Consider the following 72,089-nt stretch of genomic DNA (forward strand, 5'->3'; position numbering starts at 1 on the left):
GCAATCCCAGGCCGACTAAACCAAACTTCATTCATTACCACCCGGCCTGGGATTTTTTACGGACAATGCTCAGAAATTTGCGGGGCTAATCACAGCTACATACCCATTGTAGTAGAATCAACCCCACTCCCACATTTCGAGGCCTGATCGTCCCTTCTATCATCATCCTAATCATTAAGAAGCTATGCAACAGCACTAGCCTTTTAAGCTAGCCAAAGAGGGACTTCCCCCTCCTTAATGATATGCCACAGCTTAACCCCGCACCATGATTTTCAATCATAATTATAACCTGATTAACCCTAGCACTCCTCATCCAACCAAAACTACTAGCCTTCACCACAACCAACCCCCCATCAAATAAGACCTCCCTCACTACCAAACCCACACCATGATCCTGACCATGAACCTAAGCTTCTGTGACCAATTTTCCAGCCCCAATCTATTCGGCATCCCCTTAATCCTACTATCCCTACTCTTCCCAGCCCTACTATTCCCGTCCCCAAACAACCGATGAATCAACAACCGCCTTTCTACTATCCAAACATGACTCCTTCACCTAATCACAAAACAACTAATAGTCCCACTCAACAAAAATGGCCACAAATGAGCCATAATATTTACATCCCTAATAATCATACTTCTTACAATCAACCTTCTAGGCCTCCTTCCATATACATTCACCCCAACCACCCAACTATCTATGAACATAGCCCTAGCCTTCCCACTATGGCTCGCCACACTACTAACAGGCATGTTTAACCATGTACGTGCCCCAGGGCCGGCTTAAAGTAGGCTCTATTGTCCCACTTTACTGCTAAATCCGCCTTCCAGAAGTGGTTTCACGCTTCTTTCCGTGTGCCCTATGAATAGGGAATGTAGCCCATTTCTTCCACTCCATAGGCTATACCTTGACCTGTCTTATTAGCGGGGTGCTATTGTGTCCACTGTTGTGCTCTCATTCGAGGTGGGCTGGCGACGGCGGTATGTAGGCTGTGTTGGCAAGGGGTGGTTGGGTTAATCGGGGATTATCGATTGTAGAACAGGCTCCTCTAGGTGGGTTTGGGGCACCGCCAAGTCCTTAGAGTTTTAAGCGTTTGTGCTCGTAGTTCTCTGGCGGATACTTCGGTAAAGTAAGTATCAAGATTTAGGGCCAGGCATAGTGGGGTATCTAATCCCAGTTTGGGCCCTGGCTTTCGTGGGTTTAAATCAGTCGTTAGTTCCTAAGATCATCTTAATGGTGTGTTTAGGTGCATCTTGGGCTTATGACAGCTCAGTTGCATTTTGATCTTAGTTAGCTAGGATAGGCATTTTACCACTCTTTACGCCGTGTCAATAGGACGGTTGATTTGGGTTTCTTGTATGACCGCGGTGGCTGGCACAAGATTTACCAACCCTTGAAGTTAGGCTGTTGCTATAACTAAGTCAAGTTTGCACTCATTGCTTAATGTTAATTACTGCTGAATACCCGTGGGGGCGTGGCTTAGCGAGGCGTCTTGGGCTACTACTTGGGTGTGCCTGATACCCGCTCCTCAAGGCCTGTATGGGGGTAGGTGGTCGAGGGCGTTTACACTGGGGCGCGGATACTTGCATGTATATATTTAGCAAAAACCAACCGTAAGGTTAGGACTAAGTCTTTTGTCCGCAGGCATGTTTTATGCCATCTTGGCAACTTCAGTGCCATGCTTTGTGTTAAGCTATGTGGACGGGGGTGTGGTTAGCTGATAGTTGAGTGGTGAGTGAGAGTGAAGTATATGAAATTATTGCTTGTGTTTACTATTTTTAGTACTGGAGTTTCTCTAAGTCCTAGGACTAGGAGGAAATGGTGTTTCATAGTGTGTAGGCGTCGGGATAGTCCGAGTATCGTCGGGGTATTCCTGCTAGGCCTAGGAAGTGCTGGGGGAAGAACGTTAGGTTTACTCCTGTAAATATTACCCCGAAGTGGGCTTTTGCTCATGTTTGGTGTAGGGTAAACCCAGTGAGTAGTGGGAATCAGTGAGTAAATCCTGCTAGAATGGCAAAGACGGCGCCTATGGATAGGACGTAGTGGAAGTGGGCAACTACGTAGTACGTGTCGTGCAGGGCGATGTCTAGGGAAGAGTTTGCAAGAACGATTCCTGTTAATCCTCCGATGGTAAATAGGAAGATAAATCCTAGAGCTCATAGTATTGGGGGGGGTCTCATTTGATTGTTCCTCCGTGCAGGGTGGCTAGTCAGCTAAATACTTTGATTCCGGTAGGGATGGCAATGATTATAGTGGCTGATGTAAAGTAGGCTCGGGTATCAACGTCTATTCCTACTGTAAACATGTGGTGAGCTCAGACGATGAATCCTAGGAAGCCGATGGATAGTATGGCTCAGACTATTCCCATGTAGCCGAAGGGCTCCTTTTTGCCTGAGTAGTACGTGACTACGTGTGAGATGATTCCGAACCCCGGTAGGATCAGAATATAGACTTCTGGGTGTCCGAAGAATCAGAATAGGTGTTGGTACAGGATTGGGTCTCCTCCTCCAGCGGGGTCGAAGAATGTGGTGTTTAGGTTTCGATCAGTTAGTAATATTGTAATACCGGCGGCGAGTACGGGGAGTGATAGAAGGAGTAGGATGGCGGTAATTAGTACGGATCAGACAAATAGTGGGGTTTGGTATTGTGAGAGTGCGGGGGGTTTTATGTTGATGGCTGTGGTGATAAAGTTGATGGCCCCAAGGATGGAGGAGATACCGGCTAAGTGGAGTGAGAAGATAGCCAGGTCTACTGAAGCTCCGGCGTGGGCAAGGTCACCTGCTAGGGGAGGGTAGACAGTTCAGCCTGTGCCGGCGCCAGCTTCTACAGTGGATGAGGCTAGTAGGAGGAGGAATGATGGGGGGAGGAGTCAAAAGCTTATGTTGTTTATTCGCGGGAATGCTATGTCGGGGGCACCGATTATGAGGGGGACTAATCAGTTGCCGAATCCTCCGATCATGATGGGTATGACTATAAAGAAGCTTATTACAAAGGCGTGAGCGGTAACGATTACATTGTAAATTTGGTCGTCGCCTAGGAGAGTTCCTGGTTGTCCTAGTTCTGCGCGGATTAATAGGCTGAGTGCGGTGCCGACTATTCCTGCTCATGCCCCGAAGATGAGGTACAGGGTGCCAATATCCTTATGGTTAGTGGAAAATAGTCATCGGTTGATGAAGGTGACGGGTAAGATGGCTGAGTGTTGAAGCGTTAGGCTGTAGTCCTTTTTACAGAGGTTTAATTCCTCTTCTTATCGGCTCTGTAGTGAAATTCATGTTGAGTTGCAAGCTCATCGATGCGCACTAGGGTGCGTCAGGGTCTTTGTAGGCAGAAGCCAATTGGTTTAGGCATTTAGCTGTTAACTAGAGTTTTGTGGGATCGAAGCCCATCTGTCTAGGGAGGCTTTAGCTTAATTAAAGCGTCTGACTTGCATTCAGAAGATACAGGTTAATATTCTGTAAGTCTTAATGTGCAGAAACTAAGAGGGTTTAACTCTTATTTAAGGCTTTGAAGGCCTTCGGTTTGGGGTGTTATCCTAAGTTTCTAGACAATGGCATGTATTATTGGGGACAGGGGAAGTAAGAGGATTGATAGTGAGGCAAGGACCGCAGTAGGTGTGCTTGGGGCTTTGCTAGTGTATCATTGTTTTATGTGGTTAGAGGAGTTGGGGGGAAGGGTAATTGTTGAGTGGTATGCGAGGCGTAGGTAGAAGAAGAGGCTGAGCAGTGATAGCATGGCAATTGCCATGGCTGCTGGTGTTATTTCCTGTTTAGTTAGTTCTTGGATGATAAGTCACTTTGGTATAAAGCCTGTTAATGGGGGGAGGCCTGCTAGGGATAAAAGTACTAGTATTAGGGTGGCGTTTAGCACTGGGGTTTTTGTTCATGAGGTTGTGATCATGGATAGGTTAAGGGCTTTGATTTTGTTAAGGGCTAGGAATACGGCTGATGTTATGATTGTGTATAGGTAGAAGGTAAGTAAGGCCAATTTGGGGCTGTAAACTAGGATGATGGCGATTCAGCCTAAGTGGGAGATGGACGAGAAGGCTAGGATTTTGCGTGTTTGTGTTTGGTTCAGTCCTATTCAGCCTCCTAGTGCTGTTGAGGCTAGGGCCATGGCGGTGAGTAGAGCTGGGTCGAGGGATTTGGATGTTAGTAGGAGCAGGGTTAGTGGGGGGAATTTTATGAGGGTCGAGAGTAGCAGGGCTGTTATTAGTGGCGATCCTTGTAGTACTTCTGGGAATCAGAAGTGAAATGGCACTAGGCCCAGTTTAATAGCGATTGCTGCTGTCAGTAGTAGACAGGAGGTTGGGTGGTTTATTTGTGTGATGTCTCATTGGCCGGTGACTCAGGCATTGGTTATGCTAGAGAATAGGACCAGGGCGGAAGCAGCTGCTTGGGTTAGGAAGTATTTCGTTGCGGCTTCTACTGCTCGTGGGTGGTGGGATTTGGCAATTAGGGGAATGATGGCTAGTGCGTTGATCTCCAGTCCTGTCCAGGCCAGAACTCAGTGGTTGCTGGAAATTGTGATGGTGGTGCCCAAGATGAGGCTGAAGGTTATGATTGGGGTCGCGTAAGGGTTCATTAGTAGAGGAGGGGGTTAAACCATCATTTTCGGGGTATGGGCCCGATAGCTTGATTAGCTGACTCTACTAGAAAATAATATAAGGGAAGTATGGAGAATTTTGATTTCTCTTGTGTGGGTTCAATTCCTACTTTTCTAAGGTCAACAGGAAATGAGAGGGCTGTTATACCTCTATGTTCACTTTATCATAGTGACCCTTTGTAGTTCAGGCACATTTCCTTATGTAAGGAGGTAGGCCTGCATAGCAGATAGGTATGCTGATGTGTCAGAGGCACAGAGCTAGTGTGAGGGGTAGGAAGTTTTTTCATAGTAGGTGCATTAGTTGGTCATATCGGAATCGTGGGTATGAAGCTCGGACCCATAAGAAACCAGAAGATAGTAGGAGGACTTTTGTGGCTAGGATGACGGGGAATAGTTCTGTGGGTGGCCCTAGGGCGCTTGGGTTTAGGAATATGATGGCTGTAAGTGTATTTATTAGCATAATGTTCGCATATTCAGCTAGGAAGAATAAGGCGAAGGGTCCTGCGGCGTATTCAACGTTAAACCCTGAGACTAGCTCAGATTCACCCTCTGTGAGGTCAAAAGGAGCTCGGTTTGTCTCTGCTAGGGTGGATACGTATCATATTATTGCTAGGGGTCATGAGGAGAAAATGAAGTATAGAGGCTCCTGTGCGACGGCAAAGGAGCTGAGTGTGTAGCTTCCGCTTAGTATGATTATTGATAGCAGGATTATGGCCAGTGTCACTTCGTATGAAATGGTCTGTGCTACTGCCCGTAGGGCTCCGATTAGTGCGTATTTTGAGTTCGAGGCTCAGCCTGATCATAGGACTGAGTAGACGGCTAGGCTTGACATGGCTATTAGGAAGAGAACTCCGAGGTTTAGATCTGCTAGGGGAAATGGGAGTGGTAGTGGTGCTCAAGTGGTGAGGGCTAGGACAAGGGCTAGTATTGGTATCAGAATGAATAGAAGTGGGGAAGAGGTAGAGGGTCGGATGGGCTCTTTGGTAAATAGTTTCAGTCCGTCCGCAAATGGTTGAAGTAGGCCAAAAGGCCTGACAACGTTAGGGCCTTTGCGGGATTGTATGTAGCTTAGGATTTTCCGTTCTACTAGGGTTAGGAAGGCTACGGCAATCAGGATTGGGATGATGTATAGGAGGGATATAATGAGGCAGCTTAGTGTTGTTATTTGAATCATGGGTGAAGCTAGGGAGAGGATTTGAACCTCTGGGGAAAGGGCTTAAGCCTTCTGCACTTGCCGGGCTCTGCCACTCTAGCTGGTCCTTTTCTAGGATTGAAAGTGGTGGGGGAAGGCCCTCTTCACGGTTTAGTTGGTTTCACTGCTTAGAGGGGGGGGGCGTGCTTGTGGTATTGGCCCCACTTTCCCGGTCCTTTCGTACTGGGGAGAGTGTGTCATAGATAGAAACTGACCTGGATTGCTCCGGTCTGAACTCAGATCACGTAGGACTGTTAATCGTTGAACAAACGAACCCTTAATAGTGGCTGCACCATTAGGATGTCCTGATCCAACATCGAGGTCGTAAACCCCCCTGTCGATATGGGCTCTTGAGGGGGATTGCGCTGTTATCCCTGGGGTAGCTTGGTCCATTAATCAATTATATTGGGTCTGGTCACTGTTAGCACTTTGAGGGGTAGCTCTAGGTAAAGAGGTATGGTCTTGTTTTTGGAGGATTTGTTCTCCTCCAAGGTCGCCCCAACCGAAAAATATCGACCAGGCTCTGCGATGGTAGTGGCCCCAGTGGGGTTGATTGAGGATTCGCGGTGGTCGTTGATTTTTAAGTTCCACAGGGTCTTCTCGTCTTATGTTCACATCCCCGCTTTTGCACGGGGAGATCAATTTCACTGATTATCTGTGAGAGACAGTTAAGACCTCGTTTAGCCATTCATACAAGTCTCGATTTATGGGACAATTGATTGCGCTATCTTTGCACGGTTAGGATACCGCGGCCGTTAAACCTAAGTCACCGGGCAGGCATCACCTTCAATACTTGTTTAATTTGCTGAAGGCTATGTTTTTGGTAAACAGTCGGGCCTTATTAATTTGCCGAGTTCCTTTCACAGATTTTAATCGCTCTTATAGGCGCTCCTGAGTCGGGTTAACAGGGTTAGTTAATACGTGGTCTTGTAGGGGTTTTTGTATCTGTCTAGGTCTGTTAATAATGTTTCTATGTAAGCTTGCGCCGTTAGAGGGGTGTGGCCCTGTACATGAGGGGCCTAGGATGATTCCTAGGATTGTTATGAGGATGGCAGCGGTTTTGGTGATAAGGGGTATGGTTATTGGGGGGGTTTTGGTTGGTGTGATGAAAGAGGTAATGATTATTCCTGCTGTAATGCTGCCTAGGGCGAGTCGGGTTAGGGGGGCGGTGATTAGTGGGTTGTTTTCGTTTATTGATACTATTGGGGGGATTCGGGTTTGTCCAGCTTGGACTAGGATGGTTATGCGGATGCTGTAGGTTGCGGTGAATGCTGTGGCTATAAGGGTTAGGAGTAGGGCTCAAGTATTTAGGTATGATGTGTTTAAGCTTTCGATGATGAGGTCTTTTGAGTAGAATCCGGCTAGGAATGGGGTTCCTATCAGCGCCAGGTTTCCGATGGTTAGGCAGGAAGTAGTGACTGGGAGTATTTTCTGTAGGCCTCCTATCTTTCGGATATCTTGTTCTCCGTTTAGGTTGTGGATGATAGACCCTGAGCATAGGAATAGTATGGCTTTAAAGAAGGCATGGGTTGAGATGTGTAGGAAGGCTAGTTGTGGGAGGTTTAGTCCGATAGTGACTATTATTAGTCCTAGTTGGCTGGATGTTGAGAAAGCAATGATTTTTTTGATGTCATTTTGGGTTAGGGCGCATGTGGCAGCGAATAGGGTTGATAGAGCACCTAGGCATAGGCAGGCAGTTAGGGCTGTCTGGTTGGTGGCTAGCAGGGGGTGCATGCGGATGAGCAGGAAGATTCCGGCTACTACTATGGTACTGGAGTGCAGTAGGGCTGATACTGGGGTGGGGCCTTCTATTGCTGCGGGCAGTCATGGGTGGAGTCCAAATTGGGCGGATTTTCCTGCGGCTGCGAGGATTAATCCTATGAGGGGGAGGATTGGGGTTTGGTGGGGGTGTACGGCTTGTTGGATCTCTCAGGTGTTGAATGTTGAAGCTAGTCATGCTATGCTCAGGATCAGTCCAATGTCTCCGATTCGGTTGTAGATTACGGCTTGTAGGGCGGCGGTGTTGGCATCTGCTCGGCCTTGTCATCAGCCGATGAGAAGGAAGGACATGATTCGTACTCCTTCCCAGCCTACGAATAGGAGGAATATGTTGTTTGCGGTTGTTAGGAGGAGTATGGCGACTAGGAATGTCAGTAGGTAGGTGAAAAATTTTGTTACGTATGGCTCTGAGGCCATGTATCATATGGCGAATTGTAGGATTGATCATGTTACAAATAGGGCGATTGGAAGAAATGTTATTGAGTATTGGTCTATTTTTAGGCTCAGGGGGATTTTAAAGTTTATAATGAATTTTCACTCCCAGTGGCAGGTGACAGATTCTACTCCCGAGTAGATGAATGCGGTTGTAGGGGCTAGGCTAATTAGGAATGCGGTTTTAACAGCGCGGGTGGTGGCTTGTGGGGTGTTTTTAAAGTTTTTAAATAGAAATGGCAGGATGATTGGGGTTAGGAGGATTGTCAGCGTGAGTAGTGTGAGGGAGTTGATTAGTAGTGTGGGGTTCACTCCTTTTACTTGGATTTGCACCAAGATGGGTGGTTCCTAAGACCAGTGGATTGCTGTTATCCTTTAAAAGTAAGGGGGCTGAGGTTTTAGGCTCAGATGTAAGAGTTAGCAGCTCTTGTTGGTTAAACCCTCCCCTCGGCAGGTAAGAAGGTTTGAACTTCTATTCTTAGAATCACAGTCTAATGTTTGGTTTAAACTATACTTGCATGAGGGGATTCCGGAGATCAGTTCGGGTTTGAGGATTAGGAGGAATATTGGGATAATGTGGAGTGTTATGAGCAGGTGTTCTCGCGTGGTTGAGTTTTGCATAGATGTGATGTGGGAGGGGATTGAGCCTCGTTGGGTCATTAGTAGTATGAATAAGGTGTAGGAGGCGGTTAGTAGGGTTGCGATTCCTGTTAGGATGATCGTGAAGGCAGATCAGTTGAATAAGGTGATTATAATGGTTAGCTCTGCTATGAGGTTTGTTGTTGGGGGTAAGGCTATGTTTGTTAGATTGGCCAGCAATCATCAGGTAGCTATGAGTGGTAGGAGAGGTTGTAGGCCTCGTGTGAGTAGTAGAATTCGGCTGTGCGTACGTTCATAGTTTGTGTTGGCTAGGCAGAATAGTATGGAGGAAGTTAGTCCATGGGAAATTATTAGGATCATTGCCCCTGAGAATGATCAGTGGGTTTGGATTATTCCTGCGGCGATAACTAGGCCTATGTGGCTAACGGATGAATAAGCGATTAGTGATTTTAGGTCTGTCTGTCGTAGGCAGATTGAGCTAGTCATTAGGGCGCCTCATAGGGCCAGGGTTAGGAAGGGGTAGTGCAGGAGGTTGGACAGTGGGCCCATAAATAGAGTGACTCGTATAATTCCGTATCCTCCTAGCTTTAGTAGTAGGGCGGCGAGGAGTATTGAGCCTGCGATGGGTGCTTCTACGTGGGCTTTTGGCAGTCAGAGGTGTAGGCCGTATAGTGGGGCTTTTACTATGAATGCTATGAGCAGTGCTAGACCTGATAGTATTCCTGTCCATGAGGTGGATAGGGTTGGGTGGGTTAGTTGTAGGGTTGGCAGGTGCAGGGTGCCAATTTTCACGTATAGGTGTATGATTGTGATTAGCAGGGGTAGAGAGCTTACTGGCGTGTAGAATAGCAGGTAGATGCCAGCGCTTAGGCGTTCTGGTTGGTTCCCCCATCGGGTGATTAAGATTAGGGTGGGAATGAGGGTTGCTTCAAATGAGATGTAAAATAGTGCTAGTTCTGTGGTGGAAAAGGCTAGTAGGATGAATGGCTGGACTGCGACTAAGGTTGAGATAAAGATTCGTTTGCGTTGTAGGGGTTCTTGTTGCAGGTGGTTTTGGCTTGCTATGATTATGAGTGGGAGTAGTCAGCAGGATAGTACTAGGAGGGGGGATGAGATTTGGTCAATTCCTGTTCAGTTGGATAAAAATTTGTAGGGGTAGTAGGTTGGGATTAATCACTGTAGGCTTAGGGCAGCGATTAGGAGGCTGTATAAGGTGGTGTTAGTCCATAGAAATTTTGGTGGAGACAGCAGGGCTGTTGGAAGAAGTATGATTGTGGGTAGGATGATTTTTAGCATTGCAGGAGGTTTAGGTTGTGTAGATGGTCGGAGCCATGTGTGCGGGTGGAGGCTACTAGGATGGCCAGGCCTGTGCCCGCCTCACACGCTGAGAAGGTTAGCATGAGAATTGGTACCATGGTGAATGAGGAGACTTGGTTTTCGATGGATCATATTGATAGGCCTACGAATATCGATAATATTATGCTTTCAAGGCATAGTAGGGCGGATACTAGGTGGGTTCGGTGGAAGGCTAGTCCTAGTCCGCTGAAAATGAAGGCTGAGTAGAAGCTTAAATGTAGGGGCGACATAAAAAAGTTACAGGGTTGGCTGTAATCTGCTGGGTCGAAACCAGCTATCTTTTTGGTTAGACTAACTTTCTGTTATTCTGCTCATTCTAGGCCCCCTTGAATTCACTCGTAGGCCAGTCCGAGTGTTAGGAGAAGGAGGATCACTACAGTTCAGGTGAGGGTCATTAGGGGGGATTGGAGTTGGACGGCTCATGGCAGGGGGAGTAGGAGGGCGATTTCTAGGTCGAATAGGACGAACAGGATGGCTACTGAGGAAGAATCGGACTGAGAATGGTAATCGAGCAGATCCAAGTGGGTCGAATCCACATTCGTACGGTGAGAGTTTCTCTGAGTCGGGGTTTATTTGGGCGAGTCAGAAGTTTAATGCGGTTAGGGCGGCGCTTAGGATTGATGATAGGGCGAATATGAACATGAGTGCGTTCATTGCTCTCCTCTGGGTTTATACCAGATTCTAGAGATTGGAAGTCAATTGTAATTAATATACTAGAAGAGCAAGATCCTCATCAGTAGATGGTTATGTAGAGGAATAGTCAGATGACGTCTACGAAGTGTCAGTATCAGGCTGCTGCCTCGAATCCGAAGTGGTGGTCTGATGTAAAGTGGAACTTGATCAGTCGGAAGAGGCAGACGGTCAGGAAGGAGGATCCGATGATTACGTGGAGTCCGTGGAATCCAGTGGCAACGAAGAAGGTAGATCCGTAGACGCTATCGGCGATTGAGAATGGGGCTTCGTGGTATTCTATTGCTTGTAGGGCTGTGAAGTAGAATCCCAGGAGGATCGTTAGGGTTAGGGCGTGGATGGCGTGTTTTCGGTTTCCTTCTGTGATGCTGTGATGGGCTCACGTTACGGTAACGCCTGAGGCTAGTAGGATGGCTGTGTTTAGTAGGGGGACTTCTATCGGGTTGAGTGGTTTAATTCCTGTTGGGGGTCATTGGCCTCCTAGTTCTGGGGTTGGGGCCAGGCTCGAGTGGAAGAACGCTCAGAAGAACCCTAAGAAGAAGAATGCTTCGGATGTGATGAAAAGGATTATGCCGTATCGTAGGCCTTTTTGGACTGTGGGAGTGTGATGGCCTTGGAAGGTGCTTTCTCGTACAATGTCTCGTCATCATTGGAGTATTACTAGGAGTATTGAGATGAGGCCTAGGGTTAGTAGTATGGATGAGTTGTAGTGGAATCACATGATTAATCCTGAGGTTGTGAGTAGGGCGGCGGCTGCCCCGAAGATTGGTCAAGGGCTTGGGTCAACTATGTGGTATGAGTGTGCTTGGTGTGCCATTAGATGTTTTCTTGTAAGTATAGGCTTAGAAGGAGCACGAAGACGTAGGCCTGGATTATGGCTACTGCTACTTCTAGGATGGTTAGGAGTAGTAGGATGATTATTGTTAGGATGGATACTGCAGGAAGGGTGGGTATTAATGCAATGGAGGCTGTAGAGACGAGTTGGATGAGTAAGTGTCCTGCTGTAAGGTTGGCTGTAAGGCGGACTCCGAGGGCTAGGGGGCGGATTAGTAGGCTGGTTGTTTCGATCAGGATTAGTGTGGGGATTAGGGGTGTAGGGGTACCTTCGGGTAATAGGTGGGCTAAAGAGGCTGATGGTTGGTTTCGTAGGCCTGTTAGTAGTGTGGCGAGCCATAGTGGGAAGGCTAGGGCTATGTTCATAGATAGTTGGGTGGTTGGGGTGAATGTATATGGAAGGAGGCCTAGAAGGTTGATTGTAAGAAGTATGATTATTAGGGATGTAAATATTATGGCTCATTTGTGGCCATTTTTGTTGAGTGGGACTATTAGTTGTTTTGTGATTAGGTGAAGGAGTCATGTTTGGATAGTAGAAAGGCGGTTGTTGATTCATCGGTTGTTTGGGGACGGGAATAGTAGGGCTGGGAAGAGTAGGGATAGTAGGATTAAGGGGATGCCAAATAGATTGGGGCTGGAAAATTGGTCACAGAAGCTTAGGTTCATGGTCAGGATCATGGTGTGGGTTTGGTAGTGAGGGAGGTCTTATTTGATGGGGGGTTGGTTGTGGTGAAGGCTAGTAGTTTTGGTTGGATGAGGAGTGCTAGGGTTAATCAGGTTATAATTATGATTGAAAATCATGGTGCGGGGTTAAGCTGTGGCATATCATTAAGGAGGGGGAAGTCCCTCTTTGGCTAGCTTAAAAGGCGAGTGCTGTTGCATAGCTTCTTAATGATTAGGATGATGATAGAAGGGACGATCAGGCCTCGAAATGTGGGAGTGGGGTTGATTCTACTACAATGGGTATGTAGCTGTGATTAGCCCCGCAAATTTCTGAGCATTGTCCGTAAAATTCCCAGGCCGGGTGGTAATGAATGAAGTTTGGTTTAGTCGGCCTGGGATTGCGTCTGTTTTAACTCCGAGCGTTGGGACTGCTCAGGAGTGGAGTACGTCTCCTGCAGTAATGATCACGCGGATGGGGGATTCTATTGGGATAACTACGCGGTGGTCAACTTCTAGCAGTCGGAAGTGGCCGTTGGGTAAGTCTGGGGTGGGCACTATGTAGGAGTCGAAGGATAGGTCTTTGAAGTCTGTGTATTCGTAGCTTCAGTATCATTGGTGGCCGATGGCTTTTAGGGTGAGGTCTGGTTCATCGATTTTGTCCATTATGTAGAGGATTTGTAGGGATGGGAGGGCGAGGAGTACCAGGACGATAGCAGGTAGGATTGTCCAGATCAGCTCTACTTCTTGGGCGTCTACAGCATTGGACGAGAGTTTTTCTGTTAGTATGTGGGCTAAAAGGTAGAGAACTAGGCTGCAGATAGCTAGGGCAACGATTAGGGCGTGGTCGTGGAATTCAACGAGTTCTTCTATGATGGGTGATGAGGCGTCTTGGAATCCTAGTTGGGAGTGGTTGGCCACATGAGATGTACAGGATTTTTACCTGTGATTTAGTCTTGACAAGGCTATGTAATTGGTTTACTAACGTCTCATAAGAAAGAAGCATGAGCGGTTAACCTCCTGGGAGACCCAGAAAACTTCACCCCAGCAAACCCACTAGTAACCCCACCACACATCAAGCCAGAATGATACTTCCTATTCGCCTACGCCATCCTACGTTCAATCCCAAATAAACTAGGAGGCGTATTAGCACTGGCCGCCTCCGTACTGATCCTATTCCTAATCCCATTCCTGCACAAATCAAAACAACGAGCAATAACATTCCGACCACTCTCCCAGCTCCTATTCTGAGTACTAGTCGCCGACCTCCTCGTCCTAACATGAGTAGGAAGCCAACCCGTCGAACACCCATTCATCATCATCGGCCAACTCGCTTCAATCGCCTACTTCACTATCCTCCTATTTCTCCTCCCCGCCGCAAGCGCCCTAGAAAACAAAATACTCAACTGCTAAATACTCTAATAGTTTATAAAAACATTGGTCTTGTAAACCAAAGATTGAAGACTTACCACTTCTTAGAGTACCCCAAACTCAGAAAAAAAGGACTCAAACCTTTATCTCCAGCTCCCAAAGCTGGCATTTTCAATAAACTATTCTCTGACCCTAACCCCTAAACCGCCCGAATAGCACCCCGCGACAACCCCCGCACAAGCTCCAATACAACAAACAAAGTCAACAACAGCCCCCAACCCGCCACTAAAAACATCCCTGCCCCATGTGAATAAAACATGGAAACTCCACTAAAATCCGACCGAACAACAAACACCCCAACATTATTCACAGTAGAAACCCCGAACTTCCAAGCCCCCATAAACCCCCCAAACACCAACCCCCCAAAAACAATTGCCACAAACGCTACTGCACATCCAATCACCTGTCAATCCCCCCAAGCCCCAGGGAAAGGCTCCGCTGCTAAAGCTACTGAATAAACAAACACCACCAGCATACCCCCCAAATACACCATAAACAGCACTAAAGCCACGAACGAAACCCCAAGGCCCAGCAACCACCCGCACCCCGCCACAGACGCTAACACCAAACCAACAACCCCATAATACGGCGAAGGATTCGACGCCACACCCAAAACACCCACCGCAAAGCAAATCCCTAAAAAAAACATAAAATAAGTCATTATTCCTGCCCGGACACTACCCGAGGCCTGCGGCTCGAAAAGCCGCCATTGTTCTCAACTACAGGAACTAACCGCAAGCCCCCAATAATTCTACCCCATCTATGCCATTATGCTTAACCCCCCCCCCCTCCCCCCCCGAGGCGGGGGTATTTGGTTATGCATATTCGTGCATAAATTTATATACCCCATATACATACATACTATAGTACCAGTAATATACATTATATACGGACTATCTTATAAGCAGGTGCTAAACCCATACATGTACACGGCCATTAAACCCTTAAACACACTCCTACCAAACCACCCGGCATGAATGTTCTAGGACCATACCGCACAACACCCAATACAACTCCACTCAAGCGCATAACAAGACCCCATTTTAATGAATGCTCACAGGACATGCTCCAACAACAACTCTCCACCACATATCTCATGCAGTTCGTATCAGACGGATTTATTAATCGTACTCCTCACGTGAAATCAGCAACCCGTTGCACATAATGTCCGGTATGACTAGCTTCAGGCCCATACGTTCCCCCTAAACCCCTCGCCCTCCTCACATTTTAGCGCCTCTGGTTCCTCGGTCAGGGCCATCCATTGGGTTCACTCACCCCTCCTTGCCCTTCAAAGTGGCATCTGTGAGTACTTTCACCTTCTCAATGCGTAATCGCGGCATGTTCCAGCTTTTTGGCGCCTCTGGTTCCTCTTATTTTTTCCGGGGTTACCTCACAGGTGGCTATTCCCAGTGATCTCGGGGGTCCCACAATCTAAGCCTGGACACACCTGCCTCACGGCCTATCCTATATTTCAAGGGTCCCTCGATGAGACGGTTGGCGTATATGGGGAATCATCCTGACACTGATGCACTTTGACCACATTCAGTTAATGTTACCTCCACCCTCCGGGTTAAATGGGGCTATTGGATGAATGCTCGTTGGACATAGCACAAAACAACAAATCATTAAGCGCAACCCCTGCGCTTCACAAACTAAACCAGTAAACTTTCGCTAACCACCATGTAGCATAAACCTTCATCGCCCAATCCCAGCAAACTACCTCTAAAACTCCATTAATCATCCCTTCCATGACATCATCGGAACGATGTACATATACACACAAACACATACAAAATAACTTAAACTTATTAGAGAAACTCCAGTACTAAAAATAGTAAACACAAGCAATAATTTCATATACTTCACTCTCACTCACCACTCAACTATCAGCTAACCACACCCCCGTCCACATAGCTTAACACAAAGCATGGCACTGAAGTTGCCAAGATGGCATAAAACATGCCTGCGGACAAAAGACTTAGTCCTAACCTTACGGTTGGTTTTTGCTAAATATATACATGCAAGTATCCGCGCCCCAGTGTAAACGCCCTCGACCACCTACCCCCATACAGGCCTTGAGGAGCGGGTATCAGGCACACCCAAGTAGTAGCCCAAGACGCCTCGCTAAGCCACGCCCCCACGGGTATTCAGCAGTAATTAACATTAAGCAATGAGTGCAAACTTGACTTAGTTATAGCAACAGCCTAACTTCAAGGGTTGGTAAATCTTGTGCCAGCCACCGCGGTCATACAAGAAACCCAAATCAACCGTCCTATTGACACGGCGTAAAGAGTGGTAAAATGCCTATCCTAGCTAACTAAGATCAAAATGCAACTGAGCTGTCATAAGCCCAAGATGCACCTAAACACACCATTAAGATGATCTTAGGAACTAACGACTGATTTAAACCCACGAAAGCCAGGGCCCAAACTGGGATTAGATACCCCACTATGCCTGGCCCTAAATCTTGATACTTACTTTACCGAAGTATCCGCCAGAGAACTATGAGCACAAACGCTTAAAACTCTAAGGACTTGGCGGTGCCCCAAACCCACCTAGAGGAGCCTGTTCTACAATCGATAATCCCCGATTAACCCAACCACCCCTTGCCAACACAGCCTACATACCGCCGTCGCCAGCCCACCTCGAATGAGAGCACAACAGTGGACACAATAGCACCCCGCTAATAAGACAGGTCAAGGTATAGCCTATGGAGTGGAAGAAATGGGCTACATTCCCTATTCATAGGGCACACGGAAAGAAGCGTGAAACCACTTCTGGAAGGCGGATTTAGCAGTAAAGTGGGACAATAGAGCCTACTTTAAGCCGGCCCTGGGGCACGTACATACCGCCCGTCACCCTCCTCAAAAGCCACATCCCACATAACTAATACCATAAATACGCTGAAGATGAGGTAAGTCGTAACAAGGTAAGTGTACCGGAAGGTGTACTTAGAATATCAAGACGTAGCTATAACACCAAAGCACTCAGCTTACACCTGAAAGATATCTACTAGACCGGATCGTCTTGAAGCCCCCCCTCTAGCTCAACCACACAAATAGTACACCAAAACTAAAGAATTTACTAAACTAATTAAACTAAAGCATTTTACAGTCTTAGTATAGGCGATAGAAAAGACACTTAGACGCGATAGAGACCCCAGTACCGTAAGGGAAAGATGAAATAGCAGTGAAACAATCAAAGCGACAGACAGCAAAGATCAACCCTTGTACCTTTTGCATCATGGTTTAGCGAGAACAACCAAGCAAAGTGAACTAAAGTTTGCCCCCCCGAAACCCAAGCGAGCTACTTTCAAGCAGTTAAAGAGAGCGAACCCGTCTCTGTTGCAAAAGAGTGGGATGACTTGTCAGTAGAGGTGAAAAGCCAACCGAGCTGGGTGATAGCTGGTTACCTGTGAAACGAATCTAAGTTCCCCCTTAATCCTCCCTACCGGACATCCTGAACCCTAATGAGATGATTAAGAGCTATTTAATGGAGGGACAGCTCCATTAAAAAAGGACACAACCTCGACTAGCGGATAATTCTTACTACTGATCCTACCGTGGGCCCTAAAGCAGCCATCAAAAAAGAGTGCGTCAAAGCTCCACCACCTAAAAATACCAAAATAAGATGATTCCCTTATCACAAACAGGTCAACCTATGAATATAGGAGAATTAATGCTAAAATAAGTAACTCAGGGCCACACCCCTCTAACGGCGCAAGCTTACATAGAAACATTATTAACAGACCTAGACAGATACAAAAACCCCTACAAGACCACGTATTAACTAACCCTGTTAACCCGACTCAGGAGCGCCTATAAGAGCGATTAAAATCTGTGAAAGGAACTCGGCAAATTAATAAGGCCCGACTGTTTACCAAAAACATAGCCTTCAGCAAATTAAACAAGTATTGAAGGTGATGCCTGCCCGGTGACTTAGGTTTAACGGCCGCGGTATCCTAACCGTGCAAAGGTAGCGCAATCAATTGTCCCATAAATCGAGACTTGTATGAATGGCTAAACGAGGTCTTAACTGTCTCTCACAGATAATCAGTGAAATTGATCTCCCCGTGCAAAAGCGGGGATGTGAACATAAGACGAGAAGACCCTGTGGAACTTAAAAATCAACGACCACCGCGAATCCTCAATCAACCCCACTGGGGCCACTACCATCGCAGAGCCTGGTCGATATTTTTCGGTTGGGGCGACCTTGGAGGAGAACAAATCCTCCAAAAACAAGACCATACCTCTTTACCTAGAGCTACCCCTCAAAGTGCTAACAGTGACCAGACCCAATATAATTGATTAATGGACCAAGCTACCCCAGGGATAACAGCGCAATCCCCCTCAAGAGCCCATATCGACAGGCGGGTTTACGACCTCGATGTTGGATCAGGACATCCTAATGGTGCAGCCGCTATTAAGGGTTCGTTTGTTCAACGATTAACAGTCCTACGTGATCTGAGTTCAGACCGGAGCAATCCAGGTCGGTTTCTATCTATGACACACTCTCCCCAGTATGAAAGGACCGGGAAAGTGGGGCCAATACCACAAGCACGCCCCCCCCCTCTAAGCAGTGAAACCAACTAAACCGTGAAGAGGGCCTTCCCCCACCACTTTCAATCCTAGAAAAGGACCAGCTAGAGTGGCAGAGCCCGGCAAGTGCAGAAGGCTTAAGCCCTTTCCCCAGAGGTTCAAATCCTCTCCCTAGCTTCACCCATGATTCAAATAACAACACTAAGCTGCCTCGTTATATCCCTCCTATACATCATCCCAATCCTGATTGCCGTAGCCTTCCTAACCCTAGTAGAACGGAAAATCCTAAGCTACATACAATCCCGCAAAGGCCCTAACGTTGTCGGGCCTTTTGGCCTACTTCAACCATTTGCGGACGGACTGAAACTATTTACCAAAGAGCCCATCCGACCCTCTACCTCTTCCCCACTTCTATTCATTCTGATACCAATACTAGCCCTTGTCCTAGCCCTCACCACTTGAGCACCACTACCACTCCCATTTCCCCTAGCAGATCTAAACCTCGGAGTTCTCTTCCTAATAGCCATGTCAAGCCTAGCCGTCTACTCAGTCCTATGATCAGGCTGAGCCTCGAACTCAAAATACGCACTAATCGGAGCCCTACGGGCAGTAGCACAGACCATTTCATACGAAGTGACACTGGCCATAATCCTGCTATCAATAATCATACTAAGCGGAAGCTACACACTCAGCTCCTTTGCCATCGCACAGGAGCCTCTATACTTCATTTTCTCCTCATGACCCCTAGCAATAATATGATACGTATCCACCCTAGCAGAGACAAACCGAGCTCCTTTTGACCTCACAGAGGGTGAATCTGAGCTAGTCTCAGGGTTTAACGTTGAATACGCCGCAGGACCCTTCGCCTTATTCTTCCTAGCTGAATATGCGAACATTATGCTAATAAATACACTTACAGCCATCATATTCCTAAACCCAAGCGCCCTAGGGCCACCCACAGAACTATTCCCCGTCATCCTAGCCACAAAAGTCCTCCTACTATCTTCTGGTTTCTTATGGGTCCGAGCTTCATACCCACGATTCCGATATGACCAACTAATGCACCTACTATGAAAAAACTTCCTACCCCTCACACTAGCTCTGTGCCTCTGACACATCAGCATACCTATCTGCTATGCAGGCCTACCTCCTTACATAAGGAAATGTGCCTGAACTACAAAGGGTCACTATGATAAAGTGAACATAGAGGTATAACAGCCCTCTCATTTCCTGTTGACCTTAGAAAAGTAGGAATTGAACCCACACAAGAGAAATCAAAATTCTCCATACTTCCCTTATATTATTTTCTAGTAGAGTCAGCTAATCAAGCTATCGGGCCCATACCCCGAAAATGATGGTTTAACCCCCTCCTCTACTAATGAACCCTTACGCGACCCCAATCATAACCTTCAGCCTCATCTTGGGCACCACCATCACAATTTCCAGCAACCACTGAGTTCTGGCCTGGACAGGACTGGAGATCAACGCACTAGCCATCATTCCCCTAATTGCCAAATCCCACCACCCACGAGCAGTAGAAGCCGCAACGAAATACTTCCTAACCCAAGCAGCTGCTTCCGCCCTGGTCCTATTCTCTAGCATAACCAATGCCTGAGTCACCGGCCAATGAGACATCACACAAATAAACCACCCAACCTCCTGTCTACTACTGACAGCAGCAATCGCTATTAAACTGGGCCTAGTGCCATTTCACTTCTGATTCCCAGAAGTACTACAAGGATCGCCACTAATAACAGCCCTGCTACTCTCGACCCTCATAAAATTCCCCCCACTAACCCTGCTCCTACTAACATCCAAATCCCTCGACCCAGCTCTACTCACCGCCATGGCCCTAGCCTCAACAGCACTAGGAGGCTGAATAGGACTGAACCAAACACAAACACGCAAAATCCTAGCCTTCTCGTCCATCTCCCACTTAGGCTGAATCGCCATCATCCTAGTTTACAGCCCCAAATTGGCCTTACTTACCTTCTACCTATACACAATCATAACATCAGCCGTATTCCTAGCCCTTAACAAAATCAAAGCCCTTAACCTATCCATGATCACAACCTCATGAACAAAAACCCCAGTGCTAAACGCCACCCTAATACTAGTACTTTTATCCCTAGCAGGCCTCCCCCCATTAACAGGCTTTATACCAAAGTGACTTATCATCCAAGAACTAACTAAACAGGAAATAACACCAGCAGCCATGGCAATTGCCATGCTATCACTGCTCAGCCTCTTCTTCTACCTACGCCTCGCATACCACTCAACAATTACCCTTCCCCCCAACTCCTCTAACCACATAAAACAATGATACACTAGCAAAGCCCCAAGCACACCTACTGCGGTCCTTGCCTCACTATCAATCCTCTTACTTCCCCTGTCCCCAATAATACATGCCATTGTCTAGAAACTTAGGATAACACCCCAAACCGAAGGCCTTCAAAGCCTTAAATAAGAGTTAAACCCTCTTAGTTTCTGCACATTAAGACTTACAGAATATTAACCTGTATCTTCTGAATGCAAGTCAGACGCTTTAATTAAGCTAAAGCCTCCCTAGACAGATGGGCTTCGATCCCACAAAACTCTAGTTAACAGCTAAATGCCTAAACCAATTGGCTTCTGCCTACAAAGACCCTGACGCACCCTAGTGCGCATCGATGAGCTTGCAACTCAACATGAATTTCACTACAGAGCCGATAAGAAGAGGAATTAAACCTCTGTAAAAAGGACTACAGCCTAACGCTTCAACACTCAGCCATCTTACCCGTCACCTTCATCAACCGATGACTATTTTCCACTAACCATAAGGATATTGGCACCCTGTACCTCATCTTCGGGGCATGAGCAGGAATAGTCGGCACCGCACTCAGCCTATTAATCCGCGCAGAACTAGGACAACCAGGAACTCTCCTAGGCGACGACCAAATTTACAATGTAATCGTTACCGCTCACGCCTTTGTAATAATCTTCTTTATAGTCATACCCATCATGATCGGAGGATTCGGCAACTGATTAGTCCCCCTCATAATCGGTGCCCCCGACATAGCATTCCCGCGAATAAACAACATAAGCTTTTGACTCCTCCCCCCATCATTCCTCCTCCTACTAGCCTCATCCACTGTAGAAGCTGGCGCCGGCACAGGCTGAACTGTCTACCCTCCCCTAGCAGGTGACCTTGCCCACGCCGGAGCTTCAGTAGACCTGGCTATCTTCTCACTCCACTTAGCCGGTATCTCCTCCATCCTTGGGGCCATCAACTTTATCACCACAGCCATCAACATAAAACCCCCCGCACTCTCACAATACCAAACCCCACTATTTGTCTGATCCGTACTAATTACCGCCATCCTACTCCTTCTATCACTCCCCGTACTCGCCGCCGGTATTACAATATTACTAACTGATCGAAACCTAAACACCACATTCTTCGACCCCGCTGGAGGAGGAGACCCAATCCTGTACCAACACCTATTCTGATTCTTCGGACACCCAGAAGTCTATATTCTGATCCTACCGGGGTTCGGAATCATCTCACACGTAGTCACGTACTACTCAGGCAAAAAGGAGCCCTTCGGCTACATGGGAATAGTCTGAGCCATACTATCCATCGGCTTCCTAGGATTCATCGTCTGAGCTCACCACATGTTTACAGTAGGAATAGACGTTGATACCCGAGCCTACTTTACATCAGCCACTATAATCATTGCCATCCCTACCGGAATCAAAGTATTTAGCTGACTAGCCACCCTGCACGGAGGAACAATCAAATGAGACCCCCCCCAATACTATGAGCTCTAGGATTTATCTTCCTATTTACCATCGGAGGATTAACAGGAATCGTTCTTGCAAACTCTTCCCTAGACATCGCCCTGCACGACACGTACTACGTAGTTGCCCACTTCCACTACGTCCTATCCATAGGCGCCGTCTTTGCCATTCTAGCAGGATTTACTCACTGATTCCCACTACTCACTGGGTTTACCCTACACCAAACATGAGCAAAAGCCCACTTCGGGGTAATATTTACAGGAGTAAACCTAACGTTCTTCCCCCAGCACTTCCTAGGCCTAGCAGGAATACCCCGACGATACTCGGACTATCCCGACGCCTACACACTATGAAACACCATTTCCTCCATCGGCTCCCTAATCTCAATAGTAGCCGTAATCATACTAATATTCATCATCTGAGAAGCCTTTTCGGCCAAACGAAAAGTCCTACAACCAGAACTAACTACCACAAACGTTGAATGAATCCACGGCTGCCCTCCCCCATACCATACTTTCGAGGAACCGGCCTTCGTCCAAGTACAAGAAAGGAAGGAATCGAACCCTCACATGCTGGTTTCAAGCCAACTGCATTCACCGCTCATGCTTCTTTCTTATGAGACGTTAGTAAACCAATTACATAGCCTTGTCAAGACTAAATCACAGGTAAAAATCCTGTACATCTCATGTGGCCAACCACTCCCAACTAGGATTCCAAGACGCCTCATCACCCATCATAGAAGAACTCGTTGAATTCCACGACCACGCCCTAATCGTTGCCCTAGCTATCTGCAGCCTAGTTCTCTACCTTTTAGCCCACATACTAACAGAAAAACTCTCGTCCAATGCTGTAGACGCCCAAGAAGTAGAGCTGATCTGGACAATCCTACCTGCTATCGTCCTGGTACTCCTCGCCCTCCCATCCCTACAAATCCTCTACATAATGGACAAAATCGATGAACCAGACCTCACCCTAAAAGCCATCGGCCACCAATGATACTGAAGCTACGAATACACAGACTTCAAAGACCTATCCTTCGACTCCTACATAGTGCCCACCCCAGACTTACCCAACGGCCACTTCCGACTGCTAGAAGTTGACCACCGCGTAGTTATCCCAATAGAATCCCCCATCCGCGTGATCATTACTGCAGGAGACGTACTCCACTCCTGAGCAGTCCCAACGCTCGGAGTTAAAACAGACGCAATCCCAGGCCGACTAAACCAAACTTCATTCATTACCACCTGGCCTGGGATTTTTTACGGACAATGCTCAGAAATTTGCGGGGCTAATCACAGCTACATACCCATTGTAGTAGAATCAACCCCACTCCCACATTTCGAGGCCTGATCGTCCCTTCTATCATCATCCTAATCATTAAGAAGCTATGCAACAGCACTAGCCTTTTAAGCTAGCCAAAGAGGGACTTCCCCCTCCTTAATGATATGCCACAGCTTAACCCCGCACCATGATTTTCAATCATAATTATAACCTGATTAACCCTAGCACTCCTCATCCAACCAAAACTACTAGCCTTCACCACAACCAACCCCCCATCAAATAAGACCTCCCTCACTACCAAACCCACACCATGATCCTGACCATGAACCTAAGCTTCTTTGACCAATTTTCCAGCCCCAATCTATTCGGCATCCCCTTAATCCTACTATCCCTACTCTTCCCAGCCCTACTATTCCCGTCCCCAAACAACCGATGAATCAACAACCGCCTTTCTACTATCCAAACATGACTCCTTCACCTAATCACAAAACAACTAATAGTCCCACTCAACAAAAATGGCCACAAATGAGCCATAATATTTACATCCCTAAAGTAACGTGAGCCCATCACAGCATCACAGAAGGAAACCGAAAACACGCCATCCACGCCCTAACCCTAACGATCCTCCTGGGATTCTACTTCACAGCCCTACAAGCAATAGAATACCACGAAGCCCCATTCTCAATCGCCGATAGCGTCTACGGATCTACCTTCTTCGTTGCCACTGGATTCCACGGACTCCACGTAATCATCGGATCCTCCTTCCTGACCGTCTGCCTCTTCCGACTGATCAAGTTCCACTTTACATCAGACCACCACTTCGGATTCGAGGCAGCAGCCTGATACTGACACTTCGTAGACGTCATCTGACTATTCCTCTACATAACCATCTACTGATGAGGATCTTGCTCTTCTAGTATATTAATTACAATTGACTTCCAATCTCTAGAATCTGGTATAAACCCAGAGGAGAGCAATGAACGCACTCATGTTCATATTCGCCCTATCATCAATCCTAAGCGCCGCCCTAACCGCATTAAACTTCTGACTCGCCCAAATAAACCCCGACTCAGAGAAACTCTCACCGTACGAATGTGGATTCGACCCACTTGGATCTGCTCGATTACCATTCTCAGTCCGATTCTTCCTCAGTAGCCATCCTGTTCGTCCTATTCGACCTAGAAATCGCCCTCCTACTCCCCCTGCCATGAGCCGTCCAACTCCAATCCCCCCTAATGACCCTCACCTGAACTGTAGTGATCCTCCTTCTCCTAACACTCGGACTGGCCTACGAGTGAGTTCAAGGGGGCCTAGAATGAGCAGAATAACAGAAAGTTAGTCTAACCAAAAAGATAGCTGGTTTCGACCCAGCAGATTACAGCCAACCCTGTAACTTTCTTATGTCGCCCCTACATTTAAGCTTCTACTCAGCCTTCATTTTCAGCGGACTAGGACTAGCCTTCCACCGAACCCACCTAGTATCCGCCCTACTATGCCTTGAAAGCATAATATTATCGATATTCGTAGGCCTATCAATATGATCCATCGAAAACCAAGTCTCCTCATTCACCATGGTACCAATTCTCATGCTAACCTTCTCAGCGTGTGAGGCGGGCACAGGCCTGGCCATCCTAGTAGCCTCCACCCGCACACATGGCTCCGACCATCTACACAACCTAAACCTCCTGCAATGCTAAAAATCATCCTACCCACAATCATACTTCTTCCAACAGCCCTGCTGTCTCCACCAAAATTTCTATGGACTAACACCACCTTATACAGCCTCCTAATCGCTGCCCTAAGCCTACAGTGATTAATCCCAACCTACTACCCCTACAAATTTTTATCCAACTGAACAGGAATTGACCAAATCTCATCCCCCCTCCTAGTACTATCCTGCTGACTACTCCCACTCATAATCATAGCAAGCCAAAACCACCTGCAACAAGAACCCCTACAACGCAAACGAATCTTTATCTCAACCTTAGTCGCAGTCCAGCCATTCATCCTACTAGCCTTTTCCACCACAGAACTAGCACTATTTTACATCTCATTTGAAGCAACCCTCATTCCCACCCTAATCTTAATCACCCGATGGGGGAACCAACCAGAACGCCTAAGCGCTGGCATCTACCTGCTATTCTACACGCCAGTAAGCTCTCTACCCCTGCTAATCACAATCATACACCTATACGTGAAAATTGGCACCCTGCACCTGCCAACCCTACAACTAACCCACCCAACCCTATCCACCTCATGGACAGGAATACTATCAGGTCTAGCACTGCTCATAGCATTCATAGTAAAAGCCCCACTATACGGCCTACACCTCTGACTGCCAAAAGCCCACGTAGAAGCACCCATCGCAGGCTCAATATTCCTCGCCGCCCTACTACTAAAGCTAGGAGGATACGGAATTATACGAGTCACTCTATTTATGGGCCCACTGTCCAACCTCCTGCACTACCCCTTCCTAACCCTGGCCCTATGAGGCGCCCTAATGACTAGCTCAATCTGCCTACGACAGACAGACCTAAAATCACTAATCGCTTATTCATCCGTTAGCCACATAGGCCTAGTTATCGCCGCAGGAATAATCCAAACCCACTGATCATTCTCAGGGGCAATGATCCTAATAATTTCCCATGGACTAACTTCCTCCATACTATTCTGCCTAGCCAACACAAACTATGAACGTATGCACAGCCGAATTCTACTACTCACACGAGGCCTACAACCTCTCCTACCACTCATAGCTACCTGATGATTGCTGGCCAATCTAACAAACATAGCCTTACCCCCAACAACAAACCTCATAGCAGAGCTAACCATTATAATCACCTTATTCAACTGATCTGCCTTCACGATCATCCTAACAGGAATCGCAACCCTACTAACCGCCTCCTACACCTTATTCATACTACTAATGACCCAACGAGGCTCAATCCCCTCCCACATCACATCTATGCAAAACTCAACCACGCGAGAACACCTGCTCATAACACTCCACATTATCCCAATATTCCTCCTAATCCTCAAACCCGAACTGATCTCCGGAATCCCCTCATGCAAGTATAGTTTAAACCAAACATTAGACTGTGATTCTAAGAATAGAAGTTCAAACCTTCTTACCTGCCGAGGGGAGGGTTTAACCAACAAGAGCTGCTAACTCTTACATCTGAGCCTAAAACCTCAGCCCCCTTACTTTTAAAGGATAACAGCAATCCACTGGTCTTAGGAACCACCCATCTTGGTGCAAATCCAAGTAAAAGTAGTGAACCCCACACTACTAATCAACTCCCTCACACTACTCACGCTGACAATCCTCCTAACCCCAATCATCCTGCCATTTCTATTTAAAAACTTTAAAAACACCCCACAAGCCACCACCCGCGCTGTTAAAACCGCATTCCTAATTAGCCTAGCCCCTACAACCGCATTCATCTACTCGGGAGTAGAATCTGTCACCTGCCACTGGGAGTGAAAATTCATTATAAACTTTAAAATCCCCCTGAGCCTAAAAATAGACCAATACTCAATAACATTTCTTCCAATCGCCCTATTTGTAACATGATCAATCCTACAATTCGCCATATGATACATGGCCTCAGAGCCATACGTAACAAAATTTTTCACCTACCTACTGACATTCCTAGTCGCCATACTCCTCCTAACAACCGCAAACAACATATTCCTCCTATTCGTAGGCTGGGAAGGAGTACGAATCATGTCCTTCCTTCTCATCGGCTGATGACAAGGCCGAGCAGATGCCAACACCGCCGCCCTACGAGCCGTAATCTACAACCGAATCGGAGACATCGGACTGATCCTGAGCATAGCATGACTAGCTTCAACATTCAACACCTGAGAGATCCAACAAGCCGTACACCCCCACCAAACCCCAATCCTCCCCCTCATAGGATTAATCCTCGCAGCCGCAGGAAAATCCGCCCAATTTGGACTCCACCCATGACTGCCCGCAGCAATAGAAGGCCCCACCCCAGTATCAGCCCTACTGCACTCCAGTACCATAGTAGTAGCCGGAATCTTCCTGCTCATCCGCATGCACCCCCTGCTAGCCACCAACCAGACAGCCCTAACTGCCTGCCTATGCCTAGGTGCTCTATCAACCCTATTCGCTGCCACATGCGCCCTAACCCAAAATGACATCAAAAAAATCATTGCTTTCTCAACATCCAGCCAACTAGGACTAATAATAGTCACTATCGGACTAAACCTCCCACAACTAGCCTTCCTACACATCTCAACCCATGCCTTCTTTAAAGCCATACTATTCCTATGCTCAGGGTCTATCATCCACAACCTAAACGGAGAACAAGATATCCGAAAGATAGGAGGCCTACAGAAAATACTCCCAGTCACTACTTCCTGCCTAACCATCGGAAACCTGGCGCTGATAGGAACCCCATTCCTAGCCGGATTCTACTCAAAAGACCTCATCATCGAAAGCTTAAACACATCATACCTAAATACTTGAGCCCTACTCCTAACCCTTATAGCCACAGCATTCACCGCAACCTACAGCATCCGCATAACCATCCTAGTCCAAGCTGGACAAACCCGAATCCCCCCAATAGTATCAATAAACGAAAACAACCCACTAATCACCGCCCCCCTAACCCGACTCGCCCTAGGCAGCATTACAGCAGGAATAATCATTACCTCTTTCATCACACCAACCAAAACCCCCCCAATAACCATACCCCTTATCACCAAAACCGCTGCCATCCTCATAACAATCCTAGGAATCATCCTAGGCCCCTCATGTACAGGGCCACACCCCTCTAACGGCGCAAGCTTACATAGAAACATTATTAACAGACCTAGACAGATACAAAAACCCCTACAAGACCACGTATTAACTAACCCTGTTAACCCGACTCAGGAGCGCCTATAAGAGCGATTAAAATCTGTGAAAGGAACTCGGCAAATTAATAAGGCCCGACTGTTTACCAAAAACATAGCCTTCAGCAAATTAAACAAGTATTGAAGGTGATGCCTGCCCGGTGACTTAGGTTTAACGGCCGCGGTATCCTAACCGTGCAAAGGTAGCGCAATCAATTGTCCCATAAATCGAGACTTGTATGAATGGCTAAACGAGGTCTTAACTGTCTCTCACAGATAATCAGTGAAATTGATCTCCCCGTGCAAAAGCGGGGATGTGAACATAAGACGAGAAGACCCTGTGGAACTTAAAAATCAACGACCACCGCGAATCCTCAATCAACCCCACTGGGGCCACTACCATCGCAGAGCCTGGTCGATATTTTTCGGTTGGGGCGACCTTGGAGGAGAACAAATCCTCCAAAAACAAGACCATACCTCTTTACCTAGAGCTACCCCTCAAAGTGCTAACAGTGACCAGACCCAATATAATTGATTAATGGACCAAGCTACCCCAGGGATAACAGCGCAATCCCCCTCAAGAGCCCATATCGACAGGGGGGTTTACGACCTCGATGTTGGATCAGGACATCCTAATGGTGCAGCCACTATTAAGGGTTCGTTTGTTCAACGATTAACAGTCCTACGTGATCTGAGTTCAGACCGGAGCAATCCAGGTCGGTTTCTATCTATGACACACTCTCCCCAGTACGAAAGGACCGGGAAAGTGGGGCCAATACCACAAGCACGCCCCCCCCCTCTAAGCAGTGAAACCAACTAAACCGTGAAGAGGGCCTTCCCCCACCACTTTCAATCCTAGAAAAGGACCAGCTAGAGTGGCAGAGCCCGGCAAGTGCAGAAGGCTTAAGCCCTTTCCCCAGAGGTTCAAATCCTCTCCCTAGCTTCACCCATGATTCAAATAACAACACTAAGCTGCCTCGTTATATCCCTCCTATACATCATCCCAATCCTGATTGCCGTAGCCTTCCTAACCCTAGTAGAACGGAAAATCCTAAGCTACATACAATCCCGCAAAGGCCCTAACGTTGTCGGGCCTTTTGGCCTACTTCAACCATTTGCGGACGGACTGAAACTATTTACCAAAGAGCCCATCCGACCCTCTACCTCTTCCCCACTTCTATTCATTCTGATACCAATACTAGCCCTTGTCCTAGCCCTCACCACTTGAGCACCACTACCACTCCCATTTCCCCTAGCAGATCTAAACCTCGGAGTTCTCTTCCTAATAGCCATGTCAAGCCTAGCCGTCTACTCAGTCCTATGATCAGGCTGAGCCTCGAACTCAAAATACGCACTAATCGGAGCCCTACGGGCAGTAGCACAGACCATTTCATACGAAGTGACACTGGCCATAATCCTGCTATCAATAATCATACTAAGCGGAAGCTACACACTCAGCTCCTTTGCCATCGCACAGGAGCCTCTATACTTCATTTTCTCCTCATGACCCCTAGCAATAATATGATACGTATCCACCCTAGCAGAGACAAACCGAGCTCCTTTTGACCTCACAGAGGGTGAATCTGAGCTAGTCTCAGGGTTTAACGTTGAATACGCCGCAGGACCCTTCGCCTTATTCTTCCTAGCTGAATATGCGAACATTATGCTAATAAATACACTTACAGCCATCATATTCCTAAACCCAAGCGCCCTAGGGCCACCCACAGAACTATTCCCCGTCATCCTAGCCACAAAAGTCCTCCTACTATCTTCTGGTTTCTTATGGGTCCGAGCTTCATACCCACGATTCCGATATGACCAACTAATGCACCTACTATGAAAAAACTTCCTACCCCTCACACTAGCTCTGTGCCTCTGACACATCAGCATACCTATCTGCTATGCAGGCCTACCTCCTTACATAAGGAAATGTGCCTGAACTACAAAGGGTCACTATGATAAAGTGAACATAGAGGTATAACAGCCCTCTCATTTCCTGTTGACCTTAGAAAAGTAGGAATTGAACCCACACAAGAGAAATCAAAATTCTCCATACTTCCCTTATATTATTTTCTAGTAGAGTCAGCTAATCAAGCTATCGGGCCCATACCCCGAAAATGATGGTTTAACCCCCTCCTCTACTAATGAACCCTTACGCGACCCCAATCATAACCTTCAGCCTCATCTTGGGCACCACAATCACAATTTCCAGCAACCACTGAGTTCTGGCCTGGACAGGACTGGAGATCAACACACTAGCCATCATTCCCCTAATTGCCAAATCCCACCACCCACGAGCAGTAGAAGCCGCAACGAAATACTTCCTAACCCAAGCAGCTGCTTCCGCCCTGGTCCTATTCTCTAGCATAACCAATGCCTGAGTCACCGGCCAATGAGACATCACACAAATAAACCACCCAACCTCCTGTCTACTACTGACAGCAGCAATCGCTATTAAACTGGGCCTAGTGTCATTTCACTTCTGATTCCCAGAAGTACTACAAGGATCGCCACTAATAACAGCCCTGCTACTCTCGACCCTCATAAAATTCCCCCCACTAACCCTGCTCCTACTAACATCCAAATCCCTCGACCCAGCTCTACTCACCGCCATGGCCCTAGCCTCAACAGCACTAGGAGGCTGAATAGGACTGAACCAAACACAAACACGCAAAATCCTAGCCTTCTCGTCCATCTCCCACTTAGGCTGAATCGCCATCATCCTAGTTTACAGCCCCAAATTGGCCTTACTTACCTTCTACCTATACACAATCATAACATCAGCCGTATTCCTAGCCCTTAACAAAATCAAAGCCCTTAACCTATCCATGATCACAACCTCATGAACAAAAACCCCAGTGCTAAACGCCACCCTAATACTAGTACTTTTATCCCTAGCAGGCCTCCCCCCATTAACAGGCTTTATACCAAAGTGACTTATCATCCAAGAACTAACTAAACAGGAAATAACACCAGCAGCCATGGCAATTGCCATGCTATCACTGCTCAGCCTCTTCTTCTACCTACGCCTCGCATACCACTCAACAATTACCCTTCCCCCCAACTCCTCTAACCACATAAAACAATGATACACTAGCAAAGCCCCAAGCACACCTACTGCGGTCCTTGCCTCACTATCAATCCTCTTACTTCCCCTGTCCCCAATAATACATGCCATTGTCTAGAAACTTAGGATAACACCCCAAACCGAAGGCCTTCAAAGCCTTAAATAAGAGTTAAACCCTCTTAGTTTCTGCACATTAAGACTTACAGAACATTAACCTGTATCTTCTGAATGCAAGTCAGACGCTTTAATTAAGCTAAAGCCTCCCTAGACAGATGGGCTTCGATCCCACAAAACTCTAGTTAACAGCTAAATGCCTAAACCAATTGGCTTCTGCCTACAAAGACCCTGACGCACCCTAGTGCGCATCGATGAGCTTGCAACTCAACATGAATTTCACTACAGAGCCGATAAGAAGAGGAATTAAACCTCTGTAAAAAGGACTACAGCCTAACGCTTCAACACTCAGCCATCTTACCCGTCACCTTCATCAACCGATGACTATTTTCCACTAACCATAAGGATATTGGCACCCTGTACCTCATCTTCGGGGCATGAGCAGGAATAGTCGGCACCGCACTCAGCCTATTAATCCGCGCAGAACTAGGACAACCAGGAACTCTCCTAGGCGACGACCAAATTTACAATGTAATCGTTACCGCTCACGCCTTTGTAATAATCTTCTTTATAGTCATACCCATCATGATCGGAGGATTCGGCAACTGATTAGTCCCCCTCATAATCGGTGCCCCCGACATAGCATTCCCGCGAATAAACAACATAAGCTTTTGACTCCTCCCCCCATCATTCCTCCTCCTACTAGCCTCATCCACTGTAGAAGCTGGCGCCGGCACAGGCTGAACTGTCTACCCTCCCCTAGCAGGTGACCTTGCCCACGCCGGAGCTTCAGTAGACCTGGCTATCTTCTCACTCCACTTAGCCGGTATCTCCTCCATCCTTGGGGCCATCAACTTTATCACCACAGCCATCAACATAAAACCCCCCGCACTCTCACAATACCAAACCCCACTATTTGTCTGATCCGTACTAATTACCGCCATCCTACTCCTTCTATCACTCCCCGTACTCGCCGCCGGTATTACAATATTACTAACTGATCGAAACCTAAACACCACATTCTTCGACCCCGCTGGAGGAGGAGACCCAATCCTGTACCAACACCTATTCTGATTCTTCGGACACCCAGAAGTCTATATTCTGATCCTACCGGGGTTTGGAATCATCTCACACGTAGTCACGTACTACTCAGGCAAAAAGGAGCCCTTCGGCTACATGGGAATAGTCTGAGCCATACTATCCATCGGCTTCCTAGGATTCATCGTCTGAGCTCACCACATGTTTACAGTAGGAATAGACGTTGATACCCGAGCCTACTTTACATCAGCCACTATAATCATTGCCATCCCTACCGGAATCAAAGTATTTAGCTGACTAGCCACCCTGCACGGAGGAACAATCAGGGAACAAGTTACAGGGTTGGCTGTAATCTGCTGGGTCGAAACCAGCTATCTTTTTGGTTAGACTAACTTTCTGTTATTCTGCTCATTCTAGGCCCCCTTGAATTCACTCGTAGGCCAGTCCGAGTGTTAGGAGAAGGAGGATCACTACAGTTCAGGTGAGGGTCATTAGGGGGGATTGGAGTTGGACGGCTCATGGCAGGGGGAGTAGGAGGGCGATTTCTAGGTCGAATAGGACGAACAGGATGGCTACTGAGGAAGAATCGGACTGAGAATGGTAATCGAGCAGATCCAAGTGGGTCAAATCCACATTCGTACGGTGAGAGTTTCTCTGAGTCGGGGTTTATTTGGGCGAGTCAGAAGTTTAATGCGGTTAGGGCGGCGCTTAGGATTGATGATAGGGCGAATATGAACATGAGTGCGTTCATTGCTCTCCTCTGGGTTTATACCAGATTCTAGAGATTGGAAGTCAATTGTAATTAATATACTAGAAGAGCAAGATCCTCATCAGTAGATGGTTATGTAGAGGAATAGTCAGATGATGTCTACGAAGTGTCAGTATCAGGCTGCTGCCTCGAATCCGAAGTGGTGGTCTGATGTAAAGTGGAACTTGATCAGTCGGAAGAGGCAGACGGTCAGGAAGGAGGATCCGATGATTACGTGGAGTCCGTGGAATCCAGTGGCAACGAAGAAGGTAGATCCGTAGACGCTATCGGCGATTGAGAATGGGGCTTCGTGGTATTCTATTGCTTGTAGGGCTGTGAAGTAGAATCCCAGGAGGATCGTTAGGGTTAGGGCGTGGATGGCGTGTTTTCGGTTTCCTTCTGTGATGCTGTGATGGGCTCACGTTACGGTAACGCCTGAGGCTAGTAGGATGGCTGTGTTTAGTAGGGGGACTTCTATCGGGTTGAGTGGTTTAATTCCTGTTGGGGGTCATTGGCCTCCTAGTTCTGGGGTTGGGGCCAGGCTCGAGTGGAAGAACGCTCAGAAGAACCCTAAGAAGAAGAATGCTTCGGATGTGATGAAAAGGATTATGCCGTATCGTAGGCCTTTTTGGACTGTGGGAGTGTGATGGCCTTGGAAGGTGCTTTCTCGTACAATGTCTCGTCATCATTGGAGTATTACTAGGAGTATTGAGATGAGGCCTAGGGTTAGTAGTATGGATGAGTTGTAGTGGAATCACATGATTAATCCTGAGGTTGTGAGTAGGGCGGCGGCTGCCCCGAAGATTGGTCAAGGGCTTGGGTCAACTATGTGGTATGAGTGTGCTTGGTGTGCCATTAGATGTTTTCTTGTAAGTATAGGCTTAGAAGGAGCACGAAGACGTAGGCCTGGATTATGGCTACTGCTACTTCTAGGATGGTTAGGAGTAGTAGGATGATTATTGTTAGGATGGATACTGCAGGAAGGGTGGGTATTAATGCAATGGAGGCTGTAGAGACGAGTTGGATGAGTAAGTGTCCTGCTGTAAGGTTGGCTGTAAGGCGGACTCCGAGGGCTAGGGGGCGGATTAGTAGGCTGGTTGTTTCGATCAGGATTAGTGTGGGGATTAGGGGTGTAGGGGTACCTTCGGGTAATAGGTGGGCTAAAGAGGCTGATGGTTGGTTTCGTAGGCCTGTTAGTAGTGTGGCGAGCCATAGTGGGAAGGCTAGGGCTATGTTCATAGATAGTTGGGTGGTTGGGGTGAATGTATATGGAAGGAGGCCTAGAAGGTTGATTGTAAGAAGTATGATTATTAGGGATGTAAATATTATGGCTCATTTGTGGCCATTTTTGTTGAGTGGGACTATTAGTTGTTTTGTGATTAGGTGAAGGAGTCATGTTTGGATAGTAGAAAGGCGGTTGTTGATTCATCGGTTGTTTGGGGACGGGAATAGTAGGGCTGGGAAGAGTAGGGATAGTAGGATTAAGGGGATGCCAAATAGATTGGGGCTGGAAAATTGGTCACAGAAGCTTAGGTTCATGGTCAGGATCATGGTGTGGGTTTGGTAGTGAGGGAGGTCTTATTTGATGGGGGGTTGGTTGTGGTGAAGGCTAGTAGTTTTGGTTGGATGAGGAGTGCTAGGGTTAATCAGGTTATAATTATGATTGAAAATCATGGTGCGGGGTTAAGCTGTGGCATATCATTAAGGAGGGGGAAGTCCCTCTTTGGCTAGCTTAAAAGGCTAGTGCTGTTGCATAGCTTCTTAATGATTAGGATGATGATAGAAGGGACGATCAGGCCTCGAAATGTGGGAGTGGGGTTGATTCTACTACAATGGGTATGTAGTTGTGATTAGCCCCGCAAATTTCTGAGCATTGTCCGTAAAATTCCCAGGCCGGGTGGTAATGAATGAAGTTTGGTTTAGTCGGCCTGGGATTGCGTCTGTTTTAACTCCGAGCGTTGGGACTGCTCAGGAGTGGAGTACGTCTCCTGCAGTAATGATCACGCGGATGGGGGATTCTATTGGGATAACTACGCGGTGGTCAACTTCTAGCAGTCGGAAGTGGCCGTTGGGTAAGTCTGGGGTGGGCACTATGTAGGAGTCGAAGGATAGGTCTTTGAAGTCTGTGTATTCGTAGCTTCAGTATCATTGGTGGCCGATGGCTTTTAGGGTGAGGTCTGGTTCGTCGATTTCGTCCATTATGTAGAGGATTTGTAGGGATGGGAGGGCGAGGAGTACCAGGACGATAGCAGGTAGGATTGTCCAGATCAGCTCTACTTCTTGGGCGTCTACAGCATTGGACGAGAGTTTTTCTGTTAGTATGTGGGCTAAAAGGTAGAGAACTAGGCTGCAGATAGCTAGGGCAACGATTAGGGCGTGGTCGTGGAATTCAACGAGTTCTTCTATGATGGGTGATGAGGCGTCTTGGAATCCTAGTTGGGAGTGGTTGGCCACATGAGATGTACAGGATTTTTACCTGTGATTTAGTCTTGACAAGGCTATGTAATTGGTTTACTAACGTCTCATAAGAAAGAAGCATGAGCGGTTAATGCAGTTGGCTTGAAACCAGCATGTGAGGGTTCGATTCCTTCCTTTCTTGTACTTGGACGAAGGCCGGTTCCTCGAAAGTATGGTATGGGGGAGGGCAGCCGTGGATTCATTCAACGTTTGTGGTAGTTAGTTCTGGTTGTAGGACTTTTCGTTTGGCCGAAAAGGCTTCTCAGATGATGAATATTAGTATGATTACGGCTACTATTGAGATTAGGGAGCCGATGGAGGAAATGGTGTTTCATAGTGTGTAGGCGTCGGGATAGTCCGAGTATCGTCGGGGTATTCCTGCTAGGCCTAGGAAGTGCTGGGGGAAGAACGTTAGGTTTACTCCTGTAAATATTACCCCGAAGTGGGCTTTTGCTCATGTTTGGTGTAGGGTAAACCCAGTGAGTAGTGGGAATCAGTGAGTAAATCCTGCTAGAATGGCAAAGACGGCGCCTATGGATAGGACGTAGTGGAAGTGGGCAACTACGTAGTACGTGTCGTGCAGGGCGATGTCTAGGGAAGAGTTTGCAAGAACGATTCCTGTTAATCCTCCGATGGTAAATAGGAAGATAAATCCTAGAGCTCATAGTATTGGGGGGGTCTCATTTGATTGTTCCTCCGTGCAGGGTGGCTAGTCAGCTAAATACTTTGATTCCGGTAGGGATGGCAATGATTATAGTGGCTGATGTAAAGTAGGCTCGGGTATCAACGTCTATTCCTACTGTAAACATGTGGTGAGCTCAGACGATGAATCCTAGGAAGCCGATGGATAGTATGGCTCAGACTATTCCCATGTAGCCGAAGGGCTCCTTTTTGCCTGAGTAGTACGTGACTACGTGTGAGATGATTCCAAACCCCGGTAGGATCAGAATATAGACTTCTGGGTGTCCGAAGAATCAGAATAGGTGTTGGTACAGGATTGGGTCTCCTCCTCCAGCGGGGTCGAAGAATGTGGTGTTTAGGTTTCGATCAGTTAGTAATATTGTAATACCGGCGGCGAGTACGGGGAGTGATAGAAGGAGTAGGATGGCGGTAATTAGTACGGATCAGACAAATAGTGGGGTTTGGTATTGTGAGAGTGCGGGGGGTTTTATGTTGATGGCTGTGGTGATAAAGTTGATGGCCCCAAGGATGGAGGAGATACCGGCTAAGTGGAGTGAGAAGATAGCCAGGTCTACTGAAGCTCCGGCGTGGGCAAGGTCACCTGCTAGGGGAGGGTAGACAGTTCAGCCTGTGCCGGCGCCAGCTTCTACAGTGGATGAGGCTAGTAGGAGGAGGAATGATGGGGGGAGGAGTCAAAAGCTTATGTTGTTTATTCGCGGGAATGCTATGTCGGGGGCACCGATTATGAGGGGGACTAATCAGTTGCCGAATCCTCCGATCATGATGGGTATGACTATAAAGAAGATTATTACAAAGGCGTGAGCGGTAACGATTACATTGTAAATTTGGTCGTCGCCTAGGAGAGTTCCTGGTTGTCCTAGTTCTGCACGGATTAATAGGCTGAGTGCGGTGCCGACTATTCCTGCTCATGCCCCGAAGATGAGGTACAGGGTGCCAATATCCTTATGGTTAGTGGAAAATAGTCATCGGTTGATGAAGGTGACGGGTAAGATGGCTGAGTGTTGAAGCGTTAGGCTGTAGTCCTTTTTACAGAGGTTTAATTCCTCTTCTTATCGGCTCTGTAGTGAAATTCATGTTGAGTTGCAAGCTCATCGATGCGCACTAGGGTGCGTCAGGGTCTTTGTAGGCAGAAGCCAATTGGTTTAGGCATTTAGCTGTTAACTAGAGTTTTGTGGGATCGAAGCCCATCTGTCTAGGGAGGCTTTAGCTTAATTAAAGCGTCTGACTTGCATTCAGAAGATACAGGTTAATATTCTGTAAGTCTTAATGTGCAGAAACTAAGAGGGTTTAACTCTTATTTAAGGCTTTGAAGGCCTTCGGTTTGGGGTGTTATCCTAAGTTTCTAGACAATGGCATGTATTATTGGGGACAGGGGAAGTAAGAGGATTGATAGTGAGGCAAGGACCGCAGTAGGTGTGCTTGGGGCTTTGCTAGTGTATCATTGTTTTATGTGGTTAGAGGAGTTGGGGGGAAGGGTAATTGTTGAGTGGTATGCGAGGCGTAGGTAGAAGAAGAGGCTGAGCAGTGATAGCATGGCAATTGCCATGGCTGCTGGTGTTATTTCCTGTTTAGTTAGTTCTTGGATGATAAGTCACTTTGGTATAAAGCCTGTTAATGGGGGGAGGCCTGCTAGGGATAAAAGTACTAGTATTAGGGTGGCGTTTAGCACTGGGGTTTTTGTTCATGAGGTTGTGATCATGGATAGGTTAAGGGCTTTGATTTTGTTAAGGGCTAGGAATACGGCTGATGTTATGATTGTGTATAGGTAGAAGGTAAGTAAGGCCAATTTGGGGCTGTAAACTAGGATGATGGCGATTCAGCCTAAGTGGGAGATGGACGAGAAGGCTAGGATTTTGCGTGTTTGTGTTTGGTTCAGTCCTATTCAGCCTCCTAGTGCTGTTGAGGCTAGGGCCATGGCGGTGAGTAGAGCTGGGTCGAGGGATTTGGATGTTAGTAGGAGCAGGGTTAGTGGGGGGAATTTTATGAGGGTCGAGAGTAGCAGGGCTGTTATTAGTGGCGATCCTTGTAGTACTTCTGGGAATCAGAAGTGAAATGGCACTAGGCCCAGTTTAATAGCGATTGCTGCTGTCAGTAGTAGACAGGAGGTTGGGTGGTTTATTTGTGTGATGTCTCATTGGCCGGTGACTCAGGCATTGGTTATGCTAGAGAATAGGACCAGGGCGGAAGCAGCTGCTTGGGTTAGGAAGTATTTCGTTGCGGCTTCTACTGCTCGTGGGTGGTGGGATTTGGCAATTAGGGGAATGATGGCTAGTGCGTTGATCTCCAGTCCTGTCCAGGCCAGAACTCAGTGGTTGCTGGAAATTGTGATGGTGGTGCCCAAGATGAGGCTGAAGGTTATGATTGGGGTCGCGTAAGGGTTCATTAGTAGAGGAGGGGGTTAAACCATCATTTTCGGGGTATGGGCCCGATAGCTTGATTAGCTGACTCTACTAGAAAATAATATAAGGGAAGTATGGAGAATTTTGATTTCTCTTGTGTGGGTTCAATTCCTACTTTTCTAAGGTCAACAGGAAATGAGAGGGCTGTTATACCTCTATGTTCACTTTATCATAGTGACCCTTTGTAGTTCAGGCACATTTCCTTATGTAAGGAGGTAGGCCTGCATAGCAGATAGGTATGCTGATGTGTCAGAGGCACAGAGCTAGTGTGAGGGGTAGGAAGTTTTTTCATAGTAGGTGCATTAGTTGGTCATATCGGAATCGTGGGTATGAAGCTCGGACCCATAAGAAACCAGAAGATAGTAGGAGGACTTTTGTGGCTAGGATGACGGGGAATAGTTCTGTGGGTGGCCCTAGGGCGCTTGGGTTTAGGAATATGATGGCTGTAAGTGTATTTATTAGCATAATGTTCGCATATTCAGCTAGGAAGAATAAGGCGAAGGGTCCTGCGGCGTATTCAACGTTAAACCCTGAGACTAGCTCAGATTCACCCTCTGTGCGGTCAAAAGGAGCTCGGTTTGTCTCTGCTAGGGTGGATACGTATCATATTATTGCTAGGGGTCATGAGGAGAAAATGAAGTATAGAGGCTCCTGTGCGATGGCAAAGGAGCTGAGTGTGTAGCTTCCGCTTAGTATGATTATTGATAGCAGGATTATGGCCAGTGTCACTTCGTATGAAATGGTCTGTGCTACTGCCCGTAGGGCTCCGATTAGTGCGTATTTTGAGTTCGAGGCTCAGCCTGATCATAGGACTGAGTAGACGGCTAGGCTTGACATGGCTATTAGGAAGAGAACTCCGAGGTTTAGATCTGCTAGGGGAAATGGGAGTGGTAGTGGTGCTCAAGTGGTGAGGGCTAGGACAAGGGCTAGTATTGGTATCAGAATGAATAGAAGTGGGGAAGAGGTAGAGGGTCGGATGGGCTCTTTGGTAAATAGTTTCAGTCCGTCCGCAAATGGTTGAAGTAGGCCAAAAGGCCCGACAACGTTAGGGCCTTTGCGGGATTGTATGTAGCTTAGGATTTTCCGTTCTACTAGGGTTAGGAAGGCTACGGCAATCAGGATTGGGATGATGTATAGGAGGGATATAATGAGGCAGCTTAGTGTTGTTATTTGAATCATGGGTGAAGCTAGGGAGAGGATTTGAACCTCTGGGGAAAGGGCTTAAGCCTTCTGCACTTGCCGGGCTCTGCCACTCTAGCTGGTCCTTTTCTAGGATTGAAAGTGGTGGGGGAAGGCCCTCTTCACGGTTTAGTTGGTTTCACTGCTTAGAGGGGGGGGGGCGTGCTTGTGGTATTGGCCCCACTTTCCCGGTCCTTTCGTACTGGGGAGAGTGTGTCATAGATAGAAACCGACCTGGATTGCTCCGGTCTGAACTCAGATCACGTAGGACTGTTAATCGTTGAACAAACGAACCCTTAATAGCGGCTGCACCATTAGGATGTCCTGATCCAACATCGAGGTCGTAAACCCCCCTGTCGATATGGGCTCTTGAGGGGGATTGCGCTGTTATCCCTGGGGTAGCTTGGTCCATTAATCAATTATATTGGGTCTGGTCACTGTTAGCACTTTGAGGGGTAGCTCTAGGTAAAGAGGTATGGTCTTGTTTTTGGAGGATTTGTTCTCCTCCAAGGTCGCCCCAACCGAAAAATATCGACCAGGCTCTGCGATGGTAGTGGCCCCAGTGGGGTTGATTGAGGATTCGCGGTGGTCGTTGATTTTTAAGTTCCACAGGGTCTTCTCGTCTTATGTTCACATCCCCGCTTTTGCACGGGGAGATCAATTTCACTGATTATCTGTGAGAGACAGTTAAGACCTCGTTTAGCCATTCATACAAGTCTCGATTTATGGGACAATTGATTGCGCTACCTTTGCACGGTTAGGATACCGCGGCCGTTAAACCTAAGTCACCGGGCAGGCATCACCTTCAATACTTGTTTAATTTGCTGAAGGCTATGTTTTTGGTAAACAGTCGGGCCTTATTAATTTGCCGAGTTCCTTTCACAGATTTTAATCGCTCTTATAGGCGCTCCTGAGTCGGGTTAACAGGGTTAGTTAATACGTGGTCTTGTAGGGGTTTTTGTATCTGTCTAGGTCTGTTAATAATGTTTCTATGTAAGCTTGCGCCGTTAGAGGGGTGTGGCCCTGTACATGAGGGGCCTAGGATGATTCCTAGGATTGTTATGAGGATGGCAGCGGTTTTGGTGATAAGGGGTATGGTTATTGGGGGGGTTTTGGTTGGTGTGATGAAAGAGGTAATGATTATTCCTGCTGTAATGCTGCCTAGGGCGAGTCGGGTTAGGGGGGCGGTGATTAGTGGGTTGTTTTCGTTTATTGATACTATTGGGGGGATTCGGGTTTGTCCAGCTTGGACTAGGATGGTTATGCGGATGCTGTAGGTTGCGGTGAATGCTGTGGCTATAAGGGTTAGGAGTAGGGCTCAAGTATTTAGGTATGATGTGTTTAAGCTTTCGATGATGAGGTCTTTTGAGTAGAATCCGGCTAGGAATGGGGTTCCTATCAGCGCCAGGTTTCCGATGGTTAGGCAGGAAGTAGTGACTGGGAGTATTTTCTGTAGGCCTCCTATCTTTCGGATATCTTGTTCTCCGTTTAGGTTGTGGATGATAGACCCTGAGCATAGGAATAGTATGGCTTTAAAGAAGGCATGGGTTGAGATGTGTAGGAAGGCTAGTTGTGGGAGGTTTAGTCCGATAGTGACTATTATTAGTCCTAGTTGGCTGGATGTTGAGAAAGCAATGATTTTTTTGATGTCATTTTGGGTTAGGGCGCATGTGGCAGCGAATAGGGTTGATAGAGCACCTAGGCATAGGCAGGCAGTTAGGGCTGTCTGGTTGGTGGCTAGCAGGGGGTGCATGCGGATGAGCAGGAAGATTCCGGCTACTACTATGGTACTGGAGTGCAGTAGGGCTGATACTGGGGTGGGGCCTTCTATTGCTGCGGGCAGTCATGGGTGGAGTCCAAATTGGGCGGATTTTCCTGCGGCTGCGAGGATTAATCCTATGAGGGGGAGGATTGGGGTTTGGTGGGGGTGTACGGCTTGTTGGATCTCTCAGGTGTTGAATGTTGAAGCTAGTCATGCTATGCTCAGGATCAGTCCGATGTCTCCGATTCGGTTGTAGATTACGGCTCGTAGGGCGGCGGTGTTGGCATCTGCTCGGCCTTGTCATCAGCCGATGAGAAGGAAGGACATGATTCGTACGCCTTCCCAGCCTACGAATAGGAGGAATATGTTGTTTGCGGTTGTTAGGAGGAGTATGGCGACTAGGAATGTCAGTAGGTAGGTGAAAAATTTTGTTACGTATGGCTCTGAGGCCATGTATCATATGGCGAATTGTAGGATTGATCATGTTACAAATAGGGCGATTGGAAGAAATGTTATTGAGTATTGGTCTATTTTTAGGCTCAGGGGGATTTTAAAGTTTATAATGAATTTTCACTCCCAGTGGCAGGTGACAGATTCTACTCCCGAGTAGATGAATGCGGTTGTAGGGGCTAGGCTAATTAGGAATGCGGTTTTAACAGCGCGGGTGGTGGCTTGTGGGGTGTTTTTAAAGTTTTTAAATAGAAATGGCAGGATGATTGGGGTTAGGAGGATTGTCAGCGTGAGTAGTGTGAGGGAGTTGATTAGTAGTGTGGGGTTCACTACTTTTACTTGGATTTGCACCAAGATGGGTGGTTCCTAAGACCAGTGGATTGCTGTTATCCTTTAAAAGTAAGGGGGCTGAGGTTTTAGGCTCAGATGTAAGAGTTAGCAGCTCTTGTTGGTTAAACCCTCCCCTCGGCAGGTAAGAAGGTTTGAACTTCTATTCTTAGAATCACAGTCTAATGTTTGGTTTAAACTATACTTGCATGAGGGGATTCCGGAGATCAGTTCGGGTTTGAGGATTAGGAGGAATATTGGGATAATGTGGAGTGTTATGAGCAGGTGTTCTCGCGTGGTTGAGTTTTGCATAGATGTGATGTGGGAGGGGATTGAGCCTCGTTGGGTCATTAGTAGTATGAATAAGGTGTAGGAGGCGGTTAGTAGGGTTGCGATTCCTGTTAGGATGATCGTGAAGGCAGATCAGTTGAATAAGGTGATTATAATGGTTAGCTCTGCTATGAGGTTTGTTGTTGGGGGTAAGGCTATGTTTGTTAGATTGGCCAGCAATCATCAGGTAGCTATGAGTGGTAGGAGAGGTTGTAGGCCTCGTGTGAGTAGTAGAATTCGGCTGTGCGTACGTTCATAGTTTGTGTTGGCTAGGCAGAATAGTATGGAGGAAGTTAGTCCATGGGAAATTATTAGGATCATTGCCCCTGAGAATGATCAGTGGGTTTGGATTATTCCTGCGGCGATAACTAGGCCTATGTGGCTAACGGATGAATAAGCGATTAGTGATTTTAGGTCTGTCTGTCGTAGGCAGATTGAGCTAGTCATTAGGGCGCCTCATAGGGCCAGGGTTAGGAAGGGGTAGTGCAGGAGGTTGGACAGTGGGCCCATAAATAGAGTGACTCGTATAATTCCGTATCCTCCTAGCTTTAGTAGTAGGGCGGCGAGGAGTATTGAGCCTGCGATGGGTGCTTCTACGTGGGCTTTTGGCAGTCAGAGGTGTAGGCCGTATAGTGGGGCTTTTACTATGAATGCTATGAGCAGTGCTAGACCTGATAGTATTCCTGTCCATGAGGTGGATAGGGTTGGGTGGGTTAGTTGTAGGGTTGGCAGGTGCAGGGTGCCAATTTTCACGTATAGGTGTATGATTGTGATTAGCAGGGGTAGAGAGCTTACTGGCGTGTAGAATAGCAGGTAGATGCCAGCGCTTAGGCGTTCTGGTTGGTTCCCCCATCGGGTGATTAAGATTAGGGTGGGAATGAGGGTTGCTTCAAATGAGATGTAAAATAGTGCTAGTTCTGTGGTGGAAAAGGCTAGTAGGATGAATGGCTGGACTGCGACTAAGGTTGAGATAAAGATTCGTTTGCGTTGTAGGGGTTCTTGTTGCAGGTGGTTTTGGCTTGCTATGATTATGAGTGGGAGTAGTCAGCAGGATAGTACTAGGAGGGGGGATGAGATTTGGTCAATTCCTGTTCAGTTGGATAAAAATTTGTAGGGGTAGTAGGTTGGGATTAATCACTGTAGGCTTAGGGCAGCGATTAGGAGGCTGTATAAGGTGGTGTTAGTCCATAGAAATTTTGGTGGAGACAGCAGGGCTGTTGGAAGAAGTATGATTGTGGGTAGGATGATTTTTAGCATTGCAGGAGGTTTAGGTTGTGTAGATGGTCGGAGCCATGTGTGCGGGTGGAGGCTACTAGGATGGCCAGGCCTGTGCCCGCCTCACACGCTGAGAAGGTTAGCATGAGAATTGGTACCATGGTGAATGAGGAGACTTGGTTTTCGATGGATCATATTGATAGGCCTACGAATATCGATAATATTATGCTTTCAAGGCATAGTAGGGCGGATACTAGGTGGGTTCGGTGGAAGGCTAGTCCTAGTCCGCTGAAAATGAAGGCTGAGTAGAAGCTTAAATGTAGGGGCGACATAAGAAAGTTACAGGGTTGGCTGTAATCTGCTGGGTCGAAACCAGCTATCTTTTTGGTTAGACTAACTTTCTGTTATTCTGCTCATTCTAGGCCCCCTTGAATTCACTCGTAGGCCAGTCCGAGTGTTAGGAGAAGGAGGATCACTACAGTTCAGGTGAGGGTCATTAGGGGGGATTGGAGTTGGACGGCTCATGGCAGGGGGAGTAGGAGGGCGATTTCTAGGTCGAATAGGACGAACAGGATGGCTACTGAGGAAGAATCGGACTGAGAATGGTAATCGAGCAGATCCAAGTGGGTCAAATCCACATTCGTACGGTGAGAGTTTCTCTGAGTCGGGGTTTATTTGGGCGAGTCAGAAGTTTAATGCGGTTAGGGCGGCGCTTAGGATTGATGATAGGGCGAATATGAACATGAGTGCGTTCATTGCTCTCCTCTGGGTTTATACCAGATTCTAGAGATTGGAAGTCAATTGTAATTAATATACTAGAAGAGCAAGATCCTCATCAGTAGATGGTTATGTAGAGGAATAGTCAGATGATGTCTACGAAGTGTCAGTATCAGGCTGCTGCCTCGAATCCGAAGTGGTGGTCTGATGTAAAGTGGAACTTGATCAGTCGGAAGAGGCAGACGGTCAGGAAGGAGGATCCGATGATTACGTGGAGTCCGTGGAATCCAGTGGCAACGAAGAAGGTAGATCCGTAGACGCTATCGGCGATTGAGAATGGGGCTTCGTGGTATTCTATTGCTTGTAGGGCTGTGAAGTAGAATCCCAGGAGGATCGTTAGGGTTAGGGCGTGGATGGCGTGTTTTCGGTTTCCTTCTGTGATGCTGTGATGGGCTCACGTTACGGTAACGCCTGAGGCTAGTAGGATGGCTGTGTTTAGTAGGGGGACTTCTATCGGGTTGAGTGGTTTAATTCCTGTTGGGGGTCATTGGCCTCCTAGTTCTGGGGTTGGGGCCAGGCTCGAGTGGAAGAACGCTCAGAAGAACCCTAAGAAGAAGAATGCTTCGGATGTGATGAAAAGGATTATGCCGTATCGTAGGCCTTTTTGGACTGTGGGAGTGTGATGGCCTTGGAAGGTGCTTTCTCGTACAATGTCTCGTCATCATTGGAGTATTACTAGGAGTATTGAGATGAGGCCTAGGGTTAGTAGTATGGATGAGTTGTAGTGGAATCACATGATTAATCCTGAGGTTGTGAGTAGGGCGGCGGCTGCCCCGAAGATTGGTCAAGGGCTTGGGTCAACTATGTGGTATGAGTGTGCTTGGTGTGCCATTAGATGTTTTCTTGTAAGTATAGGCTTAGAAGGAGCACGAAGACGTAGGCCTGGATTATGGCTACTGCTACTTCTAGGATGGTTAGGAGTAGTAGGATGATTATTGTTAGGATGGATACTGCAGGAAGGGTGGGTATTAATGCAATGGAGGCTGTAGAGACGAGTTGGATGAGTAAGTGTCCTGCTGTAAGGTTGGCTGTAAGGTGGACTCCGAGGGCTAGGGGGCGGATTAGTAGGCTGGTTGTTTCGATCAGGATTAGTGTGGGGATTAGGGGTGTAGGGGTACCTTCGGGTAATAGGTGGGCTAAAGAGGCTGATGGTTGGTTTCGTAGGCCTGTTAGTAGTGTGGCGAGCCATAGTGGGAAGGCTAGGGCTATGTTCATAGATAGTTGGGTGGTTGGGGTGAATGTATATGGAAGGAGGCCTAGAAGGTTGATTGTAAGAAGTATGATTATTAGGGATGTAAATATTATGGCTCATTTGTGGCCATTTTTGTTGAGTGGGACTATTAGTTGTTTTGTGATTAGGTGAAGGAGTCATGTTTGGATAGTAGAAAGGCGGTTGTTGATTCATCGGTTGTTTGGGGACGGGAATAGTAGGGCTGGGAAGAGTAGGGATAGTAGGATTAAGGGGATGCCAAATAGATTGGGGCTGGAAAATTGGTCACAGAAGCTTAGGTTCATGGTCAGGATCATGGTGTGGGTTTGGTAGTGAGGGAGGTCTTATTTGATGGGGGGTTGGTTGTGGTGAAGGCTAGTAGTTTTGGTTGGATGAGGAGTGCTAGGGTTAATCAGGTTATAATTATGATTGAAAATCATGGTGCGGGGTTAAGCTGTGGCATATCATTAAGGAGGGGGAAGTCCCTCTTTGGCTAGCTTAAAAGGCTAGTGCTGTTGCATAGCTTCTTAATGATTAGGATGATGATAGAAGGGACGATCAGGCCTCGAAATGTGGGAGTGGGGTTGATTCTACTACAATGGGTATGTAGCTGTGATTAGCCCCGCAAATTTCTGAGCATTGTCCGTAAAAAATCCCAGGCCGGGTGGTAATGAATGAAGTTTGGTTTAGTCGGCCTGGGATTGCGTCTGTTTTAACTCCGAGCGTTGGGACTGCTCAGGAGTGGAGTACGTCTCCTGCAGTAATGATCACGCGGATGGGGGATTCTATTGGGATAACTACGCGGTGGTCAACTTCTAGCAGTCGGAAGTGGCCGTTGGGTAAGTCTGGGGTGGGCACTATGTAGGAGTCGAAGGATAGGTCTTTGAAGTCTGTGTATTCGTAGCTTCAGTATCATTGGTGGCCGATGGCTTTTAGGGTGAGGTCTGGTTCGTCGATTTCGTCCATTATGTAGAGGATTTGTAGGGATGGGAGGGCGAGGAGTACCAGGACGATAGCAGGTAGGATTGTCCAGATCAGCTCTACTTCTTGGGCGTCTACAGCATTGGACGAGAGTTTTTCTGTTAGTATGTGGGCTAAAAGGTAGAGAACTAGGCTGCAGATAGCTAGGGCAACGATTAGGGCGTGGTCGTGGAATTCAACGAGTTCTTCTATGATGGGTGATGAGGCGTCTTGGAATCCTAGTTGGGAGTGGTTGGCCACATGAGATGTACAGGATTTTTACCTGTGATTTAGTCTTGACAAGGCTATGTAATTGGTTTACTAACGTCTCATAAGAAAGAAGCATGAGCGGTTAACCTCCTGGGAGACCCAGAAAACTTCACCCCAGCAAACCCACTAGTAACCCCACCACACATCAAGCCAGAATGATACTTCCTATTCGCCTACGCCATCCTACGTTCAATCCCAAATAAACTAGGAGGCGTATTAGCACTGGCCGCCTCTCTGGACTCACTGCAGTGCATCCCCAGTGGTGCCACTGCACTCTCTGGACTCACTGCAGTGCATCCCCAGTGGTGCCAGTGCACTCTCTGGACTCATTGAAGTGCATTCTCAGTGTTGCCAGTGCACTCTCTGGACTCACTGCAGTGCATCCCCAGTGGTGCCAGTACACTCACTGGACTCACTGCACTGCATCCCCAGTGGTGCCAGTGCACTCTCTGGACTCACTAAACTGCATCCCCAGTGGTGCCACTGCACTCTCTGGACTCACTGCAGTGCATCCCCAGTGGTGCCAGTACACTCACTGGACTCACTGCACTGCTTCCCCAGTGGTGCCAGTGCACTCACTGGACTCACTGCAGTGCATCCCCACTGGTGCCAGTGCACTCTCTGGACTCACTGCACTGCATCCCCGGTGGTGCCAGTGCAGTCTCTGGAGTAACTGTACTGCATCCCCACTGGTGCCAAAGCACTCTCTGGACTCCCAGCACCGCATCCCCAGTGGTGCCAGTGCACTCTCTGGACTCACTGCAGTGCATCCCCAGTGGTGCCAGTGCACTCTCTGGACTCACTGCAGTGCATCCCCAGTGGTGCCAGTGCACTCTCTTGACTCACTGCACTGAAGCCCCAGTGGTGCCAGTGCACTCTCTGGACTCACTGCAGTGCATCCCCAGTGGTGCCAGTGCACTCTCTGGACTCACTGCACTGCATCCCCAGTGGTGCCAGTGCACTCTCTGGACTCACTGCAGGGCATCACCAGTGGTGCCAGTACACTGTCTGGACTCACTGCAGTGCATCCCCAGTGGTGCCAGTGCACTCTCTGGACTCACTGTACTGCACCCCCAGTGGTGCCAGTGCACTCACTGGACTGACTGCACTGCATCCCCAGTGGTGCCAGAGCACTCTCTGGACTCACTGCACTGCATCCCCACTGGTGCCAGTGTACTCTCTGGACTCACTGCACTGCATCCCCAGTGGTGCCAGTGCACTCACTGGACTCACTGGACACATCCCCAGTGGTGCCAGTGCACTCTCTGGACTCACTGCACTGCATCCCCAGTGGTACCAGTGCACTCTCTGGACTCACTGCACTGCATCCCCAGTGGTGCCAGTGTACTCTCTGGACTCACTGCAGTGCATCCCAACTGGTGCCAGTGCACTCTCTGGACTCACTGCACTGCATCCCCACTGGTGCCAGTGCACTCTCTGGACTCACTGAAGTGCATCTCCAGTTGTGCCAGTGCACTCTCTGGACTCAATGCACTGCATCCCCAGTGGTGCCAGTGCACTCTCTGGACTCACTGCACTGCATCCCCAGTGGTGCCAGTGCAATCTCTGGACTCACTGTAGTGCATCCCCAGTGGTGCCAGTGCACTCTCTGGACTCACTGCAGTGCATCCCCAGTGGTGCCAGTGCACTCTCTGGACTCACTGTACTGCATCACCAGTGGTGCCAGTGCACTCTCTGGACTCACTGCAGTGCATTCCCAGTGGTGCCAGTGCACTCTTTGGACTCACTGCACTGCAGCCCCATTGGTGCCAGTGCACTCTCTGGACTCACTGCACTGCATCACAGGTGGTGCCAGTGCACTCTCTGGACTCACTGCACTGCATCCCCAGTGGTGCCAGTGCACTCTCTGGACTCACTGCACTGCATCCCCAGTGGTGCCAGTGCACTCTCTGGACTCACTTCTCTGCATTCCCAGTGGTGCCAGTGAAGTCTCTGGACTCACTGCACTGCATCCACAGTGGTGCCAGTGCAATCTCTGGACTCACTGCAGTGCATCACCAGTGGTGCCAGTGCACTCTCTGGACTCACTGCACTGCATCCCCAGTGGTGCTAGTGCACTCTGTGGACTCACTGCAGTGCATCCCCAGTGGTGCCAGTGCACTCTCTGGACTCACTGCACTGCATCCCCAGTGGTGCAAGTGCACTCTCTCGAGTCACTGCACTACATCCCCAGTGGTGCCAGTGCACTCACTGGACTCACTGTACTGCATCATCTGTGGTGCCAGTGCACTCTCTGGACTCACTGCACTGTATCCCCAGTGGTGCCAGTGCACTCACTGGACTCACTGCACTGCATCCCCAGTGGTGCCAGTGCACTCTCTGGACTCACTGCACTGTATCCCCAGTGGTGCCAGTGCACTCATTGGATTCACTGCAGTGCATCCCCAGTGGTGCCAGTGCACTCTCTGGACTCACTGCACTGCATCCCCAGTGGTGACAGTGCACTCTCTGGACTCACTGCACTGCATCCCCAGTAGTGACAGTGCACTCTCTGGACTCACTGCAGTGCATCCCCAGTGGTGACAGTGCACTCTCTGGACTCACTGCAGTGCATCCCCAGTGGTGCCAGTGCACTCTCTGGACTCACTGCACTGCATCCCCAGTGGTGCCAGTGCAGTCTCTGGAATAACTGCAGTGCATCCCCACTGGTGCCAAAGCACTCTCTGGACTCCCGGCACCGCATCCCCAGTGGTGCCAGTGCACTCTCTGGACTCACTGCACTGCATCACCAGTGGTGCCAGTGCACTCTCTGGAGTCACAGCACTGCATCCCCAGTGGTGCCAGTGCACTCTCTGGACTCACTGCAGTGCATCCCCAGTGGTGCCAGTGCAATCTCTGGACTCACTGAAGTGCATTCTCAGTGGTGCCAGTGCACTCTCTGGACTCACTGCACTGCATCCCCAGTGGTGCCAGTGCACTCTCTGGACTCACTGAACTGCATCCCCAGTGGTGCCAGTGCACTCTCTGGACTCACTGCACTGCATCCCCAGTGGTGCCAGTGCACTCTCTGGACTCACTGCACTGCATCCCTAGTGGTGCCAGTGCACTCTCTGGACTCACTGCAGTGCATCCCCAGTGGTGCCAGTGCACTCTCTGGACTCACTGCACTGCATCCCCAGTGGTGCCAGTGCACTCACTGGACTCACTGCAGTGCATCCCCACTGGTGCCAGTGCACTCTCTGGACTCACTGCACTGCATCCCCAGTGCTTCCAGCGCACTCTCTGGACTCACTGCACTGCATCCCCAGTGGTGCTCGTGCACTCTGTGGACTCACTGCAGTGCATCCCCAGTGGTGCCAGTGCACTCTCTGGACTCACTGAAGTGCATTCTCAGTGGTGCCAGTGCACTCTCTGGACTCACTTCAGTGCATCCCCAGTGGTGCCAGTACACTCTCTGGACTCACTGCAGTGCATCCCCAGTGGTGCCAGTGCACTCTCTGGACTCACTGCAGTGCATCCCCAGTGGAGCCAGTGCACTCTCTGGACTCACTGCAGTGCATCCCCAGTGGTGCCATTGCACTCTCTGGACTCACTGCACTGCATCTCCAGTGGTGCCAGTGCACTCTCTGGACTCACTGCACTGCATCCCCAGTGCTGCCAGTGCACTCTCTTGAGTCACTGCACTGCATCCCCTGTGGTGCAAGAGCACTCTCCGGACTCACAGCAGTGCATCACCAGTGGTGCCAGTGCACTCTCTGGACTCACTGCACTGCATCCCCAGTGGTGCCAGTGCACTCTCTGGACTCACTGCACTGCATCCCCAGTGGTGCTAGTGCACTGTGTGGACTCACTGTACTGCATCCCCAGTGGTGCCAGTGCAATCTCTGGACTCACTGCAGTGCATCCCCAGTGGTGCCAGTGCACTCTCAGGACTCACTGCACTGCATCCCCAGTGGTGCCAGTGCACTCTCTGGACTCACTGCACTGCATCCCCAGTAGTGACAGTGCACTCTCTGGACTCACTGCAGTGCATCCCCAGTGGTGCCAGTGCACTCTCTGGACTCACTGCACTGCATCCCCAGTAGTGCCAGTGCACTCTCTGGACTCACTGCACTGCATCCCCAGTGGTGCCAGTGCACTCACTGGATTCACTGCACTGCATCCCCAGTGGTGCCAGTGCACTCTCTGGACTCACTGCACGGCATCCCCAGTGGTGCCAGTGCACTCTGTGGACTCACTGTACTGCATCCCCAGTGGTGACAGTGCACTCTCTGGACTCACTGCAGTGCATCCCCAGTGGTGCCAGTGCACTCTCTGGACTCACTGCAGTGCATCCCCACTGGTGCCAGTGCACTCTCTGGACTCACTGCACTGCTTCCCCTGTGGTGCCAGTGCACTCACTGGACTCACTGCAGTGCATCCCCACTGGAGCCAGTGCACTCTCTGGGCTCACTGCAGTGCATCCCCAGTGGTGCCAGTGCACTCTCTGGACTCACTGCGCTGCATCCCCAGTGGTGCCAGTGCGCTCTCTGGAGTCACAGCACTGCATCCCCAGTGGTGCCAGTGCAATCTCTGGACTCACTGCACTGCATACCCAGTGGTGCCAGTGCACTCTCTGGACTCACTGCACTGCATCCCCAGTGGTGCCAGTGCACTCTCTGGACTCACTGCACTGCATCCCCAGTGGTGCCAGTGCACTCTCTGGACTCACTGCAGTGCATCCCCAGTGGTGCCACTGCACTCTCTGGACTCACTGCACTGCATCCCCACTGGTGCCAGTGCACTCTCTGGACTCACTGAAGTGCATTCTCAGTGGTGCCAGTGCACTCTCTGGACTCACTGCAGTGCATCCCCAGTGGTGCCAGTACACTCACTGGACTCACTGCACTGCATCCCCAGTGGTGCCAGTGCACTCTCTGGACTCACTGCAGTGCATCCCCAGTGGTGCCAGTGCACTCACTGGACTGACTGCAGTGCATCCCCACTGGTGCCAGTGCACTCTCTGGGCTCACTGCAGTGCATCCCCAGTGGTGCCAGTGCACTCTCTGGACTCACTGCACTGCATCCCCAGTGGTGCCAGTGCACTCTCTGGACTCACTGAACTGCATCCCCAGTGGTGCCAGTGCACTCTCTGGACTCACTGCAGTGCATCCCCAGTGCTGCCAGTGCACTCTCTGGACTCACTGCACTGCATCCCCAGTGGTGCCACTGCAATCTCTGGACTCACTGCACTGCTTCCCCAGTGGTGCCAGTGCACTGTCTGGACTCACTGCACTGCATCCCCAGTGGTGCCAGTGCACTCACTGGACTCACTGCAGTGCATCCCCAGTGGTGCCAGTGCACTCTCTGGAGTCACTGCACTGCATCCCCATTGGTGCCAGTGCACTCTCTGGACTCACTGCACTGCATCCCCAGTGGTTCCAGCGCACTCTCTGGACTCACTGCACTGCATCCCCAGTGGTGCTAGTGCACTCTGTGGACTCACTGCAGTGCATCCCCAGTGGTGCCAGTGCACTCTCTGGACTCACTGCAGTGCATCCCCAGTGGTGCCAGTGCACTCTCTGGACTCACTGCAGTGCATCCCCAGTGGTGCCAGTACACTCTCTGGACTCACTGCAGTGCATCCCCAGTGGTGCCAGTGCACTCTCTGGACTCACTGCAGTGCATCCCCAGTGGAGCCAGTGCACTCTCTGGACTCACTGCAGTGCATCCGCAGTGGTGCCATTGCACTCTCTGGACTCACTGCACTGCATCCCCAGTGGTGCCAGTGCACTCTCTGGACTCACTGCACTGCATCCCCAGTGCTGCCAGTGCACTCTCTTGAGTCACTGCACTGCATCCCCTGTGGTGCAAGAGCACTCTCTGGACTCACTGTACTGCATCCCCAGTGGTGCCAGTGCAATCTCTGCACTCACTGCAGTGCATCCCCAGTGGTGCCAGTGCACTCTCAGGACTCACTGCACTGCATCCCCAGTGGTGCCAGTGCACTCTCTGGACTCACTGCACTGCATCCCCAGTAGTGACAGTGCACTCTCTGGACTCACTGCAGTGCATCCCCAGTGGTGCCAGTGCACTCTCTGGACTCACTGCACTGCATCCCAAGTAGTGCCAGTGCACTCTCTGGACTCACTGCACTGCATCCCCAGTGGTGCCAGTGCACTCACTGGATTCACTGCACTGCATCCCCAGTGGTGCCAGTGCACTCTCTGGACTCACTGCACGGCATCCCCAGTGGTGCCAGTGCACTCTGTGGACTCACTGTACTGCATCCCCAGTGGTGCCAGTGCACTCTCTGGACTCACTGCAGTGCATCCCCAGTGGTGCCAGTGCACTCTCTGGACTCACTGCAGTGCAACCCCACTGGTGCCAGTGCACTCTCTGGACTCACTGCAGTGCATCCCCAGTGGTGCCAGTACACTCTCTGGACTCACTGCAGTGCATCCCCAGTGGTGCCAGTGCACTCTCTGGACTCACTGCAGTGCATCCCCAGTGGAGCCAGTGCACTCTCTGGACTCACTGCAGTGCATCCGCAGTGGTGCCATTGCACTCTCTGGACTCACTGCACTGCATCCCCAGTGGTGCCAGTGCACTCTCTGGACTCACTGCACTGCATCCCCAGTGCTGCCAGTGCACTCTCTTGAGTCACTGCACTGCATCCCCTGTGGTGCAAGAGCACTCTCTGGACTCACTGTACTGCATCCCCAGTGGTGCCAGTGCAATCTCTGCACTCACTGCACTGCATCCCCAGTGGTGCCAGTGCACTCTCAGGACTCAATGCACTGCATCCCCAGTGGTGCCAGTGCACTCTCTGGACTCACTGCACTGCATCCCCAGTAGTGACAGTGCACTCTCTGGACTCACTGCAGTGCATCCCCAGTGGTGCCATTGCACTCTCTGGACTCACTGCACTGCATCTCCAGTGGTGCCAGTGCACTCTCTGGACTCACTGCACTGCATCCCCAGTGCTGCCAGTGCACTCTCTTGAGTCACTGCACTGCATCCCCTGTGGTGCAAGAGCACTCTCCGGACTCACAGCAGTGCATCACCAGTGGTGCCAGTGCACTCTCTGGACTCACTGCACTGCATCCCCAGTGGTGCCAGTGCACTCTCTGGACTCACTGCACTGCATCCCCAGTGGTGCTAGTGCACTGTGTGGACTCACTGTACTGCATCCCCAGTGGTGCCAGTGCAATCTCTGGACTCACTGCAGTGCATCCCCAGTGGTGCCAGTGCACTCTCAGGACTCACTGCACTGCATCCCCAGTGGTGCCAGTGCACTCTCTGGACTCACTGCACTGCATCCCCAGTAGTGCCAGTGCACTCTCTGGACTCACTGCAGTGCATCCCCAGTGGTGCCAGTGCACTCTCTGGACTCACTGCACTGCATCCCCAGTAGTGCCAGTGCACTCTCTGGACTCACTGCACTGCATCCCCAGTGGTGCCAGTGCACTCACTGGATTCACTGCACTGCATCCCCAGTGGTGCCAGTGCACTCTCTGGACTCACTGCACGGCATCCCCAGTGGTGCCAGTGCACTCTGTGGACTCACTGTACTGCATCCCCAGTGGTGACAGTGCACTCTCTGGACTCACTGCAGTGCATCCCCAGTGGTGCCAGTGCACTCTCTGGACTCACTGCAGTGCATCCCCACTGGTGCCAGTGCACTCTCTGGACTCACTGCACTGCTTCCCCTGTGGTGCCAGTGCACTCACTGGACTCACTGCAGTGCATCCCCACTGGAGCCAGTGCACTCTCTGGGCTCACTGCAGGGCATCCCCAGTGGTGCCAGTGCACTCTCTGGACTCACTGCGCTGCATCCCCAGTGGTGCCAGTGCGCTCTCTGGAGTCACAGCACTGCATCCCCAGTGGTGCCAGTGCAATCTCTGGACTCACTGCAGTGCATCCCCAGTGGTGCCAGTGCACTCTCTGGACTCACTGCAGTGCATCCGCAGTGGTGCCAGTGCACTCTCTGGACTCACTGCACTGCATCCCCAGTGGTGCCAGTGCACTCTCTGGACTCACTGCAGTGCATCCCCAGTGGTGCCACTGCACTCTCTGGACTCACTGCACTGCATCCCCTCTGGTGCCAGTGCACTCTCTGGACTCACTGAAGTGCATTCTCAGTGGTGCCAGTGCACTCTCTGGACTCACTGCAGTGCATCCCCAGTGGTGCCAGTACACTCACTGGACTCACTGCACTGCATCCCCAGTGGAGCCAGTGCACTCTCTGGACTCACTGCAGTGCATCCCCAGTGGTGCCAGTGCACTCACTGGACTGACTGCAGTGCATCCCCACTGGTGCCAGTGCACTCTCTGGGCTCACTGCAGTGCATCCCCAGTGGTGCCAGTGCACTCTCTGGACTCACTGCACTGCATCCCCAGTGGTGCCAGTGCACTCTCTGGACTCACTGAACTGCATCCCCAGTGGTGCCAGTGCACTCTCTGGACTCACTGCACTGCATCCCCAGTGGTGCCAGTGCACTGTCTGGACTCACTGCACTGCATCCCCAGTGGTGCCACTGCAATCTCTGGACTCACTGCACTGCTTCCCCAGTGGTGCCAGTGCACTGTCTGGACTCACTGCACTGCATCCCCAGTGGTGCTAGTGCACTCTGTGGACTCACTGCAGTGCATCCCCAGTGGTGCCAGTGCACTCTCTGGACTCACTGCAGTGCATCCCCAGTGGTGCCAGTGCACTCTCTGGACTCACTGCAGTGCATCCCCAGTGGTGCCAGTACACTCTCTGGACTCACTGCAGTGCATCCCCAGTGGTGCCAGTGCACTCTCTGGACTCACTGCAGTGCATCCCCAGTGGAGCCAGTGCACTCTCTGGACTCACTGCAGTGCATCCGCAGTGGTGCCATTGCACTCTCTGGACTCACTGCACTGCATCCCCAGTGGTGCCAGTGCACTCTCTGGACTCACTGCACTGCATCCCCAGTGCTGCCAGTGCACTCTCTTGAGTCACTGCACTGCATCCCCTGTGGTGCAAGAGCACTCTCTGGACTCACTGTACTGCATCCCCAGTGGTGCCAGTGCAATCTCTGCACTCACTGCAGTGCATCCCCAGTGGTGCCAGTGCACTCTCAGGACTCACTGCACTGCATCCCCAGTGGTGCCAGTGCACTCTCTGGACTCACTGCACTGCATCCCCAGTAGTGACAGTGCACTCTCTGGACTCACTGCAGTGCATCCCCAGTGGTGCCAGTGCACTCTCTGGACTCACTGCACTGCATCCCCAGTGGTGCCAGTGCACTCTCTGGACTCACTGCACTGCATCCCCAGTGGTGCCAGTGCACTCACTGGATTCACTGCACTGCATCCCCAGTGGTGCCAGTGCACTCTCTGGACTCACTGCACGGCATCCCCAGTGGTGCCAGTGCACTCTGTGGACTCACTGTACTGCATCCCCAGTGGTGCCAGTGCACTCTCTGGACTCACTGCAGTGCATCCCCAGTGGTGCCAGTGCACTCTCTGGACTCACTGCAGTGCAACCCCACTGGTGCCAGTGCACTCTCTGGACTCACTGCACTGCTTCCCCAGTGGTGCCAGTGCACTCACTGGACTCACTGCAGTGCATCCCCAGTGGTGCCAGTGCAGTCTCTGGGCTCACTGCAGTGCATCCCCAGTGGTGCCAGTGCACTCTCTGGACTCACTGCACTGCATCCCCAGTGGTGCCAGTGCGCTCTCTGGAGTCACAGCACTGCATACCCAGTGGTGCCAGTGCACTCTCTGGACTCACTGCACTGCATCCCCGGTGGTGCCAGTACAGTCTCTGGAGTAACTGCACTGCATCCCCACTGGTACCAAAGCACTCTCTGGACTCCCAGCACCGCATCCCCAGTGGTGCCAGTGCACTCTCTGGACTCACTGCACTGCATCCCCAGTGGTGCCAGTGCACTCTCTGGACTCACTGCACTGCATCCCCAGTGGTGCCAGTGCACTCTCTGGACTCACTGCAGTGCATCCCCAGTGGTGCCACTGCACTCTCTGGACTCACTGCACTGCATCCCCAGTGGTGCCAGTGCACTCTCTGGACTCACTGAAGTGCATTCTCAGTGGTGCCAGTGCACTCTCTGGACTCACTGCAGTGCATCCCCAGTGGTGCCAGTACACTCACTGGACTCACTGCACTGCATCCCCAGTGGTGCCAGTGCACTCTCTGGACTCACTGCAGTGCATCTCCAGTGGTGCCAGTGCACTCACTGGACTGACTGCAGTGCATCCCCACTGGTGCCAGTGCACTCTCTGGGCTCACTGCAGTGCATCCCCAGTGGTGCCACTGCACTCTCTGGACTCACTGCACTGCATCCCCAGTGGTGCCAGTGCACTCTCTGGACTCACTGAACTGCATCCCCAGTGGTGCCAGTGCACTCTCTGGACTCACTGCACTGCATCCCCAGTGCTGCCAGTGCACTCTCTGGACTCACTGCACTGCATCCCCAGTGGTGCCACTGCACTCTCTGGACTCACTGCACTGCTTCCCCAGTGGTGCCAGTGCACTGTCTGGACTCACTGCACTGCATCCCCAGTGGTGCCAGTGCACTCACTGGACTCACTGCAGTGCATCCCCAGTGGTGCCAGTGCACTCTCTGGAGTCACTGCACTGCATCCCCATTGGTGCCAGTGCACTCTCTGGACTCACTGCACTGCATCCCCAGTGGTTCCAGCGCACTCTCTGGACTCACTGCAATGCATCCCCAGTAGTGCTAGTGCACTCTGTGGACTCACTGCAGTGCATCCCCAGTGGTGCCAGTGCACTCTCTGGACTCACTGCAGTGCATCCCCAGTGGTGCCAGTACACTCTCTGGACTCACTGCAGTGCATCCCCAGTGGTGCCAGTGCACTCTCTGGACTCACTGCAGTGCATCCCCAGTGGAGCCAGTGCACTCTCTGGACTCACTGCAGTGCATCCGCAGTGGTGCCATTGCACTCTCTGGACTCACTGCACTGCATCCCCAGTGGTGCCAGTGCACTCTCTGGACTCACTGCACTGCATCCCCAGTGCTGCCAGTGCACTCTCTTGAGTCACTGCACTGCATCCCCTGTGGTGCAAGAGCACTCTCTGGACTCACAGCAGTGCATCACCAGTGGTGCCAGTGCACTCTCTGGACTCACTGCACTGCATCCCCAGTGGTGCCAGTGCACTCTCTGGACTCACTGCACTGCATCCCCAGTGGTGCTAGTGCACTGTGTGGACTCACTGTACTGCATCCCCAGTGGTGCCAGTGCAATCTCTGGACTCACTGCAGTGCATCCCCAGTGGTGCCAGTGAACTCTCTGGACTCACTGCAGTGCATCCCCAGTGGTGCCAGTGCACTCTCTGGACTCACTGCACTGCATCCCCAGTAGTGACAGTGCACTCTCTGGACTCACTGCAGTGCATCCCCAGTGGTGCCAGTGCACTCTCTGGACTCACTGCACTGCTTCCCCAGTGGTGCCAGTGCACTCTCTGGACTCACTGCAGTGCATCCCCAGTGGTGCCAGTGCGCTCTCTGGAGTCACAGCACTGCATCCCTAGTGGTGCCAGTGCAATCTCTGGGCTGTCTGCACTGCATCCCCAGTGGTGCCACTGCACTCTCTGGACTCACTGAAGTGCATTCTCAGTGGTGCCAGTGCACTCTCTGGACTCACTGCACTGCATCCCCAGTAGTGCCAGTGCAGTCTCTGGACTCACTGCAGTGCATCCCCAGTGGAGCCAGTGCACTCTCTGGACTCACTGCGCTGCATCCCCAGTGGTGCCAGTGCACTCTCTGGACTCACTGCACTGCATCGCCAGTGCACTCTCTGGACTCACTGCAGGGCATCCCCGGTGGAGCCAGTGTACTCTCAGGACTCACTGCAGTGCATCCCCAGTGCTGCCAGTGCACTCTCTGGACTCACTGCACTGCATCCCCAGTGCTGCCAGTGCACTCTCTGGACTCACTGCACTGCACCCCAATGCTGCCAGTGCACTCTCTGACGTCACTGCACTGCATCCCCCGTGGTGCAAGTGCACTCTCTGGACTCACTGGAGTGCATCACCTGTGGTGCCAGTGCACTCTCTGGACTCACTGCACTGCATCCCCAGTGGTGCCAGTGCACTCTCTAGAGTCACTGCGCTGCATCCCCAGTTGTGCCAGTGCACTCTCTGGACTCACTGCAGCGCATCCCCAGTGGTGCCAGTGCGCTCTCTGGAGTGACTGCAGTGCATCCCCAGTGGTGCCAGTGCACTCTCTGGACTCACTGAAGTGCATTCTCAGTGGTGCCAGTGCACTCTCTGGACTCACTTCAGTGCATCCCCAGTGGTGCCAGTACACTCTCTGGACTCACTGCAGTGCATCCCCAGTGGTGCCAGTGCACTCTCTGGACTCACTGCAGTGCATCCCCAGTGGAGCCAGTGCACTCTCTGGACTCACTGCAGTGCATCCCCAGTGGTGCCATTGCACTCTCTGGACACACTACACTGCATCTCCAGTGGTGCCAGTGCACTCTCTGGACTCACTGCACTGCATCTCCAGTGCTGCCAGTGCACTCTCTTGAGTCACTGCACTGCATCCCCTGTGGTGCAAGAGCACTCTCCGGACTCACAGCAGTGCATCCCCAGTGGTGCCAGTGCACTCTCTGGACTCACTGCACTGCATCCCCAGTGGTGCCAGTGCACTCTCTGGACTCACTGCACTGCATCCCCAGTGGTGCTAGTGCACTGTGTGGACTCACTGTACTGCATCCCCAGTGGTGCCAGTGCAATCTCTGGACTCACTGCAGTGCATCCCCAGTGGTGCCAGTGCACTCTCAGGACTCACTGCACTGCATCCCCAGTGGTGCCAGTGCACTCTCTGGACTCACTGCACTGCATCCCCAGTAGTGACAGTGCACTCTCTGGACTCACTGCAGTGCATCCCCAGTGGTGCCAGTGCACTCTCTGGACTCACTGCACTGCATCCCCAGTAGTGCCAGTGCACTCTCTGGACTCACTGCACTGCATCCCCAGTGGTGCCAGTGCACTCACTGGATTCACTGCACTGCATCCCCAGTGGTGCAAGTGCACTCTCTGGACTCACTGCACGGCATCCCCAGTGGTGCCAGTGCACTCTGTGGACTCACTGTACTGCATCCCCAGTGGTGACAGTGCACTCTCTGGACTCACTGCAGTGCATCCCCAGTGGTGCCAGTGCACTCTCTGGACTCACTGCAGTGCATCCCCACTGGTGCCAGTGCACTCTCTGGACTCACTGCACTGCTTCCCCTGTGGTGCCAGTGCACTCACTGGACTCACTGCAGTGCATCCCCACTGGAGCCAGTGCACTCTGGGCTCACTGCACTGCATCCCCAGTAGTGCCAGTGCACTCTCTGGACTCACTGCGCTGCATCCCCAGTGGTGCCAGTGCGCTCTCTGGAGTCACAGCACTGCATCCCCAGTGGTGCCAGTGCAATCTCTGGACTCACTGCACTGCATACCCAGTGGTGCCAGTGCACTCTCTGGACTCACTGCACTGCATCCCCAGTGGTGCCAGTGCACTCTCTGGACTCACTGCAGTGCATCCCCAGTGGTGCCACTGCACTCTCTGGACTCACTGCTCTGCATCCCCACTGGTGCCAGTGCACTCTCTGGACTCACTGAAGTGCATTCTCAGTGGTCCCAGTGCACTCTCTGGACTCACTGCAGTGCATCCCCAGTGGTGCCAGTACACTCACTGGACTCACTGCACTGCATCCCCAGTGGTGCCAGTGCACTCTCTGGACTCACTGCAGTGCATCCCCAGTGGTGCCAGTGCACTCACTGGACTGACTGCAGTGCATCCCCACTGGTGCAAGTGCACTCTCTGGACTCATTGCAGTGCATCCCCAGTGGTGCCAGTGCACTCTCTGGACTCACTGCACTGCATCCCCAGTGGTGCCAGTGCACTCTCTGGACTCACTGCACTGCATCCCCAGTGGTGCCAGAGCACTCTCTGGACTCACTGCACTGCATCCCCAGTGCTGCCAGTGCACTCTCTGGACTCACTGCACTGCATCCCCAGTGGTGCCACTGCACTCTCTGGACTCACTGCACTGCATCCCCAGTGGTGCCAGTGCACTCCCTGCACTCACTGCACTGCATCCCCAGTGGTGCCAGTGCACTCACTGGACTCACTGCAGTGCATTCCCTCTGGTGCCAGTGCACTCTCTGGACTCACTGCACTGCATCCCCAGTGGTGCCAGTGCACTCTCTGGACTCACTGCAGTGCATCCCCAGTGGTGCCAGTGCACTCTCTGGACTCACTGCAGTGCATCCCCAGTGGTGCCAGTGCACTCTCTGGACTCACTGCACTGCATCCCCCGTGGTGCCAGTGCGATCTCTGGACTCACTGCACTGCATTCCCAGTGGTGCCAGTGCACACTCTGGACTCACTGCACTGCATCCCCAGTGGTGCCAGTGCACTCTCTGGACTCACTGCAGTGCATCCCCAGTTTTGCCAGTGCACTCTCTGGACTCACTGCACTGCATACCCAGTGGTGCCAGTGCACTCTCTGGACTCACTGCACTGCATCCCCAGTGGAGCCAGTGCACTCTCTGGACTCACTGCACTGCATCCCCAGTGGTGCCAGTGCACTCTGTGGACTCACTGCAGTGCATCCCCAGTGGAGCCCGTGCACTCTCTGGACTCACTGAAGTGCATCCGCAGTGGTGCCAGTGCACTCTCTGGACTCACTGCACTGCATCCCCAGTGGTGCCAGTGCACTCTCTGGACTCACTGCAGTGCATCCCCAGTGGTGCCAGTGCACTCTCTGGACTCACTGAAGTGCATTCTCAGTGGTGCCAGTGCACTCTCTGGACTCACTGCAGTGCATCCCCAGTGGTGCCAGTACACTCACTGGACTGACTGCACTGCATCCCCAGTGGTGCTAGTGCACTCTCTGGACTCACTGCACTGCATCCCCAGTGGTGCCAGAGCACTCTCTGGACTCACTGCAGTGCATCCCCAGTGGTGCCAGTGCACTCTGTGGACTCACTGTACTGCATCTCCAGTGGTGCCAGTGCACTCTGTGGGCTCACTGCTGTGCATCCCCATTGGTGCCAGTGCAATCTCTGGACTCACTGCACTGCATGCCCAGTGGTGCCAGTGCACTCTCTGGACTCACTGCACTGCATCCCCAGTGGAGCAAGTGCACTCTCTGGACTCACTGCAGTGCATCCCAAGTGGTGCCAATGCACTCAATTGACTCACTGCAGTGCATCCCCAGTGGTGCCAGTACACTCACTGGACTCACTGCACTGCATCCCCAGTGGTGCCAGTGCAGTCTCTGCACTCACTGAATTGCATCCCCAGTGGTGCCAGTGAACTCTCTGGACTCACTGCAGTGCATCCCCAGTGGTGCCAGTGCACTCTCTGGACTCACTGAACTGCATCCCCAGTGGTGCCAGTGCACTCTCTGGACTCACTTCACTGCATCCCCAGTGCTGCCAGTGCACTCTCTGGACTCACTGCAGTGCATCCCCAGTGGTGCCAGTGCACTCTCTGGACTCACTGCAGTGCATCCCCAGTGGAGCCCGTGCACTCTCTGGACTCACTGAAGTGCATCCCCAGTGGTGCCAGTGCACTCTGTGGACTCACTGCAGTGCATCCCCAGTGGTGCCAGTGCACTCTCTAGACTCACTGCAGTGCATCCCCAGTGGTGCCAGTACACTCACTGGACTGACTGCACTGCATCCCCAGTGGTGCTAGTGCACTCTCTGGACTCACTGCACTGCATCGCCAGTGGTGCCAGAGCACTCTCTGGACTCACTGCAGTGCATCCCCAGTGGTGCCAGTGCACTCTCTGGACTCACTGTACTGCATCCCCAGTGGTGCCAGTGCACTCTGTGGGCTCACTGCTGTGCATCCCCATTGGTGCCAGTGCACTCTCTGGACTCACTGCACTGCATCCCCAGTGGTGCCAGTGCACTCTCTGGACTCACTGCACTGCATCCCCAGTGGTGCAAGTGCACTCTCTGGACTCACTGCAGTGCATCCCCAGTGGTGCCAGTGCACTCTCTGGACTCACTGCAGTGCATCCCCAGTGGAGCCCGTGCACTCTCTGGACTCACTGAAGTGCATCCCCAGTGGTGCCAGTGCACTCTCTGGACTCACTGCACTGCATCCCCAGTGGTGCCAGTGCACTCTGTGGACTCACTGCAGTGCATCCCCAGTGGTGCCAGTGCACTCTCTGGACTCACTGCAGTGCATCCCCAGTGGTGCCAGTACACTCACTGGACTGACTGCACTGCATCCCCAGTGGTGCTAGTGCACTCTCTGGACTCACTGCACTGCATCGCCAGTGGTGCCAGTGCACTCTCTGGACTCACTGCACTGCATCCCCAGTGGTGCCAGTGCACTCTCTGGACTCACTGCACTGCATCCCCAGTGGTGCCAGTGCACTCTCTGGACTCACTGCACTGCATCCCCAGTGGTGCAAGTGCACTCTCTGGACTCACTGCAGTGCATCCCCAGTGGTGCCAATGCACTCTCTGGACTCACTGCAGTGCATCCCCAGTGGTGCCAGTACACTCACTGGACTCACTGCACTGCATCCCCAGTGGTGCCAGTGCACTCTCTGGACTCACTGCACTGCATCTCCAATGGTGCCAGTGTACTCTCTGGACTCACTGCACTGCTTCCCCAGTGGAGCCAGTGCACTCTGTGGACTCACTGAAGTGCATCCCCATTGGTGCCAGTGCACTCTCTGGACTCACTGCACTGCATCCCCAGTGGTGCCAGTGCACTCTCTGGACTCACTGCACTGCATCCCCAGTGGTGCCAGTGCACTCTCTGGACTCACTGCAGTGCATCCCAAGTGGTGCCAAAGCACTCTCTGGACTCACTGCAGTGCATCCCCAGTGGTGCCAGTACACTCACTGGACTCACTGCACTGCATCCCCAGTGGTGCCAGTGCAGTCTCTGCACTCACTGAAGTGCATCTCCAGTGGTGCCAGTGAACTCTCTGGACTCACTGCAGTGCATCCCCAGTGGTGCCAGTGCACTCTCTGGACTCACTGCACTGCATCCCCAGTGGTGCCAGTGCACTCTCTGGACTCACTGCAGTGCATCCCAAGTGGTGCCAATGCACTCTCTGGACTCACTGCAGTGCATCCCCAGTGGTGCCAGTACACTCACTGGACTCACTGCACTGCATCCCCAGTGGTGCCAGTGCACTCTCTGGACTCACTGCACTGCATCTCCAATGGTGACAGTGTACTCTCTGGACTCTCTGCACTGCATCCCCAGTGGAGCCAGTGCACTCTGTGGACTCACTGAAGTGCATCACCATTGGTGCCAGTGCACTCTCTGGACTCACTGCACTGCATCCCCAGTGGTGCCAGTGCACTCTCTGGACTCACTGCACTGCATCCCCAGTGGTGCCAGTGCACTCTCTGGACTCACTGCAGTGCATCCCAAGTGGTGCCAAAGCACTCTCTGGACTCACTGCAGTGCATCCCCAGTGGTGCCAGTACACTCACTGGACTCACTGCACTGCATCCCCAGTGGTGCCAGTGCAGTCTCTGCACTCACTGAAGTGCATCTCCAGTGGTGCCAGTGAACTCTCTGGACTCACTGCAGTGCATCCCCAGTGGTGCCAGTGCACTCTCTGGACTCACTGCACTGCATCCCCAGTGGTGCCAGTGCACTCTCTGGACTCACTGCACTGCATCCCCAGTGGTGCCAGTGCACTCTCTGGACTCACTGCACTGCATCTCCAATGGTGCCAGTGCACTCTCTGGACTCACTGCACTGCATCCCCAGTGGTGCCAATGCACTCTCTGGACTCACTGCTGTGCATCCCCAGTGGTGCCAGTGCACTCTCTGGACTCACTGCACTGCATCCCCAGTGGTGCCAGTGCACTCTCTGGACTCACTGCACTGCATCCCCAGTGGTGCCAGTGCACTCTGTGGGCTCACTGCTGTGCATCCCCATTGGTGCCAGTGCACTCTCTGGACTCACTGCACTGCATCCCCAGTGGTGCCAGTGCACTCTCTGGACTCACTGCACTGCATCCCCAGTGGTGCAAGTGCACTCTCTGGACTCACTGCAGTGCATCCCCAGTGGTGCCAGTGCACTCTCTGGACTCACTGCAGTGCATCCCCAGTGGAGCCCGTGCACTCTCTGGACTCACTGAAATGCATCCCCAGTGGTGCCAGTGCACTCTCTGGACTCACTGCACTGCATCCCCAGTGGTGCCAGTGCACTCTGTGGACTCACTGCACTGCATCCCCAGTGGTGCCAGTGCACTCTCTGGACTCACTGCAGTGCATCCCCAGTGGTGCCAGTGCACTCTGTGGACTCACTGCACTGCATCCCCAGTGGTGCCAGTGCACTCTCTGGACTCACTGCAGTGCATCCCCAGTGGTGCCAGTACACTCACTGGACTGACTGCACTGCATCCCCAGTGGTGCTAGTGCACTCTCTGGACTCACTGCACTGCATCGCCAGTGGTGCCAGTGCACTCTCTGGACTCACTGCACTGAAGCACCAGTGGTGCCAGTGCACTCTCTGGACTCACTGCACTGCATCCCCAGTGGTGCCAGTGCACTCTCTGGACTCACTGCACTGCATCCCCAGTGGTGCAAGTGCACTCTCTGGACTCACTGCAGTGCATCCCAAGTGGTGCCAATGCACTCTCTGGACTCACTGCAGTGCATCCCCAGTGGTGCCAGTACACTCACTGGACTCACTGCACTGCATCCCCAGTGGTGCCAGTGCACTCTCTGGACTCACTGCACTGCATCTCCAATGGTGCCAGTGTACTCTCTGGACTCACTGCACTGCATCCCCAGTGGAGCCAGTGCACTCTGTGGACTCACTGAAGTGCATCCCCATTGGTGCCAGTGCACTCTCTGGACTCACTGCACTGCATCCCCAGTGGTGCCAGTGCACTCTCTGGACTCACTGCACTGCATCTCCAATGGTGCCAGTGCACTCTCTGGACTCACTGCACTGCATCCCCAGTGGTGCCAATGCACTCTCTGGACTCACTGCTGTGCATCCCCAGTGGTGCCAGTGCACTCTCTGGACTCACTGCACTGCATCCCCAGTGGTGCCAGTGCACTCTCTGGACTCACTGCACTCCATCCCCAGTGGTGCCAGTGCACTCTGTGGACTCACTGCTGTGCATCCCCATTGGTGCCAGTGCACTCTCTGGACTCACTGCACTGCATCCCCAGTGGTGTCAGTGCACTCTCTGGACTCACTGCACTGCATCCCCAGTGGTGCAAGTGCACTCTCTGGACTCACTGCAGTGCATCCCAAGTGGTGCCAATGCACTCTCTGGACTCACTGCAGTGCATCCCCAGTGGTGCCAGTACACTCACTGGACTCACTGCACTGCATCCCCAGTGGTGCCAGTGCACTCTCTGCACTCACTGAAGTGCAGCCCCATTGGTGCCAGTGAACTATCTGGACTCACTGCAGTGCATCCCCAGTGGTGCCAGTGCACTCTCTGGACTCACTGCACTGCATCCCCAGTGGTGCCAGTGCACTCTCTGGACTCACTGCACTGCATCCCCAGTGGTGCCAGTGCACTCTCTGGACTCACTGCACTGCATCTCCAATGGTGCCAGTGCACTCTCTGGACTCACTGCACTGCATCCCCAGTGGTGCCAATGCACTCTCTGGACTCACTGCTGTGCATCCCCAGTGGTGCCAGTGCACTCTCTGGACTCACTGTACTGCATCCCCAGTGGTGCCAGTGCACTCTCTGGACTCACTACACTGCATCCCCATTGGTGCCAGTGCACTCTCTGGACTCACTGCACTGCATCCCCAGTGGTGCCAGTGCACTCTCTGGACTTGCTCCACTGCATCCCCAGTGGTGCCAGTGCACTCTCTGGACTCACTGCACTGCAACCCCAGTGTTGCCAGTGCACTCTCTGGACTCACTGCAATGCATACTCAGTGGAGCCCGTGCACTCTCTGGACTCACTGCACAGCATCCCCAGTGGTGCCAGTGCACTCTCTGGACTCACTGCAGTGCATCCCCAGTGGTGCCAGTGCACTCTTTGGACTCACTGAAGTGCATTCTCAGTGGTGCAAGTGCACTCTCTGGACTCACTGCACTGCATCCCCAGTGGTGCCAGTGCGCTCTCTGGACTCACTGAAGTGCATCCCCAGTGGTGCCAGTACACTCTCTGGACTCACTGAAGGGCATTCTCAGTGGTGCCAGTGCACTCTCTGGACTCACTGCAGTGCATCCCCAGTGGTGCCAGTGCACTCTCTGGACTGACCGCACCGCATAACCAGTGGTGCCAGTGCACTCTCTGGAGTAACTGCAGTGCATCACCAGTGGTGCCACTGCACTCTCTGGACTCACTGCACTGCATCCCCAGTGGTGCCAGAGCACTCTCTGGACTCACTGCACTGCATCCCCAGCGGTGCTAGTGCACTCTCTGGACTCACTGCACTGCATCCCCAGTGGTGCCAGAGCACTCTCTGGACTCACTGCACTGCATCCCCAGTGGAGCCAGTGCGATCTCTGGACTCACTGCACTGCATCCCCAGTGGTGCCAGTGCACTCTGTGGACTCACTGCAGTGCATCCCCAGTGGAGCCCGTGCACTCTGTGGACTCACTGCAGTGCATTCTCAGTGGTGCCAGTGCACTCTCTGGACTCACTGCACTGCATCCCCAGTGGTGCCAGTACACTCACTGGACTGACTGCACTGCATCCCCAGTGGTGCTAGTGCACTCTCTGGACTCACTGCACTGCATCTCCAGTGGTGCCAGAGCACTCTCTGGACTCACTGCAGTGCATCCCCAGTGGTGCCAGTGCACTCTCTGGACTCACTGCGCTGCATCCCCAGTGGTGCCAGTGCACTCTGTGGACTCACTGCTGTGCATCCCCATTGGTGCCAGTGCACTCTCTGGACTCACTGCACTGCATCCCCAGTGGTGCCAGTGCACTCTGTGGACTCACTGCAGTGCATCCCCAGTGGTGCCAATGCACTCTCTGGACCTCCGGCACCGCATCCCCAGTGGAGCCAGTGCACTCTCTGGACTCGCGGCACTGCATCCCCAGTGGTTCCAGTGCACTCTCTCGAGTCACTGCACTACATCCCCAGTTGTGCCAGTGCACTCACTGGACTCACTGTACTGCATCATCAGTGGTGCCAGTGCACTCTCTGGACTCACTGCACTGCATCCCCAGTGGTGCCAGTGCACTCTCTGGACTCACTGCACTGCATCCCCAGTGGTGCCAGTGCTATCCCTGGACTCACTGTAGTGCATCCCCAGTGGTGCCAGTGCACTCTCTGGACTCACTGTAGTGCATCCCCAGTGGTGCCAGTGCACTCTCTGGACTCACTGCAGGGCATCCCCAGTGGTGCCAGTGCACTCTCTGGACTCACTGCGCTGCATCCCCAGTGCTGCCAGTGCACTCTCTGGACTCACTGCACTGCATCACCTGTGGTGCCAGTGCACTCTCTGGACTCACTGCACCGCATCCGCAGTGGTGCCAGCGCACTCTCTAGAGTCACTGCGCTGCATCCCCAGTTGTGCCAGTGCACTCTCTGGACTCACTGCAGTGCATCCCCAGTGGTGCCAGTGCACTCTCTGGACTCACTGCAGTGCATCCCCAGTGGTACCAGTGCACTCTCTGGACTCGCGTCACTGCATCCCCAGTGGTGCCACTGCACTCTCTGGACTCGCGTCACTGCATACCCAGTGGTGCCAGTGCACTCTCTGGACTCACTGAAGTGCATCCCCAGTGGTGCCAGTGCACTCTCTGGACTCACTGCAGTGCATTCCCGGTGGTGCCAGTGCACTCTCTGGACTCACTGCAGTGCATCCCCAGTGGTGCTAGTGCACTCTGGACTCACTGCAGTGCATCCCCAGTGGTGCCAGTGCACTCTCTGGACTCACTGCAGTGCATCCCCAGTGGTGCTAGTGCACTCTGGACTCACTGCAGTGCATCCCCAGTGGTGCTAGTGCACTCTCTGGACTCACTGCACTGCATCCCCAGTGGTGCCAGTGCACTCTCTGGACTCACTGTACTGCATCCCCAGTGGTGCCAGTGCACTCTCTGGACTCACCGCACTGCACCCTGAGTGGTGCCAGTGCACTCTCTGGACTCACTGCACCGCATCCCCAGTGGTGCCAGTGCACCCTCTAGAGTCACTGCGCTGCATCCCCAGTGGTGCCAGTGCACTCTCTGGAGTGACTGCAGTGCATCCCCAGTGGTGCCAGTGCACTCTCTGGACTCACTGCACTGCATCACCAGTGGTGCCAGTGCACTCTCTTGACTCACTGCACTGCACCCTGAGTGGTGCCAGTGCACTCTCTGGACTCACTGCACTGCATCCCCAGTGGTGCCAGTGCACTCTCTAGAGTCACTGTACTGCATCCCCAGTGGTGCCAAAGCACTCTCTGGACTCCCGCCACCGCATCCCCAGTGGTTCCAGTGCACTCTCTGCACTCACTGCACTGCATCCCCAGTGGTGCCAGTGCACTCTCTGGACTCACTGCAGTCCATCCCCAGTGGTGCCAGTGCACTCTCTGGACTCACTGCACTGCAACCCCAGTGGAGCAAGTGCACTCTCTGGACTCACTGCAGTGCATCCCAAGTGGTGCCAATGCACTCTCTGGACTCACTGCAGTGCATCCCCAGTGGTGCCAGTACACTCAATGGACTCACTGCACTGCATCCCCAGTGGTGCCAGTGCAGTCTCTGCACTCACTGAATTGCATCCCCAGTGGTGCCAGTGCACTCTCTGGACTCACTGCAGTGCATCCCCATTGGTGCCAGGGCACTCTCTGGACTCACTGAACTGCATCCCCAGTGGTGCCAGTGCACTCTCTGGACTCACTTCACTGCATCCCCAGTGCTGCCAGTGCACTCTCTGGACTCACTGCAGTGCATCCCCAGTGGTGCCTGTGCACTCTCTGGACTCACTGCAGTGCATCCCCAGTGGAGCCCGTGCACTCTCTGGACTCACTGAAGTGCATCCCCAGTGGTGCCAGTGCACTCTCTGGACTCACTGCACTGCATCCCCAGTGGTGCCAGTGCACTCTGTGGACTCACTGCAGTGCATCCCCAGTGGTGCCAGTGCACTCTCTGGACTCACTGCAGTGCATTCCCGGTGGTGCCAGTGCACTCTCTGGACTCACTGCAGTGCATCCCCAGTGGTGCTAGTGCACTCTGGACTCACTGCAGTGCATCCCCAGTGGTGCCAGTGCACTCTCTGGACTCACTGCAGTGCATCCCCAGTGGTGCTAGTGCACTCTGGACTCACTGCAGTGCATCCCCAGTGGTGCTAGTGCACTCTCTGGACTCACTGCACTGCATCCCCAGTGGTGCCAGTGCACTCTCTGGACTCACTGTACTGCATCCCCAGTGGTGCCAGTGCACACTCTGGACTCACCGCACTGCACCCTGAGTGGTGCCAGTGCACTCTCTGGACTCACTGCACCGCATCCCCAGTGGTGCCAGTGCACCCTCTAGAGTCACTGCGCTGCATCCCCAGTGGTGCCAGTGCACTCTCTGGAGTGACTGCAGTGCATCCCCAGTGGTGCCAGTGCACTCTCTGGACTCACTGCACTGCATCACCAGTGGTGCCAGTGCACTCTCTTGACTCACTGCACTGCACCCTGAGTGGTGCCAGTGCACTCTCTGGACTCACTGCACTGCATCCCCAGTGGTGCCAGTGCACTCTCTAGAGTCACTGTACTGCATCCCCAGTGGTGCCAAAGCACTCTCTGGACTCCCGCCACCGCATCCCCAGTGGTTCCAGTGCACTCTCTGCACTCACTGCACTGCATCCCGAGTGGTGCCAGTGCACTCTCTGGACTCACTGCAGTCCATCCCCAGTGGTGCCAGTGCACTCTCTGGACTCACTGCACTGCAACCCCAGTGGAGCAAGTGCACTCTCTGGACTCACTGCAGTGCATCCCAAGTGGTGCCAATGCACTCTCTGGACTCACTGCAGTGCATCCCCAGTGGTGCCAGTACACTCAATGGACTCACTGCACTGCATCCCCAGTGGTGCCAGTGCAGTCTCTGCACTCACTGAATTGCATCCCCAGTGGTGCCAGTGCACTCTCTGGACTCACTGCAGTGCATCCCCATTGGTGCCAGGGCACTCTCTGGACTCACTGAACTGCATCCCCAGTGGTGCCAGTGCACTCTCTGGACTCACTTCACTGCATCCCCAGTGCTGCCAGTGCACTCTCTGGACTCACTGCAGTGCATCCCCAGTGGTGCCTGTGCACTCTCTGGACTCACTGCAGTGCATCCCCAGTGGAGCCCGTGCACTCTCTGGACTCACTGAAGTGCATCCCCAGTGGTGCCAGTGCACTCTCTGGACTCACTGCACTGCATCCCCAGTGGTGCCAGTGCACTCTGTGGACTCACTGCAGTGCATCCCCAGTGGTGCCAGTGCACTCTCTGGACTCACTGCAGTGCATCCCCAGTGGTGCCAGTACACTCACTGGACTGACTGCACTGCATCCCCAGTGGTGCTAGTGCACTCTCTGGACTCACTGCAGTGCATCCCCAGTGGTGCCAGTGCACTCTCTGGACTCACTGTACTGCATCCCCAGTGGTGCCAGTGCACTCTGTGGGCTCACTGCTGTGCATCCCCATTGGTGCCAGTGCACTCTCTGGACTCACTGCACTGCATCCCCAGTGGTGCCAGTGCACTCTCTGGACTCACTGCACTGCATCCCCAGTGGTGCAAGTGCACTCTCTGGACTCACTGCAGTGCATCCCCAGTGGTGCCAGTGCACTCTCTGGACTCACTGCAGTGCATCCCCAGTGGAGCCCGTGCACTCTCTGGACTCACTGAAGTGCATCCCCAGTGGTGCCAGTGCACTCTCTGGACTCACTGCACTGCATCCCCAGTGGTGCCAGTGCACTCTGTGGACTCACTGCAGTGCATCCCCAGTGGTGCCAGTGCACTCTCTGGACTCACTGCAGTGCATCCCCAGTGGTGCCAGTACACTCACTGGACTGACTGCACTGCATCCCCAGTGGTGCTAGTGCACTCTCTGGACTCACTGCACTGCATCGCCAGTGGTGCCAGTGCACTCTCTGGACTCACTGCACTGCATCCCCAGTGGTGCCAGTGCACTCTCTGGACTCACTGCACTGC

At 51.4% G+C, this 72,089-nt stretch overlaps 1 long non-coding RNA gene across 1 annotated transcript; it reads right to left on the reverse strand.

Moving 5' to 3' along the window:
• Window positions 1-2,280: 2,280 nt before the first annotated feature.
• LOC308186239 lies at window positions 2,281-21,814 on the reverse strand. The gene is made up of 2 exons (XR_013943983.1): window positions 20,954-21,814; window positions 2,281-2,982 (listed from the first exon to the last, which is right to left on the reverse strand). It is a non-coding gene; the product is annotated as an uncharacterized lncRNA (long non-coding RNA).
• Between the last annotated feature and the right edge of the window lie 50,275 nt (window positions 21,815-72,089).

The sequence above is a fragment of the Anser brachyrhynchus genome (genome assembly GCF_964034855.1).
Source record: "Anser brachyrhynchus genome assembly, contig: SCAFFOLD_73, whole genome shotgun sequence".
In the NCBI taxonomy this organism is placed as follows: Eukaryota; Metazoa; Chordata; class Aves; order Anseriformes; family Anatidae; genus Anser; species Anser brachyrhynchus.